The following is a 72,089-nucleotide window of genomic DNA, read 5'->3' as shown; positions in this document are numbered from 1 at the left end:
TACACAGACATATTCTCTTCTACTGAGTGGACCCAAGAAGGGTTCACAACTTTGAACACTGTTTTAGACTGTGATACTTATATATGCCTCATCTCACAATAGACCAGCTGCAGAAGAGAGAGTTCTATGCCTTTTATCTAGTAGTAGGTGGCCAGAGCATTTCCATGTGTAACATCTATATCTCCTGCAGCAAAGCTCTGAAGATCAGTTTCTGGGACATCTGCAGCAGGTCAGTCTCAACTTCTGTTCTTGAGGTATTATAGTTCCACTTCATGTGTAGTGATTATGGAGTAAATGGTCCCTGAGATAGCATAAGAGTATGTGTCACTCTGTGACCTAATGACAAGCCACATTGTGTGTGATGAAGAAGGAATAGTCTCCATTCATATACCTTTATCTATTTATATATTTAGGATGAGCTTTCTCTGAATCATTAATGAAGTCTCTGCTTTTCTTAGTCACATAGAAAGTTCAGATTCAGAAAGGCAAAAGGATAAATGATCTCTGGTTTTCCACTTCCAACATCCCTGTTCTCACTGTTAACAGCAAAAAAAGAAAAAGAATAGGAAGCTTTAGGGGCTCTCTTTTGTGTGGTCCTTTCCAACGTCAGTTATATATATGACTGCAGACTGTGACATAATCTCAGGAAAATACTGTTTGACAAGTAAAGAATGAGGAAAAATAGGACAAACTGCTTTTTTAGGGCATGAGACTAGATTTGATGACACATAGTATCTCCTAGTTCTGCAGAGAGTGAGACCAGTGCTACCTCTAATTGGTAAAGGATCGTATTACTGTACCCGGATGCATAGCCAGAACAAGAAGTCCAGGACATAATGGTGAGCTGGGATCATGAACTGAATTACTTTAGAGATTCCGTGTATGACCTTCCTTCTTCTAGTACGTGATCATACAACAGCTGTTATTTCCTTGTTTTACCAGCTTATAGCTGGTAGCATATTCCAACAAGTGCCACCACTGGCTTCTCTACTATTCTCTTTACTATAAAACTCTTTCCCCTTCAAAGAATATTCCATGTATTCCTCATTTTCTCACAATCCAATGAGAAAGGATGTCAAAGGAAAATTAGCCAAATTATCAGATTTTTATGGAAAGCAAACTGCCATTAAGATTCAGTGTATACCTAAAGGACTGGTAAACAATGCCTGCCTTTTGGAAGCTAAAACAGTTTTACAAGACTACGTTCCTGGTGATCATGCAGCTTACATATAGTAGTATTAAGGTGTAGTCACTGAAGACTTGATGTTCAAATGCCACCTCAGACATGTCTTGTAGACAAGAGAAAAAAAAAGCTGACATCCAGGCACTTTTGCTGAGGTGATTGATGTGGTGCTTACATAAGTTTACAAACATTTGCCCAGTCATAAAGACTACAAGAAGTCTATTGCTGAGAAATACCTTATGGAACTCTAACCTCTTTCTTTCTAGGTTAAGCAAAACCCTTTTGCTGCTAGGTATGGAAGGATTTCATCTCTTCCCTATTCAACACATACTTGTTATTGAACTAGAAAAAAAAACTCCTTTCAACTGTCTAGTACTTAACATCCCTTAAAATAAATATCCTATCTAAATTGAATTGAAATTTTCTGAGCTGATGTGGATCTGAAAAATACTTACATCAGACTATCTCTAAATCATGAAATATTGATAATCCAGATTAATATCTCTATTTTGTAACTCAGATGATTCATCTTTCCGTCATATTCTGGGTGGCTGAATGCCTATATGGGTGACTGAATTGTCTGAGAAAAACGTTATATTTTAGGGGGGAAAAAAAGATGTTTATTTTAACTATTGCATATTTTTAAGATTTCTGAATAATCTACTGTTGTTTAATTGTGTTAACACTATCCATTCTGATCCCCATTATATGTGATTAGATGAACATCCTTGGTTGACCAGTGTCTCAGTGTTCTAAAAACATGTCATTAGTAACAGAAACCTGGCAATTAAATCAAAATAATGATAGCAGTCCAGATTCATCTAAAAATAAATAAATAGATGAAAATTAATAATATGATATGCAAAGGTCTGGAGAAGAAGTGCACAGAAGGACATAAAAGGAACAAAGGTTTTTTATAGCATATGGAAGATTACATTTTTTCATACAATTTAAAATAATCAATTTTAAAGTTATTAGCTGAGTGTTTTACAGCTTTATGCTTTCTTCCACTTACAAAGATTTGACAATAATTCCTTTTCACCCTTTCAGGATGCTCTAAATTATACACAAAAAGCCTTTCTAAGCATAATCATATATTCAGAGTATAATGACTTTAGGTTGATCACCACAAATCATGCCAGAAAAAATTCCCTGGTGATTGACATGTAAAAGTTTAATACAATGTGCCCTGAATTCTGGCACTGTTGATGCAGACAGTAAGCACTTGGGCTTATTGCTACACTTAAGTTATACAAATAGAGAGTTGTAAATTTTATTTCCAGGGCACTGTAATTTTGAATGCACCAGAGTTCCTCAGCACTTTCTTCAGCCAGCACACTCTTGTCAATCATCCACCTTTTGGTACATCAGGGTTTTCATTAGTTCTATAACTGCCTGACCTTGTGCCAGACTTGAGCAGACAGGTAGTTCATAACCCTTTACTGTCAGAATTAGCATTCATGATACTACTTAAACCGCAGAGCAAATTTAGAGTTCATTATTAAATGAGGCATATGTTACTACACTTATAACTGATTCAGTCTAGTTATTTTTAGTTTGACCTTTTCTGTATTCATCAAATCAGCTTTGAAATAGACATTGAGGTACCCTTTACTGTTAGTTATAAAAATTCTTAGAGATGTTTTTTTTAATGGAGTTTTCTGACGAATTCTCATATATCAGTAGTTTAGGGATATAAGTGCCTTGCTGTTAGTTTAAGTAAAAGTAAGATGAGATGAAATCACATGGATGTTAATGATCATATTCTTCAGCTATATCATCTTTCTTTTTCTTTGCTGTTATGCCAGGAAATTAAAGGCTAGTGTTGTCATTTCAGAACAGGATGAAAACTTCCACTAAGGATGTAAAAAAATGTGTGAAGTTGAGAGTATAGGCATTATTAAAGTGCATTTAGTCTTAGCATAGATTCACAGCTAAAATTTCCCTGTCATTATTCTGATTTTCTGGCTATCCTCCTCCTTTTGAGGTAAGGCACTGAGAACAGAGATGCTAAAAATCCCTGGAACATGCTGAGGTTAAGAATTGCTTCTTGTCATTCACCTTTCTCTGTCTTAGATTTCTAAATTCTAACATGGAAAAGACATTCAACTGAAAATATTGTTGAATTATATAAACTTATTAGGGCACCACAAACCCTTCATCCTTAAAAATATCTTTTTTTGACCTAAAATAATCTCACAATTATCGATGAAGCCATCACTGACTGATTTTTCACTAGTACAAAATGATAAATGTTCATAAAAGAGGTAAGAGTGTATACTCATGAAAATACTACCATATTTATAAATCATAGCATTTACAAATACATTCAGAACAGATCTATATCCATATTTAGTGGTGGAACAGAAATGTAGAAAGGTGTTAAATACACTATTTTTTGCTTCATACAGAGTCCTAGCACAGCATGTGACTACATGTTTAGAGACATGCAAATACATAGAAATTTATTGGAGTAGAGTCAAAATCATCATTCCTTTTGTTCTTTCCTTTATTCTTCTCTTTGTTTGGGTTTTTTTTATAACTATTTATGACACCAATCTTGTAAATAAAAAATGTGCAAGTATACTGGACAAAAGTTTTGAAAGTATTTAAATATCCAACTCTTACTCTAGCCTGAGCTATCATTACCCTTATGGCCATTAAGAGGTGAAAGTTACTGTATTCTGTGTGGAATAGAGAGTTTGAAAATTACATCTTCCTTTATTTCTTTTTTTTGGCAGGCACAGGGCTCATTTATTTTCTCGTAAAAATTTTGTGCCCTATGAGCATGGCTATGTTATACAACTACATACAAGCCCACTTTGTTGAATTAAACCTTTGAGGCCCATGGAAAACCACAAACCATGTAAACCGGAAGAATTGCAACATTGAAGTGTCCTGTTTCAACTTCAGATGATCGTATAAAAGTAGTTCATTAAACAATAAGTTGATTTCTGCACAGATTATTTATTTTTTCTGTTTGCTTCTTTAGCTCTGTATGTTTATTACATGCCAGATCATGAAGACTATCTCACATCTTTTTACTCATTTAGGAAACTGCCGCAACACTGTAAGTGATACATAACATTCAGTACAAAACACATCACAGAGTTTTGGTTGGTTTCTTTTTTTATAAGATTTGTACATGTGTAACTAACAGCATTACTTTTTAGCCTTCTAGAATAACATATATTAAGCTCCATAACTACTTGCAGATGTTTAAGAATTACTAGTAGAATGCTGTTTGTGGAACTTTGCTAACATTTTTGTTTCCTTTAATTTCTACAGAAAGATGATATATACAGAAATAAAGCTTCTGAAAATGAAAGACAGATGTGCATGTTTGTAACTTAGGTACACTTTCATTAGAGTTCCCTTCCAGTCTGTGCTGATGGTAGAGATGGTTTCTTAAACTTAGGCATTCCGAGGAGCTTAGTTTAAGATCTTTGTGATTAATTTCAGAGGGAATCAAGGGGAAACCTTAGAGCACACACCTCTGATGCAATGCTCAAAGCTTCATTGGAGGACAAACGCTCAGATTTTCTCTTTGTCTGGTTCAGCTTTCTCCTTGGTTGCTCCTTTACATGGCATTTACACAGAATTTGGGCAAGCAGGTTCTCAAATATAGACTGAGCCTAGCTTTAGGTGAGACATAAGGTCAGAACAGGTACTTTGAACATACGTATATTTAGGTATATTGGGAAAAGAGAGATGGAATTTTTTCCTGTTCAGTTCTATGTTGATGTTTCTTCCTAAGCTGCTCTGGTAGCTGAGAAAAATTCTGCCTCTCCATAATGCCTCCGTTCTCCTTTGGTTGCATTCCATCCTCCCTCACATGTTGCAGCCTTCCTTCTCCCTGAATTGACATCATGTCTCATTAAGGCAGAAGGCAATTGAGCTTCGATTCATGAGTGTAATAATAGCCAGGAAGCTTAACCAGTATAAAAACCCCAAACCATTCTGCTTTTTCATGAAACTTATTCTTAAAGTTTGCTATATAAACAACAAAGCATTTAGTTTTACTTTATTTCTGTGACCAAAAATGTCTGAAATATTTATAGTACAAGCATCCTGTACCATAGCTCTTTTTCATAGCTCTAAGAACTTTAAAATCTCACATCACAGGCTTTAGCTGTAGTGCTTGCAGTGAATTTCCTGATGTGCTCAGACTAGAGCTGCTGGACCTGGGAATCACTCAGCAGTGGGAGGCAACACAGCAAGTGAGGAGATATCACAAAGTGCTTGTTACAAAGCTATGTTGAAGACAAGACCTCTGTTAGAGTTCAAAAGGTCTCTCTCTTTTTTTTTTTTTTAACCTCTCTCTTTTAATGTGGTTGCACAAGAATGAAGTGAGAGTAGACCAAATGAATGCCAAGAGTCTACTAAAAAATCCGTTGTTTTAGGTATATTCATTCTCTTTTCTCCTCATCCCACACAGCAAATTCCATGAGTTTTCTCCTGAGGAATAGTGCTTATCATATCTGTTGGGGACTGCATCCAAGTAAATCATAGAGTGATAGAATTGCTAAGTTGGAAATACCTTCGAGTACAACCGTGCCTGTCCTCTACTAAATCATATCCCTGAGTACTTCATCTATCCATCTTTTAAATACCTCCAGTGATGCTGACTCAACAGCCTCCATGGGCAGCCTGTTTCTGTGCCTGATAACTTTTTCAGTGAAGAATTTTTTCCTGATATCTGGTTTGAACATCCCCTGGCACAATTTGAGGCCATTTCCTCTCATCCTATACCCTATAACTTGGGAGAAGAGATGAACACCCACCTTGCAACAGTCTCCTTTCAGGTAGTGAAAAGATCTCCCCTCAGTTTTCTTTTCTCTGGGCTAAACACCCCCAGTTCCCTCAGCCACTCCTCATAAGACTTATTCTCCAGCCCCTTCACCAGCTTCATTGCCCTTCTCTGGATATGCTCCAGCATCTCAATGTCTTTCTTGGAGTGAGCGACCCAAAATTGAACACTATGGGTTGATCTGAGGACAGAATAACTTGCAGAAATCAAGCATCCAGCTCAAACCTTGCTGACTTTGCTAGCAGATTCTTTAAAATTGGATTGAAGTCAGACTTCAAAGAGGAAGATGAGTTAAAAAATAAAGTTTTTTGGGTTTGTTTTTTTTTTTTTAATACACAGGGAAATTTAAAAGTTTACCTGATCTGAAGCAGTGAGGTATTTCATGACATCAGTTTCACTTTGAAGTCCAGATTCTAGACAAGGCACATGAGTTTCAAAGTTTCTATAGCACAGGCACAGCCAAATGGGCTCAATATACCAGGATGTAAGTGTGATGAGTGCTACATACGTCTACAAGGGTTTTCTGTTTGTTTTTATTAACATTGGAGAGAAACTTGTGGTTTTGAAGGCAAAGAATTGTCAGCATCAGAAGATTTAGAATAGTGAGATAACTTTAAGAACTGAAGGTAAGAACAAAATTATATGCATTATCCCCAAATGTGATAGTTATTCTTCATCTATGAATATATTAATTTCTGGGAATTGTTAAATGAGACATTAACTTAGAAGACAAAAAAATGTATTTATATTCATTTGTGCAGAATTCTTGCCCCAGCTGAGTGAACAGATTCATAAAAGACCTTCTTCTTTAACAGCAAATCTTCCAGGTCTGGAAATGTGAAACTAAAGTAAATTTAGCTGGTTACTTATAAGGAGGCAAAATCATGTGACAATGATATCAGTGGCAGTGTCACATTATCAGTTATATCCTTTCTTTTGTGACTGATTGTATCAATACATATAAAAAAATGGAATAGAAAATATCAAACTTTTATATTATATGCAAGTACGTGCAGATCAAAGGCAGGAAGGGAGGAACAATGTATCTCTTTTCTAATTATACATATTTTTTTTGTGCACGCATATCTGTTTGTCTCTATACATAAAGAACATTTCATTAAACACACAAGAAGAACTAATTTTAAGCTGATTTCCCTAGGAAGGCAAAATATTTAAGGAAGAGGACTGATTATGAGGAATTGTATAAGATCATGATAAACAACTAAGATATTCACAGTTTAGGGAACAAATTCCTAATTATATCAATACCAGAAATATGATGAAATATCCAGCAGTACAGTAAACATACAACTGAAAGATACACCAAATATGAAAGAAGGAAATAAAATGTTTAAGTATTGATGTATGTTGATAATTTCCATGAATTAAAATAAAAATATGAAGTTTTTCAGCGATGCGGGGAAACAATAAAAAAATCACGTAAGAAAATGTTCTATTTGAGAAGAACTAAGTCTACTATTACTCCTCAGATCTTCTTTGGCTACTAGAGGGGTCTTTGTCATACAAATATGAGTGAAGTACAAGGTCCAATCCTGTTCAGCATTTCTATTAATGATCTGGTTGATGAGGCAGGGTGTAGCCTCAGCAAGTATACTGATGACACAAAAGTTGAAGGGGTGGTTGATACACTAGAGGGTCATCCTACCATCCATAGGAACCTGGAAAGACTGGAGAAATGGACTGAATGAAAACTCATGAAGTTCAACAAGGAGAAGTGTGAAGTCCTACACCTGGGGAGGAACATCCCTAGGTACTTGTATCTGCTGGGGCCCACCTGGCTGGAAAGTAAACTCACATAAGGGGCCCTGGTGGTCCTGAGGGACATCATCTTGAATACATGCAATTTTTCATCACCCCAGAGAGAAGGAAAAATTTGCTGCATTTGAAAACCTAAGAAGTTCCACGTGGAGAATGCTTGAATTTGTCTAAAATTTAGGAAAAGGCTCCAGGTTTACGCTGATGAATAGCTCAAGAAAAAAAGAGCATGCAAGGAATAAATAAATAATCCAGAATCAGCGTGAATAAGGACTGAGTAACAAAGACAAATAATTCACAATTGTCAATAACTGTAAATAATAGAGTGTAAAAAATAAGTATCCAATTATATCTTTTAAAGAAAATTTAAAACACACAGATTTTTTTTTTGCCCATAAACAGAGAACAAAACAAATGAGATATCAATGGAAGGTTACAACCAGTGTTATGGTGAAGAAATTTGTCTTTATATCTTATCAGAATATTTCATGCTGCAATGTTTGTTTATTATCTGCTGTCCTTCCCCCTGCACCTTTTAAAGGAGTCTGGCTCCATCTTCTTTAAACTCATCCACTAGTCAGTTACAGGCAGATTTAGGATATTCTCTCATCTCCCTTGTCTTAAGGCTCTAACCTTTCTGGTAATAAATGTTCACTATAGTCCCTTGTCCAAACAGTTCCCCTTATTCTAAACACAAAATCACTCATTGTTGTTTTTGAGGGATTGCCTGGAGATCTACATTCTCTTGAAATATTACATCTGATATAATCCTTTTGAGCAACATGAGACCGTGCCATTATTATATACAAACCTCTGCCTACAATCACAAATTCTAATCTTAATTCTGAATGCTTAATTGTTAAGTGTACTTGTTACTTGCAATTTAACCAATCTCTTTCAAAGAAGAGCACTCATATGAAAAGTTGTGACCATAAGTAAGATTGGTAAAATATTCTGTTTTAATTACTTATCAGCCATAAGTTGGGCTTTATTAGTTGAGATTTCTGCTATATTTTTAGTTAGAATAAAAATATGTTATCTACAGTTATAATTTAATTCTTTCAGGTAAACCCAAGCATCATAAAGATAAGCTGTTGTCTCTTGCTATCTGATTGAAATACACAGTGTTATGATTCCCTGTACTCAAAGAATATAGTTTAAAAAAAACAAACACAACAAACAAACCAAAAGCCCATAACACACAGTAGGCAGTAGCTGACACCTACAACAGTGCCTGGAGGAAAAAGAATTATAAAAAAAAAAAATGGTACTATGATTCTTATAAAATATATAACGTCACAGAGGTATTTGTGTAACATCACACAAAACATTTTTGGTTATAATTTTTTCATCAAGAAATCCAAAGTTTCTAAGGGATGAAAAGGAAAAATGTTCTGGGTAAGTCTTCCCATGATACTTAATTTGTCAAGTTAAAAATGCACATTAGTTTATTCACTCCTCTTAAATCTGTAAGGAACAATTTCCTGTTAAATATTAAATAACAAAAACCCCCTCCCAAAGTGTTAGTATTAATGTCACTACAAAGAACGGTGAAAAATGGTAGGCTACTTTGTTAATTTCATAGGATCACAGAATACCCCAGGTCAGAAAGGACCTCAAAAAATATCTGGTCCAAAATTTCTAGCCTAGATAAGATTATCAAGTATCTTGTCTAATTTAATCTTGAAAACCATGTCCCCGAGAAGATTGCTTCAGCAAATGATCATACCCACTATACAAAATTTCTTTCTTACGTTGAGATAAAATCCCTCCCACTGCAACTTGCGCTCTTTGTCCCTTGTCTTCTCCATTTGCTCCTCATGAAGAGAGCCTCTATCCTCTTTGTAGCCACCCTCTAAGCTCTGGAATACTGTGCTGAGGTCCCCCTGCGCTTTCTCTTTTTCAGAGACAACAGACCTGACTTTCTTCCAAGATCAGGTTCTCCAGCCCTTTGATCATCGTTGTGACACTCCTTTGGACCCTCCCTGGTCTGCCTGCATCTTTCTTGAATTTTCACTGGACACAGTACTCCAGGTGCAGCCTGACAAATGCTGAGTAGTCTATTCAGGTAATGCAAACTGTTTCTGCAGATGATATATTAGTGTTTAGCAGGAACAGAAGGATTATTGTAGCTGGAAAAGAAAACAATAAAACAGGATCTGAAAGAACTAGAATAAACAGAATAAAAATTCCATATTTCATCTTGTATTTTCTAATATGTGCCTGTTCATTGCTTTTTCCTCCATGCATCTGTGTCTTCAGAAATATTATGATTTTTCTGTGTGGCTATTTTATAAGTTTATATGAACTTTCATGTTTACTTATTTGAACCCAAATGCATTTTTTATTATTGCTTCATAAATAAATATCATGATAAAGGTAACAGTGGGTATTTGTAAAGTACAGAACTACTACTTTGCCCTTACAAAGATATGTAACTGTAAATATTGAGATGGATGTGTGTGCAGCAAATTTGTTTATTGCTAGTGGTTTATAACTATGGAAACACAATAATAAATTAAAAAAAGTAAAGAAAAATAGCAGGTGTGTAATGGTATCCTTGAGAGGATACATTAGGAAAGCTAGAAAAGCAGGGGCATTAAAGCACAGGAGCACAGTAGTTTAGATAATGAAGTCAAATAAATTGTCTTCATCGTTGCGCCTTCATAGTCACCACAATGCACTGTGATAAATGCAACAGACTTGTCTGATGGAAATCACAAAAATTTATGTTTAATAAGCACTTATTAACACTTTTATAACATTACTGTTTTATGTTTGTTACATGCTCATTGCTTTGTGCAAGTTTATTTCCTGTTTCATTTCTCCACTCTCATTGTATATTGCAAAAATGTGCAAGACAGGTCTATTTTTATGTTCTGCTGCACGGTATATGAGTAACATTCAGATCTTAATGGAAGTGTCACATCATTTCCAGATCATATTGTCTCATTTTAACAGCTGAAGAGAATCAAATTAATCAGAAAAAACAGAATACAAACTAATACAAATGTTACGGTTCCCAAGATGTTAACTGAAATACACGGAGGTCATGTTTCCTAGCTATAGCCTTAAATGGAAGTCATAGGCTTATTCTGGTGTTTGATAAATGATAACTAGTAGTTCTAGATTAAGAGCATGCATAAAGGTTTAAGCTGCTAGGAAACTGCATGACTCCAATGAATTTAATTGTACAAATATTAAGATAGGTATTTTTTTTCCTCATTAGATTATTAGATATAGACATATAGCAACACATGGAAGGCCAGAATATTTACTCTGATTTATAAGTAACCTTTGACTTTGAAATAAGCAAAGCTTTCATTTCAGAGAATTAAGGCTCAAATTATCTACTGAAGAGCATCACCAGGTTTTGGAAGAATCTGGACAGCCATCAGGCTGCTTGGTCCTACGTCTTTACAGATCTCTTTCCTAATTTTCTCTGTGTGTGACTAAACTACGGCAATGTTTCTAGTTTTCCTAGCACACTTCATAAGCAGAAGGAACAAGAAACAAGGCATTGAGTCCAATTGCATGAGACTCCTAGAATATTTGTTAATCTTTAGCCTCTTCTTTCTCCACTCCAAATACCACCAGATGTTGGTCATTAGATCAAAACTGTGTCTCCAGTCTGCCATGGGGTTTATAATTACTGATTCGGGAACACTATAATAAAGACAAAAAGATATGAAGACTTAGTAACATTTTTTAAAGACTATGAGACTTTAAGGGTCTAGCCAGGAATGCCATAAGCACATACTATAACTTTAATAAAGACTCAATGGTATAAACAATAATAGTGACATCAGTGGCATATTTTACACACACACACACACACACATACACACACTTCTTATATATACTTAAATATATTTATGTTTAAATTTAAATTCCCATTAGTATTTATATATATATGTTTTAAATTTGAGTTTTAAAAGCTGCACCTCTTCTTCTTTATTATTGGAAATGTAACAGATTCAAAGTCACATAAGGATGCCTCTCTGACGTTATCTTTGATGGTCCTTGTTCTACAAGAAAAAACTTTAAAGAGTTTAAACTGTGGTATGGACTATTTGCATTATTTATTGATCCAGGAGCACAGTTAGACACCTGCTGTACTTCTTGCTTTACTCTTTGCTATGCACTTTTATAAATAAATGCAGGTGAGGATGATTTTATGACTTTTTGATGGAATAAGATGGTTTCTTAAGTAAATCTTTGACAATAATTACATTGATGCGCATAGAAATGGGATATACAAAGAAAAACTAAAGGGCTTTTTGTTCTCAGTGGGAAAAAAACAAAGAAATGCATGCAGTAATTTTACAAATAGAGGAAAAGAACCAACATAATGCCTCTTTTCACACTAGCATAAAATTTCTGGAAAAAATAGTTTCTAAACTCTGTTCAAAATAACCATTCATAAAGAAGAATGGAAATATATCTCCAGTGTTTTCACACTAAAAAACAATGTGAATTGTTTAGAATATTAACAATCAATTTTCTGCTCTATCAGAATGCTCGCTAATCAATTTCAGATTAATTTTCTTAATTGAAAATAATTGCAGTGCTACTTTAATGATCAACAGCGCATGCTCAGGGCATAATTTCTTAGACAGGATTTCCCCGTGAAAATAAAACACATCTATTTTAAAGTAGTTGAGAGATAAATACTCATTAAGGATTAGTGGATTTTCAAGCTTCATCTTTTATAATAATATTTTCAGTTAGTTGACTGTCAAGACCCCTGAATATTAAGCGGTCTTAAAAAAAATGATACTGTTCTTCAGAAAAGATTATTTTTGACTCTTCCAGCCACCTGCAGAGGAACAAACCAGTACACAATCATACCTATTCATCTATTTTCAGTGGATAACAGTGACAAGTGTTTGAAAATCTATATAACAGTGCCATGCTTTTTACTATTGCTACTGTAACAGATGTAGAGTTTATTGTCTGAGAAATACAATTTCAATATAGCATTACTATGCAAGTCGTGAGTTGTAATAATCACTTCTTACAAAAAATGAGCTTATATTGGTTTACTACCCTTAATTCTTATCCCACTTTGCCAATTGTTGCATCTTATTATAAATCTCAAGTAAAATTTCTGTTAATTTTCAAATTACTGGTTTCTGCAGAAACATAGGGAAAAAAAAGTGGTCTTGCTCTTAATCTCTTTATGAATAGCTAGTATCATTTACCATCCAGCATATTTTGCTGTATATGACATTGACAATTACATTCTACTCAGATACTATTGTAACTAATCTTCAAGGTTCAGAGAATCATTACTTCCATTTCTGATTAGTTTTCAGTATTAGTCTTTATTATTTTATTGATTTTTAGTATTAATTAATTATTAATTACTTTAATTTTTTTTTTTTTTGCTTGTGAAGTTGTCTGTCTTAAGCTTCCAAACACTAGTTTCATCCGCGTCTTATTGTCTTCAACTAGAAATGCTTTCTATCCAGAATTCTCTAAGCATGGATGAAGTAAAACATTTTTAGAAGTCATCTTTTCCCTCAAAGTATAAAGAGTGTGAGCAGGAAGTCCTCAGACCCACTGCTTTCTCTTATATTGGACTTCATTTTTCACTAATGTAGAGGTAGGCTATATCATCCAGATTCCTCTGTAGCTGAAGCGGATAGAAAGAAACTTCTAACACTAATTCAGAATTTTGTCTGGCTGAATCACCCTTCAATCTTCTTGAAAGCACCTAATTGAACTGTATGGAGTTAACCTGGGGCACATATTGGACTTAAATAGTTTTAAATCTATTTAGGATGTATAAAATAGAATTAAGGCATTTTATCATACAGTCTATGGCATTTTTATCCTACAGTAGCATGACAAATTCCTCATGAGCATCATAACATTTGTATCAAAGCAATTGAATTTTCCCATAAAAACACATTGTCAGATAAATTATATTCTAACCTCTAGTACAAATATAAATATGAGCACTGTCTCTGATTACTTATTCTATTATTTGCATAATTTTCTGTCATGCTAATGAGGTTGCTCTTATTGATCATTCTACTTATCCTTTCTAAACACTGGAACAGCACTAACATTCTGCTAGATTTTTTCTCATATTCAAATATTAAAATGAATACCTTAGAATACCTTCAGTCCAGTCCTGAAATGAGGATAAGGTGAAAATTATTGGGTGTTTGGTGACTTAATGTTGTTTATCCATAGTTGCTTTTTAATGATTCACTTGGAATAGGAAATATTTCATTACCTCCATGTAAGATATATAGTTTTATGCACATATATAACATTTTTATCACATGCTGACAAAGAGGTAAAAAGCAATTAAAAACATTTCTAAGAACTTAACAAAATTAACTAAGCATCTACACATTTTTTAAAGGAACAGGAAAATATAACAGAAAAGAAAAAAAATATTGATCTGTTTATGCTGTAATTAATTTAATCTGAAAATTCACTTGCTACAGCCAGATTACTCACAGAATTCACTTTCCTTACAGATATTTTTCTAGAATTTTTTCCTTTCTGAGTATTCTGTGCCTCCGTTTACATTAAAAAGAGCGATATTTTGGTTCTTACCTATTACATTCAGAACTAACATTCTTTTAAAATTTTCCAGGATAATCCATCTTTTCTCCTTTAAACTTATTTACTTTCCCCCCTCCACATCCATGCTCTCATCCCACCACTTCTTTAACATTAATAAAATAATTAAATTATTTTGTCTTTCAAGGTATAAATTAATAATTCCATTTATTTTTAGATGCATATACAGTGTTTTGAAACCACGTGTATTTGAGTGGTCAGTTATCTTCATGACTAAAGGATAAATTAGACAGGAAGTTTGTAATTTTCAGTATGAATTGTTTATGTCTGGTGGATCATAGGACAATTTGGGTTGGGAACAAACTTAAGAAGTGATGTAATCCAATCACTTGCTCAAAGCAGAATTAGCCTCATAGCTAGTTCAAGTTGCTTAGGGCCTTGACAAAGCAAGTTTTAAAAATTTCTAAGTTCAGAGACTAGACAGCCTTTCAGAGTAGCTTCCTCCCAAGTTTAAATGCTCTCACTGGGAAGTACCCAGAGGCGCACAGTGAAAGGGCTAGATGCAAGAGTCACAAATTGCAGCAAAGGCAACTCTAAATAAATGTAAGTTTTTCTCTGTCTTTTCTGAAACTGCCACTTCCAGAAGGCTGAAGACAGAAATTAAACTTTCCTCTCCTCTTAATTTTCTGGTCTCTATGCTAATCAAACCTAGTTCTCTCAGACTTTCCATGTGCTTCAGCCCATTACTCACTATATTCAGCCTCCATGGGACTCAGTCCAGTCTGCTGGCCCCTTTCTTGTGTGGAGGACAGTTCTTCAGATGCAGGCTCAAAGATGCCAATTAGAGCAGCTGCACCACCACTTCACCTTTCCTTTAGGAATACTTTGCCTGTCCTCACTTGGAATTTAACTGCATTGGAAACTAAATGATCATCAGGTTTTGATAATAAGAGGTCCCCCCTCCTCCTCTTTAATATTAATGGAAAAAAAGCAAAAGGCTACTTAAGTCTACTCACAACTGTGAATTTTTGAAAATCGTGGGAGTAGACAACTTCGTTTCTTTTTTGTCTTCTTCTTCCTGTTATCACTAAAAGGAAACAAATAAATAGTCTGGCCTATAAACTTGGCATGCATAACTCAGGGTAATTTCCCTGAGTTATCTGTCTCAGGCTGAGTGTCATCCTAGTCTCAGGACAATAAGTTTTTATATCTTACTATTCATATTAATCAGCTAAGGATGGTCAATTATTTAATCACGAAGATAAAGAGGGAACCCCGTGTGTGTCAAAGTCTTCATGTGCAAGTCAAACTTTTGGCAGAGGAAAAGGATCAAAGAAGATAGAGATGGCAGAAAGCCAAATTAAGAGGTTACATGTTGTAAAGCTGAGAAGCGTGGATTTTGGGAAACAGGTTTAGGATATAGAGTAGAAATGACAACAGGAATACAGCTTAAAGGGGATAAAATGAGCACAAAAATGGTCAAGATGGACAAAAACTGAAAGGCAAGTAATCAGAGTTAATGGCAGCTTCCAGGAAATCTCACACATTTCACCACGTATTTTTTCTGCTTCTTTATATCCGCAAAATCTCACACGTCGTGCCACAATGCATCTGAAGGACACAACAATTATGATCAGCATCCTGATATTACACAACACTTTTATTGTGGCTATTTTGCAAGGCAAGCTTGTCCTCAAACTATTTTTTTTTCCTTGAGCATGAAGACTGAAAAGTGTTTCCAAATCTGAAGTCTAAGGTCACTGTGCAGATGCTCAGGACAGAATGTTTGTTGAAAGGAGAAAATAAAACCAAACCAAACCAAATAAATCAAAAACTAATATATTAGAATTCTGGTAAAGAGTGATGCTCATGAAGTGAATCAACTCCTGTAAACAAGGTGATAACTCACTAACAGGTAGCAGTTGGAGTCACTGTTGCAAGAGTTCTTGCAGTGGTGTCTTTAGCTGGATTGGGAGAAAGTCTCCCAGATCAGTGTTTTACTTGGTTCCTATAATCCAACTGGCCATGGTCCCAAATGATCACACCAAAAAATACAGCATTTACTGCCATTGCTCTGCTGTTTTTATATCTTATTTATGTATGAATAATCTCTTTAATATCTTACTGACCTCTCAACTGTTTTGGTCCGTGGTTTCCATTGGTCACTTGTAAAAAATATATCTATACAAAAGTTGATCAACTGTGCAACAGGAATCAGCTAGGCCAGCCTTTGGGATGCTTTCCTCAGGATGTTAATCCACAAATATAAGAAGAAAAATTTGCAACAGGGAGTTAACAGAACTGTTCAAAATTCCCATCCAGCAGGTTCCCGTAATAGACAAATGTTTAATTGTGAAGATTAATTGAAGCACTTTGTTTGAAGTCCTTTATCTAAAACTGTTATCTCAAGATCGTTTTGGCTTCTGTGTAGATGAGTGGCGGGGGAGATGCTGGATTATGTGATGAAGTAATGACTGAAGTACACTGGATGTGCACATAAGTGCAGCCTTGATGCTATGCTACTCCACCATTCCAACTAAAGAACAAACTGGATTTCTGTACTTATAAATCATTTAAGCCCCATGGCACATTCCAAAAACTCAAGTTAGGTCAGGATATATTTAGGTTAAATTGATGCACTGCATGGGATTTGTCTGTTTGTTTGTTAGTTTCACATTAGCAATATTCTGTTTTGTCAGCTATAACATTGTTTGGGTCATGTTTGGTTTATTTTTAAAAGAAAGATATATCTCTGACATGAAATGTTATTTCAGTGAAGCACAGCACTATAGAACCAAAATTATTTTTTATATAAATGTATGGTTTCCCCATAAATTTGAGCTTTTTATGGTGGAAATAATTCTGGCTAGTTTTAAAGTGCAACACAAAACCTCATAAACATTTGTAAATAGATACATTTTCTATTTATATTTGCATAAAATCCAACCTTGGCAGGTATGCAGGCTACTAATCCCATGCAGCTTATGAAATGAATGTTGTAGAAATTCTTTTCACTTAATTCCTAAAAACAGAGAAATTGGCACTTTGAGAAACATTTGAAACCTACTTGAAATGAGTACATTTCTTGTATATAATTTATTTTTTAATGTTATTTCACAAACCCTGTTCTTTAGATTCCCCTGTAATGTGCCATGATTTTGAGGTAATGATTAGATCTAGTTAGAAAATTTCTTTCCAAATAGTTTTTGGATCCTAGAAAGAATTATTTACAATGGTCTATTTTTTTTAATAAATATATTCTCTAGGATAATTCCTGTTGACATAGAAGAAATTAACGTCTAAGAAAGGAAAATACTGCTGTCTGAAACAACATAACTGGAAATCATATGCCCAGTCTTTCCCACAGACCAGGATCCTCAACCAAACAGTTTTTTATCTTGCACAGCTATCCAAATATCCAATGACACATTGTTCCCTTCTCAAAGAGATGGCACTAGGATATTTGTTCAGAGATGCAGTTCAAACTATATGTAAAAAAGGCAATCTGAGACAAATGTACTAAAATTTATAGGACATAATTTCTAAATTCTGTCATTGTAGCTTTAGAATATTTTTTCTGTCTTGGTAAATTCCAAAATCTTCCTTTAGGAAACATTCAAGTTTTGAAATTCAAAACTAAGCCTGATGTGCCATACAAGTTCAGCTAAACACTCAATTACCTTTTGAACAGTCATGCCCTCTTTAAAAGGAATCATAAATTCCACCTTATGATAATTTTATTATTCCTAGCCTGTTACTAATGTATTTGCAATCACAGACCTCTAAAACCGATTTTATGACTGGCTTACTCATCAGCTTCTAATACGCTCTTGCCTAAAACCAACATTATTTTATAAATATTTACGTAAGAGTAACAAGGATTTCAAGCCTAAGCCTTGTTTGCAGCAAAAGTGTAAGCTTTAGTTTCAAAAATAAATATGAAAAGAAGAGAATTGTTAAATGTCTTATCAGAGTGATGATATTTAGCAGAAATCCTTTTCTAAATAGAAAACTCCTATACCTTCCTTCAGGTCTTTACTAACACAAAACCTTTAAATAAAAATATCTTTTTTTTTTGGGTGAAGAAACAGAGTTGCAGAACACTTAAAACAGTAGTCTGAATAAATATAATAGTGAAATAATTCTGCATGTTAATAATCTATATTATCTATGAACCACAATGTATGCACGAACCAGTTCTGTCTTAAGCAGCTTGCTCTGTGCAAGTATCTATAAGCTATGTTTTCTTTATTGCACCTGTTTCCTTCTGAGGACATTGAAATGAGTCCTTCCAATTACGTGCTTTTGAAGGAATTGTGAAACTTTAGGTGGTCCCTGCTTTTAAGGAATTATGACATTGTTGTTCTTCAGATGACCAAATAATTTTAATAGAAAGACTTAGTAAAGTAGATCATAAGTGGCTGCCTTTTTTTGGAGTGTGATAGTGTTTGATTTCAACTTATGATGTGTTGAAAGCAAAATATTAGACAAAAGAAAAAAATATCAATGAGAAATACTCAGTTGTCTTGGAAAGGCAAATTTTTCAGAGCTATACATGGTCAGTAGCAGTTCTTGTCATGTATAAGTAAGGAGGCAGAGAGTTTTGGCCAGACTTTGATTTCTGTATGTATTGGATTATAAAAATTTAGAATGCTTGGAATATGTTGAACATCATAATTCAAAAATCAGGTCTTCATTAAACCCTAGGAATATTGTTTCATAAGATAAATTAAAAATGCAAGGTCTATTCCAAATGATGGCTGAATGCAAATACAAGTATAAAATATGAATATTTACAGCATGGAACAAAATGTTTATTTTTTATCAGACTAGTGTAAGTTGGCCTCTCACTTCTTGTGACAGCATTCAAAAATATATTTCATATGTAGAGTTCTTATAGGCATATATAATGTAAATATATAATGGTAAAAACACAAGAGAAGAACAGGGAAAATTTTAGAAGACTACAGGGTAATTTGTTCTCCAGAATAGAAGAAACATGAAGACAGGATGCAGAACCTGTGGATACATACTATTTTCATCCATGTTTTTGAAGTGCAGTTTTTATATAAATTGTTGAAGTGACAATGCAGTTCAGATGGAAACATGAAAGTAATATAAAATATCTTTAAAATTTTAGCAAGATGCTGAATAACTGGGCAAGTAGGCAAAATTCACCTCTTTAAGGGTATAAAGCACTAAATCCAGTGAGGAAGAAACTCTGCATGATGGGCTTATTCCAGTGAACAAATGTGATACACTAGACACTTGAGAAGGTAAAGTACAAAGCTAGAGCAGAACAGCTACCCTTGACTATCCAAGGACCCAATTCAGTTACATATGGCCTAAAACATAGGCCATATTTTCAGTGACTGTCATTGTTGCTTAGGGAGAGATTAAATTGCTGCAACATATGGTCATTTCAGAAGCAGGTCTCTTATGCAGAGATGTGTAGATGGTTATTAAATTCTGAGAAAAAATTATTAAAAATGGAAGAAGCCAAATATAACAGCTTATGTTCTGGATTTGATAGCTATATTGGCTCTCCACCAGATACTCACCTAACCAGTAAAGATATTACACTATTTAAGTCTCAGTTTGTGAAAGTTTTGAAGGCAGTGTGGTGCATAAACCAAAAAAATGTCAGTAATCAAGGTTCACAAGTTTTAATTAAAGTGAGAAATAAACAAATATCCAGTTGACAAAGGGCACACTTTGAAAACCAAAGGAAGTAATCTGTTAAGCCAAGACTGAAAAGAATGGAAGATTTTGTAGAAAAACCTTGGAATTTTTTGGTATCAACACCTTGTATTTTTTAACCCTTAAAATGAAAGTGTTTATATATTCATAGAATAGTTAGAGTTGGAAGGAACTTTAAAGATCATCCAATTCCAACGCCCCTGCCATGAGCAGGGACATCCCACTAGATCAGGTTACTCAAGTCCCCATCCAACCTGGCCTTGAACACTTCTAGGGATGGGGCATCCACAGCTTCACTGGGCAACCTATTCCAGTGTCTCATTACTCTCATGGTGAAAAAATTCTTCCTGATGTGTAATTTAAGTCCGCTCCTCTCCAGTTAATACCTGTTCCCCCTTGTCCTATCACTACAAGCCTTTATGAATAGTCCCTCTCCAGCTTTCTTGTAGGCTTCTTTCAGATACTGGAAAGTTGCTATAAGATCACCTCAGAGCCTTCTCTTCTCCAGGCTGAACAAGCCCAACTTTCTCCACCTGTCCTCATGGTAGGTGCTCCAGCCCTCAGATCATCCTCATAGCCCTCCTCTGGACCAGTTCCAACAGCTCCATATCCTTCTTATGTTGAGGATTCCAGAACTGGACATAGTACTCCAGATGAGGTCTCACAAGAGAGGAATAGAGGGGCAGAATCACCTTCCTCGACCTCCTGGTCACGCTTCTTTTGATGCAGCCCAAGATACGATTGGCCTTCTGGGCTGCGAGCGTACACTGCTGACTAATGTTGAGCTTCTTATTGACCAGCACCCCCAAGTCTTTCTCTGCAGCGCCACTTTCAATCACACTATGGAGCCACCAAATCCCAAGATGAATAGTAAGTTTATCAGAAGTAAGCAGTAGTAAACATCGAATGATCAGGGAGCCAATTCTGGAACTCATTCCCCATTTATTTAACTATATAGGATGGACCACAAAACAGGATCCTGTTCCAGTGTGGGCTTTCCACAAGGTCACAACTTCCTTCAGGGCACCTCCATCTGCTCCAGTGTGAGGTCCTTTGCAGATTGCAGGGTAGATATCTGTTCTTCAATGGACCTTTATAGGCTCCCTCACTGTGGTCTTCACCATGGGCTGCAGAGGAATGTCTTCTCTGGGGCCTGAAGCACCTACTCTTCACCCTTCTTGACTAAACTTGGTGTCTGCACAGTTGTTTCTCTCACATATTCTCACTTGCTGTTACGCAGCGTTTATTACCCCTTCTTCAACATGTTATTCCAGAGGCGCTACCACCATCACTCATAGTCTCAACTTTGATCAGCAGCAGGCCCATCTTGGTGTTATCTGTCATTGGCTCTGCCCAATATGATGGCTGCTTCTGATATCTCACAGAAGCCACCCCTGCAGCTTCCCCGTTACTGAAAACTTGCCATGTAAACCCACTACAAAGACTAATAACACATTTGATGTTTAGAACGGTATAAATGAGGAATGAATCTGAACTGGGAGTCAAATTAGGATACATTGCCATGCCTGATATTTATATGCTATTAAACCAAAATATTCATACGTATGTAGTATGTGCCTCCCTTTACACTATGGCGGGTAGCAGCCTTTTAAACTCATGTAAAAATTATGCACTTACTAATTATAAAATCTTCTTAGTTTTCTGTAGTTGGAAGGCAGTTCTAGATCTGTACTAGTTTCACGTTAAAAGCTTTCTGCTAATTATGAGTGAAATGCATTCGTGGTCTGTCTGTGTAGTGATTCATGATGCAACAATTTTTGAGTGCCTACTTTATGCTACCTGATTTTTCAAGATGACACATACAGACCCAGCGATGTATAATGAGTGCTGCCTAAAAGAAGACCCCTAAAGACTAATTATAGACCATACTGAGTAGCCCATCTCTTCCTTTTCTATTAGATCCCTCAAGAAATTTGTTGAAGAAATTCTGTTTGCTGAAGGTAACAGTACTCCAAGTAAACACTCAAGCAAAGATTCAGCTAAGGACAACCTCTCTCAACACTCTTTATTTTGTCACTCTTCCAGTCTATTAGTTTAACATTACATTTAAAAAAAAATAATTTTTCCTCCCTTTTCAGGTTATGGTGTCAACTCACTAATCTCAGTGATTCTACCAACTCTTCTGACAATATAGAGAGTCGTGGGGCTTTTTTCAAGTTGTTTTATTTTTTTCAGATTAGTAACAAATGACAGCAGAGTGTTCTGTAGAAAAACATATAATTGAATTTCAGTGATATATAAATAGACATAAATTACACAATATCATTTTAAATCAAACATTTTATATAAATTATATGCAATATAATTTAATACTAAATTAAATGCATATGCTCAATGAATGGGATAAACAAAAATAAGTTAATCTAACTTATTATTGCCTTCTCACTAGAAGCATATCCTCTGTAACGCTACAGATATGTTTCAATTGCCTCTAGTTGTGTGTTTTGATCTTCTGTAATGCAGGGAAAGATGAGACTGATACTCTGCACCATCCATAGTACATTGTGTTCTAGTTTTATTAAGGAGAAGGAGAGGAACAGTGATAAAAAGCAGATAATCAAAAAGTTGAAAATTGAAATTTGGCTATCAGCTGAGGTGATATTAGAGCTCCATTGTTCTTCTGAAGGTGCTTTGAAACAGTATAACTGTTGTCAAGTTCCCCCTGCAAAAGGCAGTAATTAAGTTCAGCAAGAAGTTGCTAGTAATGATGGTTTTTTTCCAAGATTTCTTCACATTGCCACAAGATGTTTCACAATAGGATCAGAGCAGTAAAATTATTCATTTTATGTAATTCTAGACATCTCTTGTAAAGGACAAATTGAAAAAAAATCAGATAGTGAAATGTAATGCTCATAATGCCAATCATTTCAATAAATGACTGACATTTTTACCTTTTCTACAGAATGACAGTGAAGCAGACATTTCATAAAGTGACTAAAAAATAGTATTTTTTTCCCTGCATATACAAACTTAAAATGACATATTTGGCCATGTTTCCCCATGAGAAAAAATGTCTCAGAATGCACTTGAGAGGTGAAAGTGTTAACTTACTTTGTAGTAATTCATGGACATAAATCGTATGTTGCTGATGAGCAGGAATTGAATAGAATGTGGTCTGTGGTCCTGTATATAATGTGGATAAGTCGTTTTGTCAACTTTATTAGCAAAGAACATTTTCTATTATTAGATGTTAGACAAAACAAATGGAAATTGACCATTGAAAATTGTGGAAAATATGGTAATAGTTTAGTGCAAAAAAAAATTTAGTATGGATACTATTCAGCATATTTATTGAGCTGTCAGCTGATCTATACTCACAGCTCACAACAGATCACAAGATTTTTATATATCTGCTATGATGAGCATACAGATGTAACTTTACTTACTCTTCAATAAAGCTATCCAAGAAAAAAAATTCAAACCCTCTCATTCTAAAATGACATTTAAAGAAAAATTATTTTCCAGATTTAAATGTTGGTATAGAAATTTTTGGCTTTCCTTACCCTTCCTTTTAATTCAATTAAACTGTAATACTTGATTCCAGTGCCAAATCTTATGCCTTGTAATAAATTTGAGATTCAGGTTTGGCACCTCTACACCACCCTGCTCAAAAATTTATTGTAGTATCACCTGCAATCAAAGTATTCACCCTGTGGCTGTTTCAAATATTTTTTTATTTTAACCTGCACTTTTTAGATGCTAGTAATATTAATATATAGCAAAGTCATTCTATATTCACCTCCATTAATCCTGACATCCTCAGAGAGGCAAATTTACTTTCATAATTTTGGAATGCCAGATGAAAAAAAAACAAACCAAAAACATCTGCTTTCAAGTTTGGGCTTTCACGAAGCATAATAAAGTAGAACTAAATTTCAAAAATATTCAGCCTGGAGAAGAAGAGACTGAGGAGGGACCTCATAGCAATTTGCTACTTCCTCACAGGGGAAGGAGGTGGAGCAGGTGTTGATCTCTTCTCTCTAGTGACTAATGATAGGACCCAAGGGAATGGCAGGAATATGTGTCAGGAAAGATTTAAGCTGGATATTAGGAAAAGGTTCTTCACTCAGAGGGTGGTGGATCACTGGAACAGGCTCCACAGGGAAGTAGTCATGGCAGTAAGCCTAACAATATTCAGGAAGCATTCAGACAATGGACTCTGACACATGGTGTAAATTTTGGGATGGTCCTGTGCAGGGATAGGAGTTGGACTCAATGACCCTTGTGGGTGCCTTCCAACTTAGGTCATTCTGTGATTCTGTGATTCTGAGATTCTGTGATTCTGCAAGTCCATCTATGGCCATGCAGTGTCAAAAGCCTTATTAAAGCAAAGTTAAAAAAAAAAAAAAATATCCATTGAGTTAGTAATTTCATCATGTAAGGCTATCTGTCTGCTCAGGTATAATTTCCCCTTCCTAAATCTGTGGTGTCACCATTATGTCCTTTATGTGTCTAGAAATGTTTTCTAGTATTGTTTGCTCTATCACCTACTCAAGGACTTAGGTGAGGCTGATTGACTTATATTTTCTTAGATCCTCCTTGTTCTTCATGAAAATAGGGATGACATTTGCTTTCTTCCAATGCATAAGAACCTCATGTCATCACCATGACCTGTTAAAGAGGAGTTGAGAGTGGCCTTGCTATGACATCAGTCAGCTCCTTCAACTCTTACTACTGCATCCAAAGTTGAGTTCACTTCCTTGCAAACATAGCTAAACAAACAATCAATCAAACAAACAAACAAACAAACTTGATGCTAAGCATTTAATAAAATATTATGTGCACTGAAATATTTCCTTACGTCTTCATTAGATAAGATCCAACCTCAACAGTTTAAATCCAATTGGCAGTTGCACTGTTGGACAAAACTAAAGCTCAAATCTATTGTGGTTTCCTATGAAAGGAGAAATGTTTGTGATTGTATGGGTTTCTAAGAACTGGTTATTTGACAAGGGGTTTGTTTATTTGTTTGTTTATTTGTTTGTGAATATTAACTGAATGGCCTTCCTCTTTCTTACATCACTCAAGGTATTTCAGGTGATATTCTCAGCGTTCTGTGCCAGGGAACTCTGAGACTTGCTGTTTTGATAGCCAATCCTCAGCCCTCTGCTTGGGTCCAAGGACCACAGGCCCTGACACTTCAGTTTCACATATGATCTGCTTGACTCCTGCCTGCTTATACCATCTGACAGAAAAGGTGTTGTTTACTCAGCTGCTGCTGCTGGGAAGTTTACAGTGGAGACCCAGCATACTGGGATCTGTCTGGCTGCTCTCTCAATATGGTACTTGCTTTTCAAAGCTGAAGCAGTGTTGTTGCTGTTGGCAACCACAGCTCGGTATTAACATGCAGGCATTATGTTGCAGAAGTATTGAACATCACATGAAATTGCTACTCAGTGGTAATTTGTAAACAATACATAGCATGAACATCACCAAAAAGATCTTCTAGGAGAAAAGAAAAAATTAGATGCCAAAATAATGCTAGAATTTGTCAGGCTTAAATCATCAGATGTGAAAACACATACATAGGAAAAAATATTTTAATTAACCTTATAGATTATGTAGAATTTTTAGAAATTTGGAAAGACTCTTGAATATCCAAACTCCTTTTTATCATTTAACTTTGGACTAATTAAACGTCAACAAAATTATATCATGTAACTGCTATGAAATGTTGTTTAGTAGTTCTTCTGGTACAGGTGATCACATCACAACTGAATGTTAACCCATCATTAGGGAATGGGGAAAAAAAAAACAGTTTCCCTAATAGAGAAATTAACTAAAATGCCACAGATTCTTGTTGGGACTTTTTTAACTGATCATGTTGAAATCTGTAGAGGAACTACTACAGTCTGTGCACAGGATCTGTAATTCTGTTCCAGACTGGCCTTACCACCACCCAGTTCCTCCTCAGTAAGAAGTAAAACCTCCACCAAACTCTGCATGTGACCAACCTTCTCACAGTCTAGGTAAAAAAATGCCAATCATAACTGCTCTGACTAGTCGGTTCAGAGCAAGGCAACATGGTCTAATGAATGCATTTTCTCCTACAGTTAAAAGAAGCCATCAGAATAATAGGAATTTTTTGTTTGTTTGATTGTTTTGTTTTGTTTTTTGTAAGTCATTTCCTGAAAGTTTAAAACTATTTTCCTGTCAATTTCTACATGTTAAGTCATAGCTCACTTCATTTTCTGGGTGTTAGTTGAGTGAAGTTTAGGTAAATTAAGCTTTCTGACTCAGACTATATGCTTGAGATTAACTATTTGAAGGATATCCTGGTGATGATATTAAATCATAGAATCATAGAACAGTTCAGATTGGAAGGGTCCTTGAAAGTCATCTAGTTCAATATTTTGAGGAAAAGGGAGTCTAGATAAGTTTATGTAGCAAGCTGTTCCACTGCATCTTGAAAACCTACAGTAATGGGAATGTTATCACAGATCTGTTGAGATTGGGACCAGCAGATCCAAAGTCCAATGGTGGAAGTATATTTCTTTTCAGTATTGGTCCCAAAATGGTGATAATAGCCAGGGGACAGTACAGGCAGTAGCCTCATCTGCATTATGCATGATGGACATGTTATAGCCTCTTCCAGGACTGCTTCTTATGAGCTAGTTTCTCACTATGCATACCAATCAGTGTACATCCCTCAGGAAAAGGTTCTTACAACCTACTGTGAAGGCAGATAAGAGAATCAGGTATTTGGCACTGGACTATTGAACTGTGACTAAATGCATTTGCCTCATCTACAGTGGTGTCTAGCTATGTTGTGGATTCCTGGAGTATATTAACAACACCCAATAAGACTGTATTCATATTGCGCTGAGCCAAGTAGGACCTTGATAAAACTATTAAAAAGTTTTTCTGCTATAGAAATCCTCATGCATATAAGATTAGGTCTGCAATGTCTAAAAGACTTAGTTTTATCTTCTATAACCTACTGAAAGGAGAAAATGTGGATGGGGACTACAGAGACTGTAGGAAATAATTTCAAATCTACTGAAAGTAGTTGAAAGTATGAAAATTAACTACTGACACATCAGAGTTGTCTCTGGCAGCCATCGTGGTAGCAGCTAAGAGGGGATGAGATGCAGATTATTCTGATCTGAATCTGGACTTCAGACTTTATTTTGTCATTAAAATTCTTGGTGGTAGAGAAAATCATGGCTACTGTTTACTTGTCTAAGTCAAAGCAGCATTTGACTATGTAGTATTTTTAGTTCAAGATAAAACTATTTTATGGAATAGAATACTACTAGAATTAGTCAACAGTGTTAAAGATTAGAGAAAGTCCTGAAGAATAATTGAGGCGGTACATGACAACTGGGACCTGTTAGGAGTGACATATACACAACTAAAAGGAGGAAACATTTAAATTGATTTTGAAACAAATAGACAACCAGGAGAATTGATCGTAATGCTTATACAAGAAGCTGCATGTTCTGAAGTCTAGATGTTGTGAAATTATAGGTCATAGAGAAAGCAGCTACAAAGTTTAAAAGAATTAGAGAAAAAGGTATTGTTTAAGTTTTCAGTAGGTGCTTAATCACAGAAGTAAAAGATAAACCGTGTAGTAACAGCGGAGATAAATCCTTGAATTACTGATGGATCAAAAATAATATAAAAGTTAGAAAATATCAAAGCTGATAGGATAATATCACCAAGAAGAAAAACACGAAAGATTGAAACATAATTAACTTTGTTCTTTGATTTAAAAACATAATGATATTATATTTCTAGCTGATATTAGAAATATCAAGTGAGGGCAAAGTGGTAATTTCTAAAGGGAAAAACCTTATCTATTTGGACAATTAAAGAAAATATATATCCCTCTGATTATAAAATTATCATTATATTGCCTGATTTCATGTTAGCCTTTTACAGATCTTACCAAAACTGTGCTGCTTCTGTAGACTTTTCAGTAGCACAACAATGCGCTGAAGTGTGTCGAAAAATATTAAAGTACTCGGATAACTCATTCTCTTTAATAATTATTTTCTAGATAAGAGAATAGTATTAGGTTCCATCTGTCTGGACTTCAATAAATTGAAAAAGAGCCATCTGGAAGTTTTTTAGCCAATGAGAAGAAAAAGAAGATTAGTATTCGGATAATAGGTTTTGCAAAGAACTGTTTGAAATGTAGTTGTCAATGTGTAATGACAAATAGGAAATTATCAAAACTGAAGGACGTTAACTTTGGAATTCTAGAAGAACAAGAAGATGATGGACAGCTACTATTTAATGTTGTTCTATTTTGTTTTGATTGGTTTGTTTGTTATTTTTTTACTGAAGTATATGTTTACTACCTTAATTCAGGAGTTCATTGTGAAAACTGAGGACTAATGAAATACACAAGAAAAATCTGAATAATCTTAGAGAGTAAATCAGATTAAATCTAAGAGCTTGAATTGAAAATTTGAGTTCACTTATAAATTTTTAGATGTTTAGTTAGAAATTAAGAAAAGGAGTAAAACCATCAAGTTACCCATGTCTTAGTATAGAGTAGAATTTAGCTCAGCTAATGTTAGATCTACATTTTAGATGATGATATCAGAGATGATCATCTCTAATTCCTCCTGCAGTCAGCAAAGAGAAATCGGCCCTGTTAGGAAATGAGTACTGAAAATGGTTTTAGGCGTCTGCCTTGTCATGGGATGAATTGTGTCTTGAGACATGCTTGCCTCTGTGAAAGAAGAATAAACTTCTACCTAAGTTGAAAAAGAAAAAAATAAAATGTAACGTTCTTACAGTCAGGAGAATGCTATCTTGGTTGACTGCAACATACCATCAGATGTGACAATAAAAGTAGTAAATGAAATCTTAGGATGCAATGAACGAGGCAGTAGAAACAGAGCAATACATTCAATTTCTTAAATACACAGATGAGAATTTACCTGAAATACTCTGAACAGGGTTGTCATGATAAGAAAAGCGAACCCTAACTGAAAAATGTGTCATAAATTATCAGTCTATAGATACACAAGAAAAAAAGGAAAAACTACTTACAACAAAAAGCAATTCTGACATGTAGAACCATAAATCAATGATGTATATTTTTAATACAAAAAGAGATTAGAACAGTATCTGTAACAATCAGAAGACTGAAGTGTGCAGCTTTTTAAAAGAATATTTGGATCAGGACAAACTCTAATATGAAATGTTATCAGTTTATAAAATGGATTATAGTATGTGGCTGTAGGCAAAACAGGCACTTGGCTTGTTAGACCAAGAAATCCAATTCTGTTAAAGTATCTGATATTGTATTAAGGAAACTGTTGTTTTGTGAGGTATTTCTCAATATCTCAATATATTCTTAGCAAGGACCAATCTGGGCCTGCAGAGATAATGCGAAAAGAATATTTTTGTAACTGTTCATACTTCATAAAGAAAAGGCTTAGGTGGGGAAAATGATATAAAATTCATAAAGAAAGTAGAAAAATATCACAACACTATTAAATTTTGGGAACATTCCAATCTGAAAGAAAAGTGAAAGAGAATCTTTTAGTCCTGTTCCTAATTGAAAAACCCAATTACTTTCTTTTACAGTGAAAAGTTAATCATGTGGATTTTTTTTTTGGTACCAAGTTGAAATAATAGATAGTAAATACTAAACATATTTGTTAATAGCAGGATTTTCAATTTTCATTTTAATACATTTTTCATACCATAATTTAATTACAAACATAAATTGTGGGCAACAATTAGTAATATTAAAAGCTGAAATAGAAAGCTGAAATTTGCCATTTAAAATTAAATTATATAATGCGGGATTCTGTGCCACACTTTGAAGACCTAAATTTAGGAAGTAAATGTTCCTAGCAGGATAGCGTTCCAGTTCAGAACACCTATATTTAGGTGTTGAAATATAAATTTCTGTACATAAGCTAGTTGTCTAAATTGCCATGGTGATCTATAGAGGTTTTATCAGGACAGTTAATGGATCCTAGAGAGCTATTTAGCCCAAAGCCTTCAGGAGTACCAGTCTTAACCCACACATAAGAAATCCCAGGGCATCTGGCACAAAATGTGGAGCAGCAGCTATGTGGAGTTAGCTGAGGCATTTCAAATGGCATTAGATGCCTACTGTGAGCATCAGAATTGACCCATTAGGGAAGCTGGTCAGAGTTAGTTTCTTGAGCAGTCTGCCTCCCTCTGTCTCTATGGAGTGGAATATAGATGATTTCCTCTACTGTAAGAAATGGGAAGGGATGGGACAGGAAAGGAAGGTGAGGCAGGGCACAGCAAGGAGAAAGGAATTTAGACAGTAGTTGGGCAGAATTCTCTAATGGGGAAATGTGAATAAGAAGAATTAGAAATGATTTCTCATTTTTTCCAAAGAGAAACACTTTGATAGACTCACTGAATTTATCAGATCAATGTTTAAAAGCAAGTGAAGTTTTACTTGCAACACAGGTATAAGTTTATAAGAAATTTATTGCCACAGGAGGCACAAAGCCAAAACTGACTGAAGAAAATCATGAAAGAAATTCACTTGAAAGAAAGTATAATGGGATAGATACAGTATCTATCTGGATAAGCCACCTATTCTACAGTAACAAAAAGCATTACGAAGTTTCACAAGAAGATGGAAGAATTGTGAGTAAAAGGTTATGAATTCTGGTGCTTCACCACTGCTGTTCTTTAGAGGAACAGCTTCTTGCATGTTACATCAGCCTTTAAGCTATTTATAGTGTTATACCAGCCTTTCATCTTACCCCAACACTTGCTTTCCAGAACCGAGGCAGGACTCCATCTTGACTTTCTATTGAGTTCATTTGGCCATATGAAATGATCACTCATTGGAGATACTCTGAGAAGACAACAAACTCCATACTGTTATTTCTTCATCTTTTTTATTTCAGTCTTCATTCTCACAACTTATCGCACCTGCTCTCCTTCTTGTGTTGTCATTGCTGTTGATGTAATTCCTAAACTACATTTCTGTTTTATAAAACCCTCATCCTCACACACACTTGCGCATACCAAGGGATAAGTGCTTGCTTTTATTTTCAATTCTATTTCCTCTCTGTTCTTATACCTACAACCTCCTTCCTGATCAAAAAAGCAGAAACAAATCAAGCGAACAGCAGTACCATCAAGTTGTATATAAAATGAACCTAAGTAACCATGTAATTATTCTCACTCTATTGCCACTGCTCTTTATTGCTCTCACTTATTGTGTCATCTTTCATACTGTAAGACTGTAGGCTCCTTGGGGAAGGGACCGCATCATTTATTTTCTCTTTGAAGTACCTTCACCACCTCAGGCACTTTGCAAGTAACAAATAATAATAATAACCATTAATCAAGTAATGGGATCAGTAGAAAGCAACAGTCATTGGCAATTAAAATCTTAGCAACAGTATGCAGGTTCTTACTTCAGAATTCAGAATTTAGTCTATCTGCTCCTTTGTAATTAAGAAGCCAAGTTGCTTTATCCAACATAAAATACAGGACCCCTCAAAGGGCCTTTATTTGTCATTATTTTTATTTTCTTCAAACTGAAAGGATGAGTGAAATTTGCAATCCTTACGTTTATGTGGCGCATGCCTTAAAGTATGTATCTGTTTTCTAATCATTCTAAATAGCACAGGTGATTAAAACTGAGGTAATTTGTTCATTTGATAGAAGTTATCAGCATCTAACTAGTATAATCAAGGATAACTGAATCTAAGATGACACAGTATTTCCATGCAGCTGGTAGCAAGAGGTATTTTTGTAATGTGGCTTCTCTGCACTGTTGGAGCCAGACAAATGAAGGCACATTTCCTCCTTTTTCTTTTTGAGTCATTTGCTCAGAAAAGCAAGCAAAAAAAAAAAAATCAACAGTATTCTTAAACAACCAATTGATTCTAAGAATTTTTTTCCCCATGATTGGTAATGGCTAGATAGATATACAGTGTAATTCTGCTTATTATCCATTAACATTTTATTCCATTTGTATCTATATCCAAAGCTTTCATATAATTATTTTTACAGTTTTAATTATAGCAAGACACCATATAATGTTGATGAAAGGCCTATAATTTCATTTCTACGACTTAGAAGAATTTCCAGAATAAATGATAGAAAGATATTCTCTTTATTACAACAAATAAAGTGTCTTAATTAAAAATATTGATAAAGACATACTTTAGGCAGAGATCATCATGTAATTGCAGTGAATACATCATTTTAATCTCGGAACACTTCCCATTTTCCCTGAGACCCATTTTTTTTCCACTCTCCAGGTCTATAACTCTTTCCTGCATTATCTAAAAGTGATTCTACTTTGCTTTAGCTCTCTGTTTTCTTATACTGACCTTCCTATTCATACTTTTCACACTAAATATCGATACATATTAATATTCATTTTTAAACACTAAATAAATCAAATAATTAGACACTTGAATGCCTCTACCTTTCCTATGTATATCTATTAATTGATTTTAAACTAAGGTTATCTCCCTTTTTTATCTGGTTTTATATGGAATCACATAAAATACATATGCACATAGCTTATACATATATCAGTAGAGAAATCCTAAATGGAGTATATAAATCATATATAAAAAGTGTATATAAATATAAGTACCACCAGAATGTCAAGGTTTACATGAGATAAGTAAAAGAAATAAAACAAGTAAGGGATATTGGAAGAATGATGTTAAGTAAAATTAATTTTTTCATATATATTTGTACACGTGTGTATCAGCTACCATAAAGATACAGATATCGCATATGCTCTACTGTTGCTGGAATTTTTATTATTATTAATTCTGTCCAATAACTTATTTATAAATTGCATAATAACCTCTTTGGGACAGAGGTCATGTTTTATTTTGACATACTTTTTGTGACTTAACACTAAACCCCAAAGTGGTTAGCTTTATTTCTGTGCTTCATATTTCACAAGTAATCCTGGCAATTTCTTCCCACAGCATTTAGCTAAGGAGCAAGATGTGGTTTTTTATGTCTAAAACTGTGCCAACCAAGCAGCCAAAAGGTGTAGTTAGAGCACGTGCTAACACATTCGTGATATTTTAATTACTACAGAATGGATAAGAGTAGCAATAAAATCCTCTATTGCATTTATAAAATCCTTAGAATTACACTTTTTACACTAGGATCCTGAAGGGTATCCACTTTTTCAGCATGTGATAGTGCTTGGGTCATTCAACTTTATTAGCGTTGCCTGTGAGACTACCTGCCTTCATTCTGTCCTGGTGTGATGCTTTGTGCTGACTGAAATGACTGAACTCTCCCACATTCAGTTTTATAATCCATAGAAGAATCTCTTCTCTCATCCTTTCACCACAAAATATGTGCTAAGTTGGGGGAATACTGATGGTAGTGTGTTTTCTGATTGGTTTTCCCAAACATAGCATGAAGATTACGCATAAGAATTTATTCCTAAACTATCAGATACAGTAGGACAGGGTGTAGACTTACGGAAAGAGTCAGATGGGGCAGGGTTGTACAGCAGCATAGTTTCTCCCCTATTACTTGAGAGGGATTGGTTTTGGCAATTGGTGCTTATGGAAAAAATAACAGATAAAAGTAAAAGCTCAGTTAGTCCATATCCTGCAAGGTAACCCTGAATTACTGTGTATGTTATACTGTTGTGCTTCATATTTGCTGTTTTGCTTTTCTACTTCTGGACCTTAAGTAATTGTTACAACACGTTCTATGGTGTAGGTTGGCACTCAGTTGCTAAAGATTCTGCATCTATCACATTATCACATTATCACTATGGTGCTGGGAGTGTGCTGTAATTCTTCTACAATCAAGGCTGATAACTGATAGTGTTGTCACCTACTGATAGGGGTATACACTTGCCCCTTTCTCCATTAACCCATACACCAAGCAGCGAAACCATTAATTTATTTGAAAACAAGAAATATGCCTTTCTTTCAGCTGAATAAATGCCGTTCTTTTAAAAATTTGTTATGCTTCTCGAACTTGATGCATTACAGGCTTTCAGTAACATTTGATTTACAACATTGCAGCCAGGATTCTGATTATTAATATTTAAGTGATGCTTTTGCAGGCACTGGTTTCACATATATTGCAGTACACTGTACCCTTTGGTTGTGACAGATTTTTATGCTGTGCTACTCAGTGATCACGCGTATATTGAGCAAAATCCCTGAGTCAGGTTTTAAAAATACATAGCTGATGATTACATTTCCCTGCATAACCTCATCTACAGTCTCATGCCTTGCAGTTCACTGTCTTTAACCAGCATGTATCTCTGATAATTGGTTTTCTTCTGACATCATCTCTGGAGTTAGTGTTGAGTGGGAGTGTGGTGCAGGCTATTTGCGTCCTTTCATGTGGAACTAGATACTGTGATTTCAGCCCCAGCTCCAGCAGTTTTCTTCTGAACTGCCCAAATTCTTACTTCTTCTGTATTCTTTAAATAAGGACTATATTCTGAGTTTATGTCTGGTGTTTCCTTCACTGTCTGTTGCACTGCAACAGTGCTACCAGGAATCTTGTGCTCAGCCAAGTTTACAGGGATAATGTAGCTTTCTGTGAGGCTTTCTTTGATAATACAGCTACATACAGAGGAAAAGCAGTGACTGTGAGGAGGTAAAGGGAGGTGAAGAAATGCCCACTGGATCATAAATTTTTAGGAATTTCAGTATTTTTCTTCTCTCCTACATAGCAAGCAAACAGCTAAAGAAGTTTACTCTTGCCAATTCTTCGAAGAAGTTGATTTCCCCTGCCTGGGTCTATACTGCAGTGCTATCTGAAAAAATGTTACTGGCCTCTTTATTTGAAAAGGAAATCTGCCATTAGCTTTATGGAACCTGATTCTGGACAGTGGCTTTGTAATTTCTTGTTTGCAGGAGGAATGTTTGTCCTGCCAATGCTTCAATCATTCTTATTCCTTCAAGATTTCATTTGAATATTTTCTCCAAGGTTGTGTGTGGATGCTTGATCCCAACATACATTTATTAGATGATGTCTTCAGCCAAATGCGAGGACATGAGGTACCTTTCAGCACCTTTGGTACATCCTTTGCTGCAAAAGTGTGATGTATATTAGGAAAGGGAAAGTATCGGAACATGGAAGATTTCTCCTTTCCTACTGCTTCTTGTATCCAGCTTCTGGCTTAAGATGGACCAAGATCCCTGATGCCCTTAAGACCTATCATCTAGCTATAGCTCATCTGGTAGGTCTTAACATATTAGCTAGTGTAAGGTAACTTTAAAAATAACTTTACATAAACACAGATAGCAGCTCACCAAGGTATAATAAAAATGATAGAAAAAGTAAGGACAGATTGACTTGAGTTCAGTTAAGTAACTGTGAGGTGTTAGAAGAGTCACAAATGAGAAATGAGTCAGACAGAGGTCAACACACCATCTCAGTTACACATCGAATAGCTTAATTTTTTTAACAGAATAATATGAGTGAGCAATAGATGTTTGTCATACACAAATTAGAATAACTTCATATTAAAAATATCCAAGTATTTTATTTAGACCAATACAATTGTGTATTAGAAATTATAATAATAGAGAGGTGTAAACCAAGATACTGTTCCCCTGCTGCACAACTTGCTTTTATGCCAAAGCTCCCATCTGTAATGTCCTGAAACATCATTGGAACACAGTCTTTGAAGTCAGGGAAATTAGACAAAGATTTCATCCCAAATATAGTGGTCACATTTTAATGGTCTTGACAATAAAATATAAAGATTTCAGTATAAATGTCTGGGTTAATTTTCTGTATAAACTATTGCTGTAATCACAGATTTCATAACCTGTTTTCTATCTATATAATATTTATCTAAACCCCAGTTTTCTCTAGAAGACATTGTTATTTATTTATTTATCCTGCACTTCAGATTTTAAGTTAAAAAGAAAAGCTTGTTGAAGGAAGAGGCATTTACTACTTTGCTAGTTTATTTTTCCTAAATAAGTTCCTTACATTTCCTGGACTCCCAGGTTGTCCCTGAGTGTCAGTAGTACCTTTATGCACCAATACTGTTTGGTCAATTCTCTTGTTTAGCAAGTCCCTTTTTTCAGTTGTTCATAGATTTTGCAACAGTAGACAGAGCTGCACCTGAGTGTCAGTTTCACCTTGATGGTAGATGTCTTCAAGAAGAGCCATTTTAAGGAAGTATCTTTGTTCCTAATTGACCTGATGGTTCAGTCAGAGATGTGACATTTAGGCTTTGCTTGGGGTTAATTTTTTAAAACAAGTAAGTTTGCGCTCATTTGTTCCTGTGTTAGTCCTGCAGTATATACCTTTCTGGCTTTACTACTTTTAAAGAGCCTGCAGCTGCTGCTTATGCTCATGTTTCTGCAAAATGACCTCTATCAGCAGATAACAAGGAATCTATTTTTCCTCTACAAAAGCATCTAACACATTTTTACTCTATACCTAGTTGAAAAGTTTTACCATTGACTTACATAGGCCTGTGATCAAGCTCTAAGTAGGCTTTGCTGCAGGATTTTAAGAGTCAGCTCAAGGTTTTATGTTTCATGTGGAATATTTGCTGTATGAATTACATCAGTTGTGTAGAGTGAGTTTAGGCAACAATTCCTAATGTAGTGAATAACGTTTTGGATCCAGGCGTGCTTCTGACACTAGATGTCTGTACTGCTAAATAAGATAGAAGGAGAAACTGATCCCTGGCTCTGTAGAAAAATGGTAGTGACTGTTTTATGTTCTTGGTTCTTAAGATTAGCCCCTTTAACCTTAGAGGCAAATGCATAAAGTACTGCAAAGCAGAGTCAGGGAATAAGCTATTCACTTGTTCCCTTGTTCTCATTCATTTATTCATTTAGCAATGTAAACATGTCCTTTAAGGCTTCTTTTACTACTGTAATCAAGAGAGAAGCACACTCTCGAGGAGCATATCTTTCTTAGTCTCCTTGCTCTGTCTTTCTGAAGGCTCACAGTCCATTCTGGACAAACTTCAAAACACCTGCATTTGAGGAGAGAACTGTGGAACACATTTACAAATGCTGAGAGTTGGTTTGGAACTGGGATTTTCATATTTCTTTAAGCTACTCAGGACTTTTGAGCTGGTTTAACAGGGACAACATCTAGTAGAGAATCTTATCCTACCTCCGAAATACTCAATCCAATGAAAAGGATTTCTCAGTTCTTTATATGTCAGTGGGGTCGCTCTATACTCACTATGCAGAACTCCACTTCTGAAGGCCCAGTTTTCTCACAAATACAGGATGTTCTGAAAGATCATTCCCTTAAATATCCATCTTTTGAGACCTGATGTTTTCATTTTTTTCTTCTAAATTTCTTTTTAGTTAGAAGGCTATATTACCCTCTTCTATTTTATTTTGATCTGCTTTAAACAACCTCAGTTTAATTTCCCACCAAGCTTCAGTTTAGTTCAAAGTGCCTCCTACATGATTTAAATTTGTTTACATTCTTGTATACACATAAGGGAGACACGAATATTACTTATGAACTTCCTTTAATTTATTCATAGAAATAAATTTCTACAAGGATCAATATATTATCCTGAATATTTTACATTGTGTTTATATTTATTTCTTTGCATATTTATACACTCTTTTCCATTTTGTACTATTACATTTAAGACTAAATTTTTTTTTTCAAAGTGTGCTCTGCAATTTGGAACGCTGTCTTGAAAATAATGTGATCGTTCTTCTGGAATCTAAATTATTTTATATATGTTGAAAAAATCCTTACTTTCACATAAGATTTTAACTTACCTGAAAGATATTTACCATTTTGTTGAATCCAATGATATCTGGAGATTAAAAGATTTAGAAGTGCATAAAATTTTGTTGCTCTCAGTTGAAAAGCTCATACAAAATCCTTATGGGAAGTCATCCTTAAAATTAAATAGTCGTTAAAAGAGAAAATAAATATTGTTTGAACATTTTATGAACAATATGAAAATAGCTTCATATGCTTTGCTATAGATATGTGTTCTGTTGTACAAAGGAGCTGGCTGCATTTTATTTTTCAGGTGTTTCTACTAAGCCTTTTATTATAAAGGCACAAAGGCAGAGGCTCACTTTTCATTAAGTCTTAGAAAAATTTAATGATATAATAGATACATTGTTAAATATCCTTCAGGAATCACAGTTCCTTCTATAGATAGGAAAATAAAAAAAAAACCCGAAACCAAAAGCATGTACACAGTATGTTTCTGAAATGAGATTTTAGCTAGCAGAAATAGTAACAGAGGTAATCAAAAAGAAATGGATTTGTTTTGCCAGCATCTAATAGATTTCCAATCTAAGCATCATTTTACTCATATAAATTACCCAACATATTAAGTATTTTTTTAATCAAAAATCAATATGATATTCTAAAAATTGAATTTTATTAGTCTACAGACAAAGTTACTTGAATATTTCAGCACTATTTAACAATCAGCCATTTAGCACTTTAATTTGAGATCGATCATTAAAGATTCATTTTCCCTCACTACAACTATTTGTAAATATTATCCTCACTTTTCTTGTGTCTTCATCAGTACCCTGTCATCTTCATATTAGTTTGTAGCCTATTAGAGTCACTCCAAGGCATCAGCAACAGATCTTTTATTAGACAACCACTGATAAAGCGAATCATCAGGTAACAACTGAGGTAATGGATACCACTAAAATGAATCATTGATTAAAAATTATATGGAATGAAGATACACAAACACTGTGAAATATTTCTCCTGCTTCCCTGCAAACATGAGTAAGTGGTCATCGCTCAGCCATGTAATTGAGTGAAATTATCATTTGAGATAATCACTGGTAAATCTATCAATAACTTTTGTTAGTAAATAGATATAGGAAAATTTTGCAAATAATTTTGTGCTAACTCCCCACTCCAAACTGTTCAACATGTACAGTCAGATTTAAGGAAAGGTATTTTTTTGGTTTGGCTTGTACACTACTGAGCATAAGCAAGCTCTGGAATCTATTTTTCAAACCAGTTGTCCCATGAGCAGAGGACCAAAGAAGCCCGGTTCCCTGATGATCTGCATCCCGTCTCCCTGAAGATTTTTACTAGCTATTGACAGGTTCTTTGTTAGTTCCTTTGAAAGCAAACTTACTGCATTCTCCTCAGTCTTCCTTACCTGCACCAAACCCACAATGCTTCCCTCTCCATTTTACGTTTCTACCATGAATTACAATAACCCCAGCCCTTTTCATATGAGGACTCATAAGCCTTCAGACAATATTAGTTTCTTTTTGTGCCTGCTGCTAGCTGGGCAAATAAAAGCATACCCTACATCTGGTTAAGAGCTACAACTGTTGTGGTAAGCTAACAAATAGCACAGCTGGTGAATTCCCAGCTGTGCCTTAGTGAAGACATTAATATGTTCTCTATCCCTTACCCATCTCCTGATTTTTCTCAGAAGTCATAGAAACATAGTCTCTTTCAGATCTCTGCTCCTTTGTGAAATATTCTTGGAACAATTACATAAAAGACTTTGCAAGTGAGAGGGGTCTGAAAGAGAAAAGTTACTAATTTCCTTCAGATAATGGTTTAAAAATAAATATTTCTAATATTTCTGATTACCAGTATGGCAATTCACATAAACAGTTTATTTTCTGTGTAACAAAATGGAAAGGACTGTGTCTTGGTCCATAGCAGATTAGATTTAAAACATTACAAAACCAGGTTCTTTTTATGGTTAAGATAGAGCATGTCTGAGCCATGTGATGACACTCTATGGGGGTGACATTGGCACCACTTGAGTACAAGCCAGCTATTTTTTCTAATGCCTTCATTACAATGGGAAGAAAAGCTGAATATGCACTCAAATGGGACATAAACCTACATGTGAGTAAGGTCATGATGTAAACAAATTCCTCTCTGTTACATTCCACAGTTGAGAACATAGGCTGTAAATGAGGTACCACGGTCCCTTGGGTCAGGCTCCCAGTCAGGACTATGTGAAAATCAGGACATCTAATACTAATATCAGTGAAAAAGAAATATTTATTAACAGAAAATTATTGCCAATAAGAACCATCTATAACACATGATAACACATAAATCTTCTGTTTTTTCCACCTCATGTTAATTTTCTCTGTCCTTATAAGTTGCTTTTAAAAAACAGCAAAAAACCCTGCATTTTTTTCCTGCTCAGTTTACACCTTAATACACGCCCCAATCCCTTTTAATTCTACAGATCAATTCATTCAGAGTTATGACAGACTGGAAAAAGCTTATTTTGAAAATTATTACATCCATGTTATGTTGACTACAAAACACTGTAATCGTTAAACAGCTGGAGGGAAATCATGAATCTGCAGAATTTAATGAGAGTTTTTCCACATATTTCAATGAGGTCAAAACTTTATGCCCAGCACATTTTGATCTTTGCTTATCAGACATTTCATAACCACGCCATTGTGACCTGGCTCCCTTTCTCTTTTTGTCATCTCCTTTTTATTACATTTTGATTAGATTAAAGGACTATAACAGAGAAGCATCATGTGCAGAACACTTTGCCTTGATCTCTGGCTTCAGGATTCATACTTGGGTTGCAATGCCAATGTTTATGAAGATTTATTTAATATTTATCTTATTAAATATATCTTTATTCAGTGTGATTGTCTATTTAATATTTTTAAATAAGCATTTTTGAAGAAACTTTGAAGTTTCATTCAGTCTAAGCAAAATGAAAGACAATGATCTTCTGAACAGAGAGACGTTGCCTTTGCTAGTCTGTGACCGTAGTTGATGTAAGTGAAGGAAGAAAACAGTGCAATCGCTGCTTTCTTTATAGTTTATACCCTTCTCACATATTTCTTACGTTGTTCTCTTTCATGTGGAATCTCCCACAGATTTATAGCTCACTGTTACCTTTTCATCATTTAAACAAATGGATGGAGACTGGACTGTAGCCTATGAACAACAACATTGCATAGACAGTGTAGTAGCTAAGCCTCCCCGTATGCAATACTAGCTAATTTAGTCTTTTAATTCTATTGGTTTTGCATCTGGATTGATAATATCTGTTAAAATGTTGACTGCTTTCAAATAAGCAACCTTCTCTAATAATGTCCTCTGATGTGTGAACTGTTTTGCCTCACACTGTGATAAAGGCTGTGTAGATGGCAGACTACTGTCCCCAGTTGCAGAATAGCACTGAAGCCTCAATTTCTCTGTGATACAAAATGCCAAGTGGAGCTGAGTCAGTAAACAGCAAAGCCAGCTGATTAGATGGTACTGGGACATAAATGCACAGCAATAACAAGGCAGTGGCATTTGTAAGAGCTATGCTCTTGGCCTCTTCTGTTTGCTACAGAGTCCTTCTACATTCTGGTGGGGGTGGGAGGGCCAGAGGATTGGAAACATTCTCCTTTCTCCATAGAATAGTATTGTTCTTGTCCTTTCCTGCCTTCATAAATAAGGTAGATAGGTTTCTTGTTCTCTCTTAAATGGAAACAGATGTCCTACACACAATACAATACTAGGTAAAAATGGTTAAAATTTACGTTGTGTTTTGCTCTTCAAAATAACTTCAAAGATTAGTTTGACATACATACTGTAAAAATTCTGTAACTTTTCCAGCACCTGCAGGCATGTGGATAGATCATGTCAGTAATCAAAATTTTCCTGCTTGCCTTTTTTTTCTTGTAAAACTTGGAACTGTTTCTTGCTTTCTCTTCCCTCTAATATATTTCTTTCTTGCTTTTCTTTACCATGTAACTAGTACTGAGTTGAGATGGTGCCTGATTTCTCTGCATACGTCTGCTGTGCCATCTTCCTAAATGTCACTATGCTCCAATTTTCTCTTTTGACATCCATATTGCTGAACCCTCATGAGTGAGGCCATTAGTTTCCACCACCTGTTCTCAGTTTAGAAGAGGGAGAACTGGACTGCTCTTCCACTGAATTCTTTAAAGTAAGGCTGTACTTTGGCTTGATGTTCTTTTTTTGTTGTTTTCAAAGGATTGTATGATGGTTTTGCTAAGTGACATTTAAACAGTAACAGCAAAACCAAAATCTCAACAGGGCAACCATGTTCACTTTCGTACTACTAGGATAATAAAGAGCTATGATTGACAGAGGTCATTGAAAAAGAAAACGAAACCAAACCAAATATTTTTGAAAGAAGGAAAGAAACTGGAAGCTAAGTGTTAGGGAACTAGCTGAAGAGGAGAAATAATCTTCCAAAGATCCCATTGTTATTGATATAGACTACACCAGCAATGCTGCAATTTCTTCCTACAATCAAGTCACCTGTATTACTAGGCCTCCACTTCCTTTTCAAGTCTTCTTCTCTCCAGCCACTGTAAGTGTTATGCTTGATATTTCTTTTTTTTGTGATATTTTCCTTGCAAGTCACCACTATTTTTAGAAGAGAAGATCAAGGTTTGACTTACGTTTATATTCTCTCATGCAACTTTCTTCCAAAGTGAACTCGTGTATGATGTATGTGTACAACAGGGCTGGGGTACTTCAACTGAATCAATGCATCAATCGCCAAGTATAATCAGAACATTGATAGACTGATCCATCTGCGTTTAAACAAACTAAAAATAGAAAGTATATAATACTATTCGAATATTTTTATGAATAACTTCTGCATGATGTTTTCTTCAATAGTTTTCAGATGGGCATAAGCTTCCTACACCTACATAATACAGTACTATAAGCATATTCATTACTGTATCAAGCTCCCCTCATTTGCTCTGTGATGCAATTTTTTTGATTATTCGACACACTGGGATAAGAGAAGTGTGAAACAATGATTCTAAAAACCCATGAATTTTATCTTGTCTCTGAAACTAACTTCTATTCAAACTCCTGCTGTATATCTTCCTTATTCCGCCTCATGTCTAGTTCTTCTCATTCTACATAGTTAGATTTCACTGCTCTAGAGTTTCTTTTGGTCTTGCTTAAACAGTATACGTCTGTGACAATGTGTTTAACAGCCAGCCAATATATTTGGGTTTATTTTTGGTTTATGTGCAGGGATAATTACAAAATAAGGCTTTACCGTTCTTATGTGCCCATAGCTTTCACACTAAATTGAAACAGAGAAAGATCTTCCCAGTCTCTTTGTTCAATTGTAGTAGATAATGTGTAATTTCTTGGGGCAAACTTAGTCATTCCATGGATTCAAATACTTTATAAAAGAGGATATATTCTTAATATCTGTCACAGTACAGTTACCAAAAGAAAAATACAAAATTGATGTCTATTACCATAAATAATAAGTCATTGGTTTCCTTTGTTGTTAATAATGGAAGGCAAGTATGCAATCATAAGATTAAAATTAAATCATGATGGGAAGAAAATTACTATTTACAGTAATAATCAGCTCCCATTATGACATAACAACAAACTGGAAAGTAATTGAATGGGATTATTAACAAAATCATGCTGCTGTTAGTCAACCATTTTTATTGATTGAAGAAAAGCAGTATAATCCTTGACAGTTTTGTTATTCTGGTGACCACTTCATATAATAAACTTAATCAAGGTGATCTTTTCTAGGTCACCCATGTGTGGTTACAGTGATTCTGTAAACTGCTATGATGGCTTTTGTACACTAATTAACTTCACATAGGAATCCTGCATTTTATTCCGATTCTAAAGCAAATGCATCTTCAAAATGTATATTTTTTTCTTGCAGAACATCTTATTAGAAATAGGTAGGATATATTATCCTCCAGATTGAAACAAGAATCTGAGAGTCTAGACATAAAAGAATTCCTGTTAGCTTATTGTCACCTTATGAAAAGAATGAAATAATCGGTAGGACAAGTATGTCACAGCTCAAGAAAGTGTCAGAATTGCATCCATGGTTGAGAGCAAGGGGAATAGCCTAAAGAATGATTCAAACTAAGTGGTTCTCAGAAGAGGATCAAATAGGTATCACACTGAGCACTCTGTTACAAATCTAAATCGCCTGAGTAATGATAATGTCCTAAGTTCTTGACCCACAAATGGCTTTTTGTATTTGGTGACATATTACCATAGATTCTGATTTCTGCCTTGAAGAGATGCAGTCTTTTCCTGCTTCATGGATGTACTACATCTACTTTAAAAAAATATTGTAATTTGGACATATAACGGGGTGCTATGAGTTCTTGGGACAATCATATAAAATAAGAAGTTGGGAAGTAGAACTATTTTAAATCAGAACATTTGGAATGATATTCAAAGGCCTCATTCTACCATTTACTTAGTATTACTTGACCAGAACAGTAAAAGTGAGTTAAGCTCTGAGGAGAGAAAGGCAGGAGATGTGTAGTTTTTATTCACACAAATGTTACTTTTACTTACAAAAAGGTAGAGTAAAAAAGAATGTCAGACTGGATTATAACAGCTAACTAACCAGTGGGAAATAAAAGATGTTGGGCTTCAGCCCCTTGTACTGAATATCTGAAGCAAAGTTTTGGTGATGGGATGGGGAACAGCCTTTATGAAAAGAGGCCAAGGCTGCCCTGTGGCAGACAAAGCTGGCTCCAACTGGCTCCAATGGATCCATTGCAGAGCACAGCTGATCCCCTTGGCAGAGATGGTGGCATCTCTGGGAATGTATATATATAAAAAAGCAGAAAATGCTGGATGAAGACAGAAAGATAGAAAAATAGAGAGCAAGGAACCTCAAAGCAAACCCCATGCTGAGAAAAGAAGGAGAGGGAGGAGGTGCTTAAAGTAATGGAGCAGAGATTCTGTGGAGGAGATCATGCTGGAGGTGATTTTTCCTGATAAGAACTGAATGGAAAGCCTGTACTAGAGCATTTTTTCCTGAAGAAAACTGCAGACTGTGGGAACACCCCCTGCCAGAGCATAGGAAAAGTGCAAGAAGGAAGAAGGAGCAGAGAAACCTCTACATAGTGATCATAACCTCACATCATCCTTCTCGTGCTGTTTGATGGGCGATGTGGTAGAGGAGGTGGGATTGAAGGATTTGTGTATGGGAAAATGGTGATGAAAGGTGTTGCTTTAGTTTTGTCTATTTGTATCACACTACCTAGATATATTTTAATTGGCAAAAATCAAGTCTGTTTTCCCCAAATCAAATTTATTTTACCTGTGATCATATATGGTAAATAATCTAAATTTCTTTATCTTTACCCGCAGGATTATTATCATATTTACTTTCCCTGTGCAAAGTGAGAAGGTGAGTGAGAGAGCAGTTGGGTGGGAGTTTGGCCCTTAGCCAAATCTAATCCACCACAAAACACCACCTACAGTGTATGGAACAGAAACATACAAAAGAGGCAAATCTTTCTTCTTCTGAAAAAGGCTTTCTTTGTACAACATTGCAAACTAAAATCTCTCATAGTTTCCTGATAATTTTCTTATTTAGTTTTATGCTGCTCTGTGTGTGTGAGTATGCCTGAGACCTGGCAGAAAAAGAAAAGTGTAAAGGAGAACATACAGAATTGAGATGCTTCTTATTCTTCCTACAGAACAACAGCTTATTACTGGAAAAAAAAAGAAAAATATGCAAGTTTTACTTGAATGCAAATGTTTTTCCAAAGATCGTAAATCATAGAATCATAGAATAGTTTGGGTTGGAAGGGACCTTAAAGATCACCTAGTTCCAACCCCTCTGCCATGGGCAGGGACATGTCCCACTAGATCAGGCTGCCCAAGGCCCCATCCAATGTGGCCTTGAATATTTCCAGGGATGGGGCATCCACAACTTCCCTGGATGACCTGTTCCAGTGCCTCACCATTTTCACAATGAAGAAATTCCTTCTTATGTCTAGTCTAAATCTGACCCTCTCCAGTTTGTACCTATTGCCCCTTGTCCTATCACCATGAGCCTTCGTAAACAGTCCCTCCCCAGCTTTCTGGTAGGTCTCCTTAAGATAATGGAAGGCTGAAGATCTCCTTGGAGCCTTCTCTTCTCCAGGCTGAACAAGCCCAACTCTCTCAGCTTGTCCTCATATGAGAGGTGCTCCAGCCCTCTTATCATCACTGTAGCCCTCCTCTGGACCCATTCCAACAGCTCCATACCCATCTTATTTTGAGAATTCCAGAACTGGACATAATAGTCCAGATGAGGTCTCACAAGAGAGGAATAGAAGGACAGAATCACCTCCCTCAGGATGTCTTGTTTGGACAGATAAGCAAAATGTTTTCTGTACTCTGAACAAAATAATTAATAAATTCTATTATTATTTTCACTTTCCAGAAAATCTGAAATGTGTAACAGAAGGGCAGGCATCAGATTCATAATCACTAAAGAGCTGTTGACTTTAATAATAAAGAAATTAACAGAAAAAATTGTGCCATCAGGTACAAATGGGCCTCAATTCAGCCTAAAACAAGCAAATCCTCTTTGGAAAAAGTTATATTATGTGTCAGGTAATGTCAAATGGAAATAATTTTCTACTTCAGGTTAAGAAGCTTTGGTAATAAAAACCTTGAGAAGACTGTGCCCAGAAAAGAGATAGACACATGACTTGCCATGTTGCAGGGTGACATACAACACTGTAGTCTAGAATTTCTTTTGTATGTACTTGAATGTGGATTGCTCTGTAAAAGTATCAAGTCACATACCTGTAGCGCAGATAAACATGGAACTCCAAAATACTGGTTTTATATCAGTCACAACCTTGTCTTCAACCCTCTTTTCTGTGAAAATACACGTGAAAATACACATGAGAAACATTGAGCTCCTTCTTAACTGAGCAAAGATTTCCATTATTAAAATTACTTTCTTTTTACCAGTAGACCTCTTCTTTTTGACACCATGAATGGACCAGAAATGAAAGGAAAAGTGTTTTCTAGACAAACTTTCTGAGAAAAAGAAGGGGGAACAAAGCAAAAAGAATTGGCACACCTCATCCTTCTCTTTCCTCTGAACCAGTTTCAGATCTGCAATCCATTTTCAACTTTAGGTAAGCACATTGAGGAAAGTAGATACCCACATTGTGCTGTACACTTAACAACCTGGATGCATGAGACATGTTTGTTCATTTGATTTTTACCTTACAAGTCAATCACAGTAGTAAAACCAAGATGTTTATATCTCATTTGAATAACAATGATCTTTGGGTCTGGGTTTTTAGAAAGATAGTAGATCTATAAAAGAAATTAGAACTCATATCACAACTATATTTAAATTACTGCTTGCCACACAACAACTTCACTGTTACACAGGGTTGTTTCAACATTTTCCATTTTGTATAACAGGCCAAATATAAAAATAAGTTTTTACAAGTTTTCTTGTGTTTTTGACATCAAGTAAAAACAGCTGAATAATAAAAGCTTAATTTTGTGTTGAAATGCTGACTATTTTTTCCATTCTCATGCAATCCGTTAGATGTTTAATTTACCCAGAGATTTTTTTGTTTTCCTTTGGCTTAACCTGATGGGACAGCAGTGCTAAGATGATAATTGACCTCTCAGGTAAAATATGAACATGACCTTGTATGCTTCATTTGGACAAATGATCTAAGTAATAGCAAAGAACTTGTGAAATTTAGTTTCTAATTTTAGACTCTGTTTTACGAGAGCCATTTCTATGGGCAGTGTCCTCACAGACATAGCTAGCTGAAACACTGTCATATATATGAATAACATCTTTTTTCAATGAAAATTAGGTTCAAGTAACAATCTTTCATGAATTTTTATAATATAATGTCTTCCAATAATTATCATCCAAAATAGTTCATCTGTGTTATCACTAAACTCTACAAAAAGTGAAAAATGTAAAACCATAATATATTGGCCTGTAATTTCATCATAAATTTGTTCATGCTGTAGTCAATGGTATTCAGAAACTGCATTAACCTTTGGAATAAAGTGAATTGTCAAGGCGGTACCAGTTGAGGTAGGGAAAATACTCTCTCCTTCTGAGCCCAAGTAATGTAGAAAAAAATTTCAGTCATGAGTAAGAGAGAATGTTTGTCCTACAACATCAATCATACATAGGTAAATCTTAAGCATTTACACCTTCATTCAAAAGAAAATCGTGGACCCTTTAAAAAAGGTAGAAAGTTAACAAGTACTGGAACAGCCAAAGAAAGAAACTGGATCATCACCAGCTAGTTCTGTGTGTTAATGTAATAAAGACAGATAGCAACAGATTTCCTATGACAATTATTGAAGGGCCACTTCTACTTTCTTCAGGGTTGCTGAAGGATTTTTTGAGTATGATCAGAAAAGATTATTTGAGAGAAATATAATCATTTGTAGACAGTTATTGGCACTTCTTTTTTTGTCAGGAGAAAAATATATTTTGGTCAATTCTGATTAAAGAGATAGTTTTTAATTAATAAAAAACTGAGGTAGTAGTAGGGAAGAATTATGTAAATTAGTTGCTGCCAACTTCTAGTGGTAGTTGTCCTTTAAAGAATCTGGTATCAAAGAGGGAGGAAATACCTCCAAGTCCTGACATTCTAACTAGAGTTAGGAGAAAGCAGTTAAGAAAACCAATAAAAACGGATTGAATCTTCTAGTGTCTAATAGAGCAGGGTGGTAACCTTTCCTCCATAACAATCCCACTGTCTAAAAGAGTAACAATTACCTGACCTTGCTGGAGGGGCGATATGTGATGTCTATATATACCAGAACAATGAGGCAATCAGGAGGAGAAACAGGGCTGAAATTTGTTCTTGAGTAGCCCTCCCAAACAAGAGAAAAGAGGTGATGCCTAAATAAGCCAATTTGTTTTCTCCTTTTAAGGATGTGATAGCTATTTCTTCCTTTGTAGAGACAATGTGTATCATAATCATTCCTCATCTTTTGCAAAAATAAAAAAATCTATAATATTTTGTGTTATATTTTTAGTGCAGAAAAAAGCAATTCTCACAGACAGTCCTCATTTTAAACACCTACATATATGATATCAAATTTAAGTATGTGTGTGCCTGCATTGTAAATGCAAGTGTCTTTTCAGTTTTGTCAGATATATGTAATTGTAGGGTTTTCTCATCTAAGGCCATTAGATCTTGTTGAACAACTGTTTTCAAAATTTTCTTCCTGAACAATATTTGAGAGGCTTAGCACATAAGAAAGGCTTGTCAAAGACTCTTGAAATCCATAATTTATTGAGAAAAGTGAAATCAAACTAAAGTTCACTCTATCACAGAGTTATAGGTTTTCTAAATAATCCTTATGTCCTTGAATGCTGCGTTCGGTTCTGGGCCCCTCACCACAAGAAGGATGTTGAGGCTCTGGAGCGAGTCCAGAGAAGAGCAACAAAGCTGGTGAAGGGGCTGGAGAACAGGTCTTATGAGGAACGGCTGAGAGAGCTGGGGTTGTTTAGCCTGGAGAAGAGGAGGCTGAGGGGAAACCTCATTGCTCTCTATAACTACCTGAAAGGAGGTTGTAGAGAGGAGGGTGCTGGCCTCTTCTCTCAAGTGACAGGGGACAGGACAAGAGGGAATGGCCTCAAGCTCTGCCAGGGGAGGTTTAGGCTGGACATTAGGAAAAACCTTTTCACAGGAAGGGGTCATTGGGCACTGGAACAGGCTGCCCAGGGAGGTGGTGTAGTCACCTTCCCTGGAGGTGTTTAAGGCACGGGTGGACGAGGTGCTAAGGGGCATGGTTTAGTGTTTGATAGGAATGGTTGGACTTGATGATCCAGTGGGTCTCTTCCAACCTGGTGATTCTACGATGCTATGATTCAATGATTCTATGATTCTATGTTTGGCTGACTCCAGTTATACGATGAAACTTTACCCCTGCATCTTGTTTTTCCTCCATTTGGAATATCACTTGAATTTTACATAAACTAGTCAATTATTTACTGATTATTTTTGTCAGATTATTGGTTGAAGATACCAGAAAAATATTGTAAATTGTGCAGAGATACATCTTTTACCCCAGTGAGCAAATAATCTAACATGAATAGACAGCAAAGAGGAAGTTGAGATAGCCTTTTCCCATGTACCCCAAACATCTTTCAGACTTTTAATATTCAGTAAGAAACACACGCAATTCTGTTTGGTGATGTCTGATAAAAGGAGCTGGTCATGTACAAAGAACATAGAAAACACTGAGAGAAAATCCTTATTTAGCAGATCTTAATCATTGCTCTGTGTATGTTGTTGAGAAATGAGGTGTGACACAGAAAATTTTCATTTATTGCCTCACACATACACTTCACATACAGGAGGACCTTGGAAAGACTAGAACTGAAAGATAGAGGAGAAGGAGGAAGTGGAAGGCTAGCGAAGAAGAAAGGCTTAGAAGATGAAATAAATGTCTTTTAAGGTACTCCATATGCCACATTGTATCTTACTATTCAGCACAGCATTTTTCCACAAAACATATGAAAATCTATTCATTTATTGGAACATTTTATTATATTTACACAATATTAATCTTTCTCATTCTGAAAACTTACCAAAGACAAGTAAATCTTCATTAGAATGGATTTTCTTGTTTGCATGCAACAAGTATCCTGAATTGATATGTGAATCCTGCTTATTATCTAAATTCTTCGTCAGATCTTTTAGTTCCCCAAATGAAGTCAGTTACAGTCCAGTGATGTGAGGACTAAAATATACATAGAATACAGCTATCCAAACAGCATCAAAAAGCATGTAAGGTTCATGTGACTTCTTATCATCAAACCACTAAATAAAATTTATAAAATGGATGAGAAGTACTAAGAGTCTTACTCCCATCACTGATTCCATATTTTTCAGATTTCTCTCCAACCATGTTTTAATAAGTGTCTTTCTTCACATCCTTATTTTTATCTTCTTAGCTGTGCTATTTCAATTGGAGCACAGATTCTGTTATTGAAGGATATTAATGTTTGGTTTGATTCTGAATTTTAAATAAACCAGAATACTCCATGAAATTAAAGATGAAAATCATAATAAAAACATTTCACTTCAACTAAAGTACATAATTCTTTCTCACTGTTGAGAATTTATTTTTTATTGTAATTCAATGAAGAATGGCCTAACTGAAGAGCATTTTGAAAATAAAAATCGAAATATTAATCTCAAGTTAAACCTAAAAACATCATATTCAGTCATTGATGAAAGTTTCCAGCGTCATTGCCTTGTGTGATTTTTCTGGAAGGAAAACACAGTCAATACAATCAACAGCAGTTTTACTGCTTTTCTGTTTCAACACCTGAGTCCTTTGAGGCTTGCTGATCAGTTGTATTCACTGTACTTAATAAAGCTTTGTCTCCTCTCCCTTTTTTTTTTTTTCCTGCCCCCCCTCAGTCCTCTATAAAGGAGATAAGTCTAATCTCAATCCAAATTATGCAGGCAGGATCTGCTAGTGTTTATGAAAACTTTGTGGAAGGTCGTTGAGTAATAATGAACCCCGACAAGGGTCCATCTGTTTCTTATCCAGTTACCTCTTCTTTTTATTATAGTAATAATTTTTAATTCAGCTTTAATACATATTAAGTTGTCTTATTTGCCAAGGGGGAGAAAATGACAATTTGAAATGAAATCATAACTAACTAAACCTGACGTCACTAGTGCTAACAGAGATATTGTATTTAAACTTCTTTAGTAGTAATTGATGAACTGTACACTAAAATTAAGTCACTGCTTGAGGAATCATCTATGCTGGGTTTTTTTGTAAACTACTTAGGAGGTAAATTATATTTCATTGTGTAAAGTCTTATGACCTTCAAACAGCGACCAGTTCCAAGGGCAAAAATAGTCATTCCCTGAAGGTTGTATGTTGTAAGATAAACTAGCAAACTGTAGCGTCTTTAGACCCCTTGTCGTGGTGCCCAGTATTTTATTGGATTGCATGGTGAGCTGAGGTTTCCAGAAAACTTCTTTTTTAGGTCATGACCTCCAATTCAGTTCAGTAGATGCAATTTAGAATTCTTCTACCTAGACACATCATATTACATGTACTTACACTGAAATTCAATAATTTGTTAGTACCTGAAAAGTTGAAGATTTCACTGCAGACTTCTATTCCAAATCATTGATGAAACTGTTGAATGAATCCAGTCCTCATGCTGATTTATGGGGAACTTATTGGTGATTCTTTTCCATTCAGAAAGTAAACTTGCTTTCTTTCCTTTAATGTAATTTCTAACCAGAAAAGGAGATTTTTCCAGTTACAACTCACTGAAATTGATATAGAGACTTTGCAAGCCCATTTTCAATCTCTAAATATATTACGCCCATCCCATCTCTCTTATCCATGTGCTCTACAAAACCTTCTCAAACAGCAACAGGTTTTGGGGCAGATTTCCCTTTACTAAAAGCCATTCTGATTCCTGCCTAAAAGGAAGGATTTCAATGATTTTATCTTTTATTACTGACTTTTCCAGATTAATACTAAGGAAAGAATCCAAGCTCACTTGTCTGTAATTCTTAGGATTCCTCTCATAGTGCATTATACCGGTGACCTGGCACAGCTGCAGTTTGTGATAACAGGTTACACACTTTGGTTTTTGCTTCTGCAACATCGTATTTGGGTTCCCTCAGAATCTTGCTGTCAATGTCAGGCAGTTCTGATGACACATTAACACTGAAATTACTCTAACACTTCCTTAAAATTTATTTAGTGCATCTGACTTACTTGTTACAAAGAAAATATCAGGTATGGTAATCACCCAGAACCTAGCTGTTTGCCTGGTTTTTAGTTTAAATACTCCTCTATTCCCTTTTAATTTTCAGTCCCAACTTGTTCTTCTTCTGCAGATTCTTTTGTTCTGTTTCCTAAAATGCTAAACGTCTCACCTCTCCAGTATAATCACATTCACCCATTGAGACATTTGGTACCTGGCTGCCTCCTGGGACACACATGTGGGACTAGAAATATTTCCCAGAACTCTATGATGAAGCTCTGGGATGCTGGTCTCCTGGATTTCTACCTGAATTTATCTTTTAGAACATTTTTCCTATGCTCCTCTATATCAATAATTATGTGCATCATAGACCATAAACGATAGATGCTTTACTGAACATCTTGTGAGAATTACTGTGTTTGCATGTATCAGGAAAGTTGCCACTTGGTTTTCTCAGGCATTCCAAACCCATTTTTCTATATCTAATACTCAAATCTCCTACTACCATAACCCACTTCAAGTTAGCCTGGAGAAGAGGAGGCTGAGGGTAGACCTAATTGCTCTCTACAGCTACCTAAAAGAAAGCTGCAGAGAGGTGGGTATTGGTCTCTTCTCTGAAGTGATAGATGATAGGAGATAGGACGAGAGGGAATGGTGTCAAGCTGCATCATGGGAAGTTTAGATTGGACATTAAGAAAAATTTCTTCATGGATAGGGTTACCAAGCACTGGAACAGGCTTGAGAGGTGGTTGAGTTACCAATCCTGAAAGCGTTAAAAAGGTAGATAGATGAGGTGCTTGGGGACATGATTTAGTAGTAGACAGGTATGCTTGGAGCTGATGATCTCTAAGGTCTTTCCCAAGCTAATGATTCTATGATTCTATGCTTCTGATCTGAACGCATAAATTTATTAGGAAAAAACTGTTGTTCAGATCACCTCAAGCTTAAAGAAGTCTAAACTCCCAGTCTCTTCCTTTGTTTAAATTGCAGTTACTAAGATTTTATGCAAAAGGCAATCTCTTATTTGGTGTTTTGGTGGAGGTGGCAGTGTGTTTTGTTTTTTCCTTAGGTAGTTGTCCATATAGTGTCATACATGTAAGAAACAACTTTTTAATCCAAGTCGGTAAGGACAAAGTCTTTGAATTAAAGGATGTGGTAGCAGAAATGGTTCATTTAAGATGCTTTGCAAGTCAGCTGAGTCAGGCACCCTAGATACATAGAGATTGTACCTGTTACAATGAGTAAGGGCCTTTTATCTTTTTTCCAAGGTCCTGTCCTCAGGGTTTGGGGCTCACACTCTTCCGTAGTTGACTTAGCTTATCAGGAGCCTAAGTCTCATTTTTCTCCTTTTAGGGAGTTATTTTCCTCTTTGAAAACTGTATGTCTTATACAAAATAACCAAGCAACATCCTCTACAAAATGGCTGAAGGAAAGACTTAATCTTATTCTCACAAACAGAAAAAGGATCTGGGTACATAAAGTACATAAAGTACATAAATCCTCCTGAGTTATTTGTTGTGATACTGGGGTTAAGGATGTTAAAACACTTCCAGGGGATTTTAGACCCCCAAACCCAAGATTTTGATACTTTGTGTGCTTTAGTATTGATTTATTATTTGTTTACAGAGATAAAAAAAGTATTTTTTTAGCATTTCTTTTGACTAAAGTCTTTGTGTTAGATGACCATGTAGCTCAGCGTAAAGACTGAGATGGTGATAATTGCAATTAAGAGGTGAGTAGAAATTACTTATTTAGAAAAAAACATTTCTTAAAAAAAACCCAAAACACTAAACCACCAACCATAGTAGCTACTACATTTTCCATATTGTAAATGCACTTGAGGTCTTGGAGAGTTGATATCAGCTATAGATGATATACAAGACAAACATGAACTAGTGCTCTTGGGACCAACAAAGCCATGGGAAGTCTGTGAGAGTTAACATTGGATGTTTATAAGATTTAGATACAAGATTCTTTTACTCTTTAGACACGGTAAGTAATCTTTTCCTCTTCTACAAAACTCATACAAACTTTTGCAAATAATAGTGAAAGTCAACTTTCTAAGGTGTTATTTGAAAATGTTGACTAATCAGATGTGGCAAACACTGAAAAAACTCCTTAGCAAAAAAAAAGAATTATGTCAATCATATGGATTCTGAGTGAATATGCTGTTGTAGCTTAACCCCAGCAGGCAGTTAAAACATTAACATGTTATCAACAATGGTTTTTGTCATAAACATAGCACCACATGAGTTGCTATGAACAAAATTAATTCTATCACAGCCAGACCCAGCAGAGATATAGACATGTATAGGTGTACACATGTGCATTCAGAAACTTATAAATTTTAAAATGTTCAAATTTAGTAAAGCAAGCAAGTATTGTGATATATGTAAGAACCCACACAGGTTTGTTTGGACTAGAATTCAGAATTTTTTATGAGCATTCTGTAAAGAATACCTTATGCTTGTAAAAATTTATATGCTTCTAAGAATGTTTATTAGAAGTGAAAATTTCACAATAATGTGTCTGTGAAAGAGTAAGTGCTTACCTCAATAAATTAAATTTTTCTTCCATCTTCTCTCTCCATGGACATGACAGTTGTATTCATCAAGTCTAGAATATATAGTACATTGTCACAGATGTAACTAAATTGAATGGTTAAAGATTACTCTCAAACTAAAATATATGCACATTACATTTTTATAACAGTATAAATCGTTCATATATTTCAAAATGTGAGCTGTTCTCAGGTAATTCTTTAGTAAAATGAAAGTTAAATTCATAAAATATGTTCCTGTCTCAGTGAACAATCCCTCGAGTGTTACAAAGGTATAGTCACTGTGTCTTTGTACCAGATTTCTCTAGGTGTATGTAACTCTATAAAGAAAGTAGCAATGACTATGGCCTGCTCTTTAAGTTGCTTGATATAAATGTAGTACTGGATAAGTCTCTCTGCTCTGTCTGGACCATTTACAGATGCTAATGAATTGTCATCTAGCACAAACGTGATTAGAAATGCACTAGGTAAATGAGATTGATCTCTGCAATAGTTAGTGAAACTGAGCTGAAGTATAGAAAAAAAAATAATGCTGCAAATCCAGGTTTTGCTGCCTAGAGTGTTGTTCGCCCTTGGCAGACCACTTCATTTACCACATGTATCATGTAGCATCATAAACCACCTTTATCTGGGAATAAATGTTATGAAGATGAAGGTGCAATGAGACTTAGGGATGTTTTCACAAGTCTTCAAAATGCTTTTATTATTAACTGTAATGCAGCGATCTACTTGTTATGAATATTAACACAGCAATTATATTTCCAAAATTTTTACCTGTGGTTTTACTGTCAAAGTGAATTATATTTAGTCAAGCTTGGCTAATAACACAATTAAAAGTGGTATTAAAATCAAATTGAAATTCATAAAAAAATCAACTGCAAAAAATACCAAAAAGCAAAATCATATATAGAAATAAAGTTATTCATCTCTAATAGTGCAGACTCTTTTTACATGTTCCAGAAGCAGAGACAGAAAACAAGAAAACAAGGAAAAGTGATGTACTAAAGGGGAAAAATAATGTCTCACAACAATTTATTTAGGAATCAATACAGAGCACAGTCTTTACCCTGTTTTAACCACTAATGAAATATTAGTCAAAATGCCCAGAGACAAGGAAATTTCAAATGCCAGCACAGGTTGCCAAGAAGTAAAGGTTTCTGCATTTGTAAAGTTGTTCCTTCAAATAGAGAGGTGGTTTTAAGGCAGTAATTCATTCAAGGGGTTCAACAGACTCCATAACTCATGAAAACTTAGAAGCGCTAGGTATTTGTGGGATGAATTGCTGCCTTACAGCAAGATCTACTTATGTTATAGATAACCTAAATGAAAGAAAACCACAATTAAGAGTAAAAAAAAAAAGTGATTGTTATGGATTCTGTTTTATTTATAATCCTGAATACCTTACTAATTTCTTAAGCACACATATCAAACAGTCCAGGAAAAAGTGTGGGGTTTTTTAAGTGGTCTAAAACTGCTCACTCATAAATTTCTTTTTTAGATCTAGATTTTATTATACCTGTTCTGCCTACAGACTTGATGAAATATTTCAGTTATAGATTTAATTTTCATGCATATTGTGCAAGTCCTTGACAGTACAGAAAGGCACCCAAGTAGAGGTTAATTATATTCATTTCCCTTAAAGCTTTTTTGAAGTAGCAATGCTGTTGTAAAGCAGCCTTGTATTAATGTGAATCTGACCTAACAAACTGACCTTTGTAATTTACTGAAAGCTGTCCACACCTAGACTGACAGATCCTTCTGGAATTCCATAATATTAAGAACATATGTACTACAAGAAAATAACATGCAGAAAGAGTTTGATTTTCAGAGGAGGATATGAAGTCATATGAAAAAATATCGCAGATTTCAAAATAATTAATTTGTCTATTTGCTTTTAGTTGTTCCTTGCCAGAGTTTAGGGGTAGAAAGCTGATGGTATGTGCTAACATACCAGATGCACTCTCAGGGCTTATCTCTGACTGTACCATATAAATTTGTCACTCAGTGTTTATTAAGTTTTGACTGAAGGACTTTTGAAGGAGCCTGTGGATCCACTGACACCCAAGAGGATATCTGGGAATCAGATGAAAGCCTGGTCTATCCATCTGGAGGTGTTGTTCCTCTCTGCTGGCCCCTATCCAGCAACACTGTCTTTCCTGACAATTTAACTCCAAACACTATGCTATAATAACAACTGATTATGTTTATACTCTGTAGAACAGGGGCTACTGACCGAGTAATACAATTTGAATATTCTCTTTTTGATAACTTTAGAATTTGGGCACAAGGTAGACTGTGAAAAATGTCAATTTTTTATTAAAATTATCACTGTTATCGGTGTAGTGCCAAGAAAAAAAGGAAATATGTTAGAGGTCATCATACATCCCTCACACTTAAAAGATTCTCCCCTCCTCTGTTCTGCATTCATGTGGAGGAAATTTTTTATTCCTATATCAAGAGGATTATTTCACATGATATATAGAACACAGTAGGGGAGGAATTCCATACGTGCTCTGGAAGAAAATATAAAATATTTCTTAGTATTTTTTTTTGATGGCTGAACTGTAATCTTAGATGTACCTTATGCAGGTGGCTATTTGGTCCCTTTGATCTACACTATCTTTTCATTATAGGCATATCAATTAAATTTTGTTTATCCATGCAAATATAAAAAAACCGAAAACCAAAATAACCCAAAAACTCTCTTGGAAATTAGTGCAGGGTTTGGGCTAAACAAAAAGATACTTTGTAATCAGGAATGTCTAGACTTTCTTGTGAAAATCTTCTCAACACAGGAGGTGTTTTTGTAATATCAAAAGGAGGAAAAAGGAGTAAGGGATTCTTTATAGTCTTCTCATGTAGTAAGTGATGGGGAGGAATATACAGGCTATTTAGACCAAAAATAAATTTTGATTTCTGGGTGCATTTTACAATGAAGTCAGAAATCATCAAAGTAATTTGAATAAAAAGTGTTTAGGTTTTAGCATGATGAGGTAATTTCTGTATTTATAAAAAAATATTAAAATGAACTGCACTGCATAAGTGAATTGTTTATATCCAAGCTCATAGAAATAAGATGTGGAGAAGCTTTTGTAGTAATAGATAATATTAGTCAGACTGGCTACTCTAGAAGTTCTAGAAGCCCAGTCATTTGTATCCATATACATTTCTTCCATTCAAAAGTTCATCAAACATATCACAGAAGAAAATCAGATTATGGTTTCTTCACTGGAAAAAAAAATCTATAAAGTAAAACCTGATTTTTTTTCATTTATACTTTTGATTTAGTATCTGTGAGGCTGTCTTCTTTTACCATAATCAGGGGGATCTCAGGTCTCAGGTCTTCCCTGGAGGGTCATTATAGCCCAAAGGCACTTTAGTCCTAAATTTAATGCCTCATATCTCTAAAGTTTGGCAGGATCAAGCTGGACCTTGGATTTTGCACTTGGAGTTGTCAGTACTGTGACAGCATTGTGCGGGATTAGGCTCTCCGCTTCACCCTATGTGAAGTCAGTGGAGATCCATATGGTTATAACAGTTTGCCCACAGGCTGCCTATTTAAAACTGAGGCCTGAATGTTATCTTATCTCAAATCAGTAGGGCTCTTCGCTGGTTCATTAACTCACAACATGCTGCCAGTTTGAGGATTGAGGTTTTAACTGGAATTTATTTACAAGCTAAATTTCTGCTAGAACTATTAGTATTGTTATTTTTTGTACTGGTTGAGGGACTTCAAGGAGAATTATGATAAGGAACATAGGAGAACCAAAGACAAGACTGAAGTATAGAAAAGACAGTCTTTCATTCTGCTGTAATAACCTTTCCATATACCCATCCAGTCTTCTCTATCTATTCCCTCATGCTTATTATACAACAAGGTGGGGAAAAATATTGCCAGAAAAGCAACAAATAAAAAAAGGCAGATCTGCAATTCAAGTTATAGCAGACATTTTTCCTTATACTACCTCAGCCACCAACTCAATTTAATTTTTCTTGGTTCAAGAGGTTCCGTATCTCACACTTAAGTAGTCTACTAGCATGAGGCATATTTGAATCAGTCATTACAGTAATTTAGTTAAGAAGCTTCTCTGTACTTAGCCACATGTCATCAACGTCAGTCTGAGTCTGCTTCAGCTCCCAAGGTAACCATGCTATTTTTCCTAGATGGAGTGAAGATGCCACATGCGTACATTTTGTATGTCAAGGGAAAGAGTTACAGAAGTAAAATATTTCCACCCTGACAATTAAAAGAAAGGGATTTGAGTGGGCTTATAATCTGGTAAAAACTTGCTGTGTGAAGCAGGAGACTGTTCAGGATTATAACTTCAACAGAAACTGTGGGAGTCGTAATGGGATAGAAATGAACAAACCTCTGAGTTTGTTATTGTTCTGTTCTTTATTACTCCTAAGCAAACAGGAACATAACAGTTATGGAGCCAAAAGGATTGTTAACAGAAGAACATGTTTCCTAGAAGGAAAATTAAACCAAAACATTTTGGATTTCCCCCTTCTTGATTGTATGTGTCATTTTAATTAAAATGAAAAAGAAAAGAAAATTATAAAAGAACTAAAAAAATATATGAAGATGTATTCCCACCAGGTTGCTACAGAGCTCAGGGATGACCAGGAAAAACACTGCAACTACAGCAACAGTGTTATGTCTACACGTTTGTTTGGCTTCTCATCACAATTCATATATTTTACTTCAGTGATATGGCTGTGAAGGAGATGAAAAGCTTTTTACTCCCCTCCTCCCTAATAACCAAATGGACAAAGTTCTTAGTAGAAAAAAAAGAAAATGGCAATTTGGGATTTGATGTCCTGAGGATAAGAACACTGTTGAAGTTTGTCATTTTACATAAGCTTCATACCCTGTTTGGTTTTAATAAAGACAAGTTTCACAAAAAGACTGTATGTTTCAGAGTTCCATAGAGGACTGTACATAGCTTCTGTGGGTATAGCTTATCCAGCAGGAAATACATTCTAACCTTTTCCTGGTTATAAGTGTAAAATCAATATTATTTTAATATAAATATATTTTATTTTATAGCTAATAATGATAAATTAATTTGAAAAGAAATTATTTCATATAATAATATTTAATTATTTAAAGAAAAACAAACAGTAACAACAAAAAAACCCATAACAGCACTGACATAAAGTATGAGAAATCTGCAGAAGGGCATCAAAAGACATAAAAATTAATGTTCTGTTCTTTAGTTTGTTTGTGCTGTTTTTACTTGCACACACTTTTTTAGTTAGGCCTGGACTGCCTCTTGTACTCAGATTTTTTTCTGGGTTTGTGATTTTCTTCCAGATTAGTTTAGTCTACGATGAGCTCTAATCAATAGCAAACATCTGCACTCTCCAAAGAATATCAGGTAGGTATTAAAGAATAAAATAATTAAAAAAAAGTGGGAAAGTCTATCCTATTGTTACTGTGCTTCTTATTATGACATCTTTCAGGATAAATGATCACAAAAGATGAAAGACATACTTTTCATCTCTTTTACATTGTCACCATAGAACATGGGAGAAAATTCAAGAATCTGTCCCCATATTTATGTACTGTATTTGTGATTTTGTAGAGCTAGTTAATAAGCTAGGCATCTTTCCCTCGAAAATTATAAATAAGGGCCAAGTTAATTAAGTGTTCTGAGGCGACAAGCCAAGGATGGTGAGTTATGCTGAATTTAATAAGATAAATTGGATTAGGAGCCCTGGCAAATGTGCTAACACCATTCTTTCATATTTGTCTACTGAAATATAGAACACTTGAGGACCCACATCCAAACAAGTCCAGCAGCTGAAGTTGAGCACAGAGAAACATTTTTAGGAACTTCATCCATCATGTGTATCCTGTATACAGATTACTGTATACTCATGTCAGGTTCCTCTGTCTTGAATTTGAGCTTTGTGTGGTGTTTGACTGTTTGACATATGTATCAAATCTGTTAACTTAGCTCAGTACTTTGATTATTTTAGTGGATCCAATTTATAGCTGTTATTTTACAATTGTCTCAATTCTTTCTCAAATGGTTACTTACAAACTTTCCTTTTGAAGTATGAAGCTGAAATCCTAATTGTTATTGAGGTCTTTGTCTTAAAGACTTTCAAAACTTGTATTATTTATAATTTACCTGTTAAAAGTTTTTCCAATTCAAAAGGAAACAGCAATTACTAGTTTCCATAGTTAACAGCTTTGCAGTTATTTCTGACAGTAATGATACTGTATACACACAGTAGCCAATTAATAAGACACTTGAAAGACTTGCCAAGTGAAGATATTTTGCAGTAGATATTACAGGCTAGCATACATACATGAAATATGTCTTCTGATTATGTAGCAGTGGAGAAACAAAGAAGAACATTGAATAAATCAGAGGTGAGAGACTCTAATGGAATTTGGATACAGGAGCTATGCTACACCACTGTCCCTTTCTATGAAGTGACACAGATATTTGACTAGACTATGTGGTAACAAAAACTGACTGATGTACAACAGAGGCATAAAAACTTTATTTCTCAATTAGATTAATTTTACTCCTATGTATTTTCCTTCAGGTAGTCGCTGCAACTCCTCTTTCAGTGGGGGAAAACTAGATTTCTTTCTCTTCCTGATTAATCCACTTATGTTATGAAACTACATGTGAAAAGTATGCTAATAAGAATCAAGGATTCTTTTTCTTAAAAACTCTCTACTATAAACTTAGAACTCAAATTCTAGGCCAGTGCTGTAGACCGATAGAAACTTCACTGAATTCAGTGTTGCTAATTACTCTTTCAATAATACTTAATTCATATGTCTTTCACATTCAGATCATAATCATAGCCTTAATCTGAGATGCTGTAAATTTGAATAAATTGTGCTCCTGTGACTGTCTAATTGGCCTAACCTGTCTTTTTACTTCTAATGTGACATCCTGGTATCCATTTCTCTTACAGTAATGTGATTTCTCTTCTCTAGCTTTTGCACTTCTCTCTAGAAAGTAGGTAGTGAAATCGAACTATTAGAAACTGTGGGGAAACAAGGATGTTTCAGAATTCTATTCCATCCTTCTCAACTAAATAACAGTGCTTCCTTTTTTACTAGAATGTGGGTTCTAATGTCAAAAATCAGCACTGGTCAGGCAAAATGTTTCCTCTTCTCCTTCATCAAGCCAACATTCATGCAATGTATGCACACTATTAATTACACAGCATCAAAATATATGCAAAGCATTTTGTGGTACAGAGTACGCGTCCCTCCTGAGACAGTCAAAAGAATAAACTGAAGGGATAATTGAAAAAATAACACAGTACATGTTAGCAGGAGTAATATGGGCTGGCTAGTGTATGATGAAAGTTTTGTACAAGTCTACTTACACATGAACAAAAGCACTATATGTAAAATAAATATATATATAATGTAAAGTATTCATCAAAGCATGAAAACTTGTTCCTATACAGTAATAGTCACCAGAAATGATACCATCGAAACTCTGTCTGTTCTGCTTTTAAATCCAAGGGGTACTAAAAGCAAGTAATGATCTGTTGAAAAATGGTTTTGCCTTTTCTCAACCTCTAAAGTTAATCAGAAGCCAAATAAAAACCAAGAACTTAACTTTGAAGTTTGTTTCTGTGAATTTTTCTTGTAAGTTTTAAATGTCATACCCTGGATACATATGTATGCATTTTTTGTGTTCCTGACTGGAAAAGTGAAAACATTTGCAGAGTGATTCAGGATATGAAAAGATGATCACCATAAACTCTTTAAATGTTACATATTGTGAAATAAAATTAGCAATACTAGTAACAATACATACAACATGACTACTAATTAATGTATTTTCATTGCTTTAAAACATTATATATAATATAAATTACCAAAAATATAATAAAACCTATGAATATTGAGGTTCTGTGTTGGGTCATTAGTCAGTCAATGTTTCTTGAGTCAATACTTGCCTTACTTATGTAAATTTAACTCCATGGGATAGAAAGTATTATATGGGAGGGGAAATTAAGCTCTCCAACAAATCACCAAAGAATCAGAATCATAGAATGGCTTGGGCCAGAAGAGACCTCTAAATAGGACCTAGCTTGAATTCCCAGCCATGGACAGGGACACCTTTCATGACATCAGTTTGCTTTAAGCCCTGTCCAATCTGACTTGGGAAATTTCCAGGCTTGGGGCATTTACAGCTTCTCTGGGTTACCTGTTCCTGTGCTTCATCACCCTTATTGTAAAAAAATTCTTCCTTATACCAAATATAAATCTACTGTCCTTTAGTTTAAAATAATTGCCCCTTGTCCTGCCACTAAAGGCCCCAGTAAAAAGTTTCTCTCCTTCTTTCTTATAAGCCTCCTTTATGTACAGAAAGTCTGCAATAATTTATTCCTGGTGCCTTCTTTACTCCAGATGGAACAACCTCAATTCTCTCAGCCTTTCTTCATAGGAGAGATATTCCATTCCTGCAATCATTTCCGTGGACTTCCTCTGTACCTGCTCCATCTGAGGTCTCCAGAGCTGGGTGCAGTATTCCCAGTGGGGTCTCACCAGAGCAGAGTAGAGGGGCAGAATCACATCCCTTGACCTGCTGGTCATGCTCCTTTTTATGAAGTCCACAATCTGATTAGTTTTCTGTGCTGCAAGAGCACATGGCCATCTTGTATCCAATTATTCATCCACCATTATCTCCAAGCCCTTCTCTGCAGGGCTGCTCTCAGTGATTTCATCTCCCAGTCTGCATTGCTATTGATGATTGCCCCGACCCAAGTGCAGGACTTTGCACTTGGCACTGTTGAACTTCATGAAGTTTGTATGGGCCCACTCCTCAAACTTGTCAAGGCCTGTTCTACATGACATCCTTTCCCTCTAGCATAACAGTTGACACCACTCTACCTGGTGTCACTCGTGAACTTCCTGAAGATGCACTTCATCCCATCTCTGTCATTAATGGATATACTAAACAGTATTGGTTCTTTCTTTGAGTCTTTAATGTCTCTACCCATTGCTTTTGAGCTGCTGCCCATAGGTAAGATTTCGGGTTTATATCTAAGGATAGTTTTCTCAGGTTTCCTCCCCTCCCTCCAATACAAATAGGGAGGCTCAAATAAAAGAGTGGCTAGCTTTCTTTTTGTTTTATTATAGGGTTCAATCATGGATTATTTATGTTAATGGTTGTTCATATCAGCTATAGGCTAACTGGCCTATAGTATCCCTGAGAAATTTCCTCATATAAATAATTTATTTATGCAGCATACAAAACTCTAATTATTTTTTTCCTTCTTCTAGCACCAGCAGATTCCATATCTTAAAAGTGTTGCTTCAGTTTTACTTTACTTACTAGGACTAATAATTAGGAAGCTGATATAAACTGACCAATACCAACCTTTTTCTCTGCAAATAAATTCACCTTGTTAGTCTCCATAGGTCACAGTTTAAAATAAAAAAGGTGATTTAAGATTTATATACATTCCATTAAAACTACAGAATTCTTCACTTCTCAGTAGTTAATTTCTAAAATTTCTGACACTGAAAAAGATGCTTTGCTTCTCTTTTGCTTCTTAACATCTTATTAAAGTTCTCACATGCATATGTTGTTGGCATTGATCCCACTACCATGTCTAATGCTGACAGATCAGATGATATTTTTGCAGCAATCATAGAGGCATGCATACAATTGCTAGCTATCTTTGTCCTCAATTTATTTATGATGAACATGCACAATTTCCAATGCTGAAGTTGTCAAGAATCATGTCTTACTCTAAGGCTTTTGATGTGTAAATATTTTTTTCTTTTTACTGAAATAATTTCCATACCTTTATATACCTGTTACTGCAAAGAGCTATCAGTTCAGCTCACTTTAGAGACTAAATCTGTTCTGGTTTATTTTTCTTATGTGAGTATTAAGGTGATGCAAAATTTAAATCTCTTCAGTATAGTTCTGTTGTCTTATGAATACAGGGTTGCCATTGCTGGTAAAGGGCCACAGATTTTTTACTAAGCTACAACACAGACCTCAGGTCAAATACTGTCTGGTTTTATCCAGATTTGTGTTGGCTGTATTGAAGCTTTATCTTAGCTTGCTTAGCTGTAACAAGAATTGTTTAATGAGCAGGGGACTATTACCTAGTTTGTCTTACTTTTGCTAAGTTTTTTATACCTGTGTGGAGCAACATGTATTGCTAAAAGAAATGGTAAATATGGTAAGTATAAAACTACAAAGTTTTTATGCTGTCTAAAAATAAACTAGAATTAAGTTGGGATAACATCAGAGTCCTTGAAGCTGTTGGTTTTAGGTGACCCTAGAAACCACAGGGCTATCAGCAACTCACCAGCTATCAGTTAATGGTAGTAATGAAAAAAATAAAGCTGGAATAAACTTTGTTTGGAGTAAAATTAAGGAAAAGGAATTAAGCTTCTGACATGTATAGTGCACCACATGCTTTAAATCAGACATAATATGGAGTTTCAGATTAGCGAATAAAAATCAAGGTATAAAGCATATTAGTAAATATATAAAAATGGTCTCAAGCAACTACCAACAAACTATGGTCTCAAGAAACTATTAACATCAACGTCAGGTACTCCATCATTATCATCTTAGGCATCCAAATGAAGACTTCAAAATGTTGATAATGTTGATAATGTTCCTCAACTTCATCTGAAATTTCAGCCTCAGGACTCTGAAAACAATAGATATGAGAAAGATTTTCTTGTATAATGTCTTTTACCTGTTTCATTGTTAGTGAGATTCATTTTTTCATTTAGAACAAGAGTGGTAATATCACTGTAACTAATAATAATAGCACCACCGCATTTTTGTTACTGTATATAAAAGTATTAATTAGACTTAAAAGAAATATTTGATTTCCCATGTACTGTGTGTTCTCTTTGCCATAAGATTTTGAGAGTAGCACAAAAAACTACAAATATATGGACAATTTTCCACTGGTAAGTTAACTACTAAGAGGTTCAGGGAAATTTGTGTAGCATATTCAATTCCTTGCCAAAACCGAGAGTAGAAGTATCAGATTGAATGTCAGTTTGCTAAACTCTGACTTTACACAAACTTACACTCAATGATGTCAGATGGTCGACATATCCACTTGTCAATTCCACTTGAGAAAAGGGAGAGGGAAGGAAGACCACAGGAAGAAGAGGGAACACTAGTACTGAGGTCTGAACTTCATTTCCAAAACTTGTATGAAGTTAGCAATTTTAACACTGACATATTATTTGTGAGGTCTTATATATGAAAATACAGACTGTTAACAATATTAACAAAATATGAAAGTAGAAGGTGAAGGCCTACTGGATATGAAGTTTAAACCACTATAATAGGTTCCTATTCAGGAGTTTTTCATAAAACAAACTAAATCCCTGATCTCCTGACTTCCACAAATGGAAAGACTAAGTTACTTAAGTTCTTTCTGGAGACTATAATTTCACTTCTTCCCTGTATAGCAGATGCAGGTGCCCAGATGTTAGCAGTGGAGAGCACAGGAGTGGCCTCTGTTAGACACAGACAGTTCTTGTCAGCTCTAAAACCTCCACTGTGGGACACAGTTGAGTTCCTCTGCCAAGAAGAGAAAACATGTTTAAAAAAGGGCAGAAAATACTTGATGGAGAGAATTGTAGGGAAGAAAAGAGAGTGAGAAAAAGCAGAGGGAACACCATGGTGACAGAAAAAGGTGGTTCAGGCAGCAGAGCAGAGATCCTGTTGCAGCCCATGGAGGATCCTGCACTGGAGCAAGTGGATATCCTCTGAAGGATTTCAGGTAATGGGGACAGATCAGAAGGGAGCAGAGGAAAGATCTGAGCAGGAAGGAGCATCAGAGAGGAGCACCCTCCTCCCTCCCTCCTGTGTTACTCAGTGGGGAGATTCTGAGATTGACATCCTCCAAAAGTAACCCACCAAATCCTGTTCTCAATGGAAATAGTATAAGGCATAAAATCACATATACAAATATAAGAAAGGAAAACAGGCCAGACACCTTTTGTTCTTCCTAGTAGGTATACTAAGGCACTGAAACAGTGCAGCAGCTCCAGTTTTGGTGCCAACTGGACAAAGTTAACCAAATGACTAGTATGACAGCTCCTTTAATTTTGTGACAAAATGTCTGATAACCCATTTACAGCCAGGGAAAGTTCTCAACACTTCTGGATGTGTAATAAAAGATGTTAATCACCCTATTGTATGTTTGCGTAAGTTAAACCACAGCTATTATCATTACTGTTTCTGTAGTAGATGTTGTAATGTTCATAACCGTGAAATACAGAGTTATCCTGTAGAAGTGTTTGCAATATATAAGATAAATGTTACCTGAGCAGTTTTCCTGTTTTAGCAGATCTCATTATGCCTTCTGCTGGCAACCATGAGATTTTGGCTAGAGTTCTTCCCCTTCTATATCTCCACAGGATTGAGTATTCTATTGGTTGGGATGGAGTTAATGTTTTACCATAGCAGCCCATGTGGTGCTGTGTTTTGCATCTGTAGCTAAATCACAACAGTGTTTTGGCTATTGCATTACAGCCATTGCACTGCATCAAGACTTTACTCTCTCTCCCTAGCCCCCTGCTAAAACCTAATAGGCTGAGGTTAGGAAGAAGTTGAGAAGGGAGGAGTAACTGATAAAAAATGACCAAAGGGACTTACCGTACCTTATGACCTTCATGTTCGATCTTTGAGTCTTCTCTCCTTCCTTCTATTTCCTATCTATCCTGGGGAAGAGGGGAAATGAGCAAAATGCAGGGTGAGTGGTTGGCTGACAGCTAGGGTCAACCTACTACATGTATCATCAACAGATAGACCCATATATAGCAGACCTAGCATTTCCCAGAAATACAATGGGTTTGGTTGTTTGGGGTTTTTTTGTACAACAACATATAATGTAAATCGTTCCTTAGTACTTTTACCACCTGAGATAAGGTCTCTAATTAGTTGAACAACTCATCTGAAACTCAACTCAATATTTGAATTACTATGAGCTCCTTTAGGAAAGGTCAGATGAATTATCTTTGATGGCAAGATGTGGCTATGGTTCTTGTCTTGAAAAACTATTAAATACTTTCCAAGATAAAGTGTACTATTTTAATCCATTGTCTAACATTACTTTTTTATAGCTTATGCATTACACATCAGGAATCAGACGAAAATCAGCTTTCCAGCTAAAGTCAGTAACACTCAAACGATAATGAAGTTTAAATGAAAGGACACAGGAATTCAAATCTTACTTTTTCAGAACATGTAAGGGGGTTGATAAATCCTCAAGAGCCTTCAAAATGTTATCTTTAGGTCTTAATTTATTATCCTTTGCTTTACACTTGTGAGCATTTGTTATGCTTTATCTCCCGACGGCAACTAATCACTGTGCATCCACTCACTTACCTACACCATAGCAGTGGGATGAGGAGGAGAATGGAAAAAAAGTAAAGCTCATGGGCTGAGATACATAGAGATCAGAAGGACAGCAAAAGAGAGAGGGAATAGTAGTAGAAATAATAATAATAATCTATAAAAAACAAACAATGCGCAATACAGTTGCACACCACCTAAAGACCGATGCCCAGCCTTTCCCCAAGCAGAGATCACTGGCTGTAAACCAACCTCCCATTTTATGTACTGAGTATGACATCACACCATATGGAATACCCCTTTGGCCAGTATAGGTCAGCTGTCCTGCATGTATCCCCGCACAGCTCCTTGTGTGCCCCCGACCTTCTCACAGTCAAGCCAGCATAAGAAGCTGAAAAGTCCATGACAGCTCAGAAGCAACTAAGTGTATCAGTATGTTTTCAACATTATTTTCATACCAAATCCAAAACATAGCACTACACAAGCTATCAGAAAGAAAATAACTGTAATTCATCTAAAATCATGATACTGTTAATGATCATAAGCTACGTGTATCCCTGATTTCTTCTGGGAGTCCTTCCAGGAAATCTGTCTTTCACCCATGTCCTATGGAGAACTTAGTTTACCAGTAGTGTATTCCAAGGATCAGAAAATGTGGGTATAACTTACTTGCCTGTCTTAAAAAGTTTGAATTCAACTCTAAATGCGTGGGTACTCACATCCAATTAATAAAGCTTTTCTGGAACATCATTAATAAAACAACTTTTAAATAACCTATTTAGGGAATTTTTACTTACAGTGTTTAAATTATTTGTGTCTAAATATATCTGTATGCATCTTTGTATAAAGCTGACACAACCTACATCAAAGACTGTAGAAGTTGAAGTGAGAGGGAAAAGAAGCCAAAATAATTTTGTAAACATAAAAAGTCAAGTGTATGTAATGACCAATCAATTGAGACAATGCTGACATTTTAGGTGTACAGTTTCTGAGGCCTTGAGCTAGATGCTCAGAGGAATGAAACATCCACAATTCATACAATCATACAATAGTTTGAGTTGGAAGGGACCCTAAAAGATCATCTAGTTCCAAACACTGTCACCAGGAAATGAAAGTATGTCAAAGTGAAAAAGAACGACCTAAGGGAACAGGACTTTTGTGGTCTTTCAGATGAAACTGTGCTGGACAGTAGAACTGTTTCTGATCTGCACAGGGTAAGAAAAGGAAAGATTCTAGTCTTCACTAACGCACCAAAATGTGCCAACAGAATATTTGTTATACTAAAGCTATATTTTCCTTGGAAGAAAACCCAAACAAAATCCACATTTAATGTATATAAAGTATAATATAGCAATTATACAAACAGATATTTCAACAATGACCATTGTACTGATGTTTTATAAGTATATACTAAGGCATTCTGATTTTGAAAGAAGGATGATATGAACTGAGAGTCAAAGTGAGAGCAATGAAAAACAGCAGCAGGTGCTAGAGTCAGCAAACTATGTGTTATGTTTGGTTTGTTAAAGAAAACAACAACAACAAAAAAAAAAACTGGAAAAGTTGAAAGAAAAAAAAAGTAAAATAAGGGCTTAAAAGCATCCTGTGGGAATAAATACGGATATGTATTAGTTTTGTATAACCGTAGTGGCCTGCAAACTAGGTCAGGGTCGAACAAATGTTATATCGAGGGAGAGCAATTGAAGGAAAATAACATTTGGATGTTTCTGAACAAACAGCAAACAGCTGATGAAGCAATTCAAGCAACCTCATCATCAGCTCTCTGTGGACTTGACCTTTGGAGCAGATCCATTGGCCCCATGTGACCTCATCTTCTTGTTTATCTTCTGTGACATTATGGAAATCCAAAATGAGCCTTTACCTTGAATCCTTATACTAAATGCTCTTTTATCCAGCTTATGTCAAAATGCTTTATTGCATTCTATTTTTTTAGTTCCTTTTCATAGATTCTTCTTTGTGGTTATCAAGTGCAAGTTTTTTACCAAGATTGAATCTCAGCATGGAGCCAAAGATCTGAAAGAGACAACATTGTATGTAGCTGTATTTCTTCAAAGGATAAGATACACACAAAATATTCTGAAACACCGTATTTTGATCAGGTGATAGAGAGTCTACTAATTCTAGTGCACTTCTGTGAAAGGAACAAGTAATGAATACACATCTCAAGTAATGAAATAATTTCTGTTCATTCCAGTTCACTTCAGATGCTTGCATTGTAGATACCTATATATGAGAAAGTTGTCTAGATGCTTTTTATTGTCAATAGGGAAATAACTATGTCTAAAGCATAATTCATCTGTTCTCATCAGTTGTACAGTGTCCCATCCTTTTTTAAGAGCAGTTCATTCACATATTGAAGGAGGCAACCAGATAGTTGGGCTATACCTCTGTGCGTAACACTGCATTTGCAGAAGCATATCTTTCTGCCTTCTGATTGACTAAGTACAAAGACTAAATTTTGTATATGTTTTCGTGCAAATACAATTAACTGACCAACCTTATTTAATATGATTGATAATGCCAACCTAACTCCTTTTGTTCCTCTGTAAATCAGCCGCACTTTGTTAAAAACCAAGGGCTTTCTTTTTTTTAAAAAAAAAACCAAAAAACCCCCAAAAAAACCCACAACCAAACCCCACCTTTAAATTCTATAGCTCAATTACACCTCTTGGACTGGCTAACAGAAAAAATATCACAGCTGGGAAACATTAATTTTCCAAAGATTATAAATGCTTTGAAAGAGTAAAGTGTGTTGTTTTCAAAGCCTGTAAGAGAGTTATCAGCTCTTTTGTTATATAGAGAAGCTTTTAATGTCACTTTCTGCTTACTGGTCTTTGATAAACTTCTGTAGCTGACTTTGGCAGTTCACAGTACTTTACAAGCAAAGAACAATATACCTTCTATAAAGCACCCAGTGGCCTTCATAACAACGCTTTTTCTATTAAATTTAAGATAAACATTGGTGTATATTCTCTAAAGCAAGTAAATGCCTCAATGTACAACACATATGTAGTTCAGTCCTGCAAAGTTGCTTTTATGTGACTAACACCACTTAAACAACTAAAGGGATATTTCCATTGTAAGAGCTCTAAGGTGAAAGTTGAATCAACCTAGACTGATCAGATTCATGTACTTTGTGTGACTTTGTAACAAAGTCACTGGTTACTTCAATGGTTTTAGCTTAATGCAAACAGAAAAAAAAAAGTGTTAAGGAAGAGATTAATAAAAGGAGAAGGGTGCTTTTTTTTCCCCTTGCATGCTCCTTTTGTTTTTCCATTTAGTTTTTCCTTTCCTGTATTGGTTTCCTGTTATGCCTTTAAAGATGGTGGATCCACAGTCGAGTTGCTTTGGTTTATGAAGTTACTTATCACCAGTTCCTATGTAGTAACTACCTGTATATATGCTCTAAGCCCATTACAAATAGAATGTAATTCAGCTTGCTGTAGCATGTAATTGAAGGAGCGTAAATTACATGAAAATACATTATGATATTCAAGGACTAAAAATGTTCACATAGAAAGAACTGTCATAGCTTAAGATGTGTCATAACTTGTTTACCTGTAGTAGTTTGACAGTGTGCTTGAACTGCAACACTACCTTATCCTGATGTTTTTGAGTTAACTTCCTTAATATTTACTTTTTCACAAAAACTCTACTTAGACTGTTAGTAGACTATAATCAACAATATTTGATTTAGAGAG

This window comes from Phaenicophaeus curvirostris, chromosome 1 (assembly GCF_032191515.1).
Source record: "Phaenicophaeus curvirostris isolate KB17595 chromosome 1, BPBGC_Pcur_1.0, whole genome shotgun sequence".
NCBI lineage: Eukaryota > Metazoa > Chordata > Aves > Cuculiformes > Cuculidae > Phaenicophaeus > Phaenicophaeus curvirostris.
This window is presented reverse-complemented; position numbering follows the sequence as displayed.